The following is a 72,089-nucleotide window of genomic DNA, read 5'->3' on the forward strand; positions in this document are numbered from 1 at the left end:
GTCTTGAACATAATTTTCAGCCGAGTTGAATTTCAAAGCCAGATAACATCTAGCTCAAAGTTTATGGAATAAGCTATTTTCAATTTAAATAGGCTTAAATGGTGCAGATCTCGGTTCCTTATCGTTTGTTCACTGCTCCTACGTCTTTGACTCATCCTACTACAGTTTATACTTTTATATAATATTTGTTGTTTTGTCTTTGTCTATAGTTTCTCTTAATTCTAGGGGATTACGAAACAATGTGGAGTGCAAGGCCTACTTTTTATTTGCTAAATTTCGGCTGTAGACAACTTCTGGAGGTCACAGTGGAGCAACGATATTTGGCTTTCCCATGGATCTGAACGCTCTGCTGGTGTCACTACAATGAAAAATACCTTTGGTGGTAATATTCTACACTCGGAATGTGACCCCTTTGGTCACTTTATTTGTCTTGTGATCAGTTACAATGACATTACGCTCATTACTGTAAACTTCTACGGGTACAACACCAAACATGAGAATGATCCGTTACAATGACATTACACTCATTACTGTACACTTCTACGGGTACAACACCAAACATGAGAATGATCCGTTATAATGACATTACACTCATTACTGTAAACTTCTACGGGTACAACACCAAACATGAGAATGATGAGTTGCATTTACATTGATATCAAAATATTTACCCCTGATACTAACCTTGGTAGAGCATCCCACTAGAAGCTACATAACTTATTATTAAATAAGGATATAGTTACATTTGAGGTTAAATATCTGCTCTCACACTTTTGGGAAAGGGCCTGTAAAGAAAAATCTTATTGCAAGAACAGGGTGCTCTATAAATTTGAGGTGTCCAAATACCTTAGAAAATATGGTAGTAATCTTGCTAAGACCAGAAGAGCTGAGGAGGAAAAGATGATCATTAAGATAACTTCCCTTTCTGAGGTCCCCAGCCAGCCTCTCGGGGGAGGAGAAGATGGAACTAATTGAGTTACAAAATAAACTGGATAATATATATAGATTAAAAGCAGAAGGAGCCTTTATTAGATCTCAGAAAAAATGGGTTGAGGAGGGAGAACAGAATTCATCCTATTTCTTTAGACTTGAGAAATTTCACTCTAAGAATAACACTATCTGTAAGTTAAATATTGATGGTGTTATTGCAGATGACCAAAAATTAATCGCTAAATACTGTAGCAATTTTTACAGAAAATTGTACAGCTCTACGTACTGTCAGGAATCCACAGATATGTTTTTTTAACTCACTGAATAATGTTCACTCTATCAGTGATATAGAATCTAAACAGTGTGATGAACCCATCAAAGTTGAGGAGATTATAGAGTCTATCAAACATCTAAAGAACAATAAATCCCCAGGTGTTGATGGAATTACATCAGAATTTTACAAATTATTTTCTGAACAAGTAGCTCCCTTCCTATTTAGAGAGTATTAAAAACAATGTTCTCCCTCATACAATGTGTCAGGGGTTAATAACACTGATACCTAAGCCTAAAAAATAAGTGCTGCTCATCAATAACTGGCGTCCAATTTGTCTTCTTAATAATGACCATAAGATATTAGCCTTACTATTTGCAAAAATAATTAAAGAAGTCCTGGATGCAGTCATTGATGAAACACAGTCTGGCTTCATGAGGTACAGACATATTTCTAACAATGTCAGTGTATAAGACAATGTATAAGACATACTAGACTACTCAGACCTAATAACCGAGGATAGCTTCATATTATTTTTAGATTTTTATAAAGCATTTGACACAGTAGAGCATCAGTTCCTCTTCCACTCCCTTGAGAGACTTGGCTTTGGGAATTTTCTTCTGTAAGGCTATTAAGACTCTCTATACAAATGGTAACAGCTCTATCAAATTTAAATATGGCACCTCACCTACATTTGAGTTGAAGAGCGGTATTAGGCAAGGTGTTCCTATCTCTCCGTACCTGTTTTTATTAATCACCCAACTTCTTGCAAATTCTTTAAATAATAGTCCTGTACAAGGTATTTCCATAGCTGGTAAAGAAATTATTATAAGCCAGCTGGCTGAAGATACTACACTTTTTGTGAAAGATGCTAACCAAATTCCCATATCGATCAATGTGATACAATCCTTATCCAAAGTGTCTGGTCTATATCTTAACATTAATAAATGTGAACTCATGGCTGTCAAAGATTGTGTGACACCTTCATATTATGGTATTCCAGTAAAAGAAGAACTTACATATTTAAGCATAACCATTACCAAGGATCAGAAGTCTAGAGGCTTACTAAATTTTAACCCTCTTATTAAAAAAACCCAGAAGAAGCTAAATCAATGGCTACAGAGGGACTTATCTTTAAAAGGTAGAGAGTCCTAATAACCAAGGCTGAAGGTCTAGACTAACACATGGCGCTCTATCTTTATATCTTGACAGTAAAATAAGCAAGGAGATAGACCAGATGCTTTCAACTTTCTGTGGAGAAACCATACTCATTACATTAGGAAAACTGTTATGAGAATGGTGGGATGAATTTTCTGGACTTTACTACTTTAAATAATACTTTTAAGATCAATTGGATAAAAGAATTCATAAGAAGACCCACTTCTATCTGGAATTTTATTCCTCATCATGTCTTCTCTACTTTTGGTGGCCTTAACTTCATGTTGTTTTGCAATTATAATATTGACAAAGTTCCAGTGCAACTTTCTGCTTTTCATCGGCAGGTTTTCTTGTCATGGTCCTTAATTTATAAACACAATTTTTCTCCACACAGATATTATATATGGAATAATCGGGATATATTGTATAAAAATACTTCTTTGTTTTTAGAATATTGGTTCCGAAATAATATCCTATTGGTGAGCCAGTCAGTTAAGAACAAATTCTTATTTACAATGACAGCCAAACCCGGACAACTGTGTGCCGCCCTATGGGGACTCCCAATCACAGCCAGATGTGATACAGCCTGGAGTTGAACCAGGGTCTCTTGCACTGAGATGCAGTGCCACTCGGGATGCCGAGGAGGTCCAAAGAAGACAGTGTTTGAAGCGTACATGACCCTGGAAGACGTTTCCGGCGGCCTAAAGAGAGGAGAGCACATTCAGGTGAAGACATTCCCAAAAATAAAGATTAGTATGATGAATACTTATATCAATCCAAGTAACCACGGTGATCATTTGGCTACTTGTTTACCAAAGAACACTGGCTTTCAGACAATGCTGACCAAAAGCTGAATCTTTCAAATATGATCTAACGCACTAGGCATCTAACCATCCTCCCAGTCTAAGAAATTGGTAAAGGTGACTACTAACAAGTTAAGCAAAGCTGTAGCATACTAATATAAACATTTCCATCTTCTTTGCAGGGATCAAGAGAATCAACCCCAAAAAGTATCATGAGGCTTTCATTGCAGCACCTGTGTGTGTGTGTACACAAACCGAGAGATACATGTTTGTTTGGACTGTGTGTGTCTACACAAACATGTATATCTCTGTTTGTGTGTGTGTGTGTGTGTACACATTTATTAATTTTTTTATAAGCTGGGCGGTTCCAGCCCTGAATGCTGATTGGCTGACAGCCGTGGTATATCAGACCGTATGCCACGGGTATGACAAAACATTTATTTTTACTGATCTAATTACGTTGGTAACTAGTTTATAATAGTAATAAGGCACCTAGAGGGTTTGTGGTATATGGCCAATGCAGTGTGTGTGTGTATACCTCAAGAAAGCAAGCAAACTGGATTCAAAGTGAGCTTAACGGCAACTAGAGAGCTGGTTGTATAGAATGTATTGGCAGTAATTTTTGTCAACTTTTTACATTTTCCTCTTTCTTTCATTCCTCTTCCAGGTTGGTGGAGGAGTTCATGTTGCTAGCCAACGTGCTCTTCTACAGACACTTCACCTTGTTGCAACGCTGATGTCATCGTCCACAGGCTGGCAGACTCTCTGGGTGGATGGCGAGAGGAGAGGACACTGGGCTGTGTGTGTGTTTACCCCATAGAGAACAATGGCTTTGTTGTAGAACGAGGGCAAGGAGGCAATGTCTCTGCTGTTTTGTAGCACACAGAGAAGATTGGGTCTGTGGTGGAATAGTAATGTGTTGAAAGACCAGAGAAGATTGGGTCTGTGGTGGAATAGTAGTGTGTTAAAAGACCAGAGAAGATTGGGTCTGTGGTGGAATAGTAGTGTGTTAAAAGACCAGAGAAGATTGGGTCTGTGGTGGAATAGTAATGTGTTGAAAGACCAGAGAAGATTGGGTCTGTGGTGGAATAGTAGTGTGTTAAAAGACCAGAGAAGATTGGGTCTGTGGTGGAATAGTAGTGTGTTAAAAGACCAGAGAAGATTGGGTCTGTGGTGGAATAGTAATGTGTTGAAAGACCAGAGAAGATTGGGTCTGTGGTGGAATAGTAGTGTGTTGAAAGACAAAGCTTCCCTTAGATTCCAAAACACCCTGAATCTCAGATGAGGCTTTGTTTCTCCTGGTGTTCTCTCTGAGAGATTGATTGGCTTTGATGGTGTTGTGCTGCCCTCTCTGTAAGAAAAAAAGTAGTTCAAGTTGACACGTGTGTGTGTGTGCCCGCGCGTCTTGTCTTTACAATACATTATCTGCCTCTTTGTGACATTGGTATGTAGGCTGTGGTCCTCTTCTGTAGTGGAGGTGCAGAAGCAGGCGTCCCGCTGTAACGATGACGTGACTGCCTCCGAGAGAGTCCAGGAGCTCACCTCTGAGCTGTTCTTCATCAGGGTACCAACAAGACGCTGCTTAATGTTCCCACTAGAGCATGGGTACTCAACTCTTACCCTACAAGGTCCGGAGCCTGCTTATTCTGTTTTACCTGCTAAGGAATTTCATCCACCTGGTGTCCCAGTTCTAAATCACATTTTATTTTTCACATACATGTCTTTAGCAGCTGTTATTGTGGGTGTAGTGAAATGCTTGTGTTTCTAGCTCCAACAGTGCAGTAATATCTAACAATTTCACAACAATATACACCAATCTAAAGTAAAGGAATGGAATTAAGAATATATAAATATTTGGGCAAGCAATGTCAGAGCGGCATAGACTAAGATACAGTAGAATAGGATAGAATACAGTACATACATATGAGATGAGTAATGCCAAATATGTAAACATTAAAGTGACTAGTGTTCCATTATAAAAGTGGGCAGTGATTCCAAGTCTATGTAGAGTGGGGCAAAAAAGTATTTAGTCAGCCACCAATTGTGCAAGTTCTCCCACTTAAAAAGATGAGAGAGGCCTGTAATTTTCATCATAGGTACACTTAAACTATGACAGACAAAATGAGGGAAAAAAATCCAGAAAATCACATTGTAGGATTTTTAATGAATTTATTTGCAAATTATGGTGGAAAATAAGTATTTGGTCACCTACAAACAAGCAAGATTTCTGGCTCTCACAGACCTGTAACTTATTCTTTAAGAGGCTCCTCTGTCCTCCACTTGTTACCTGTATTAATGGCACCTGTTTGAACTTGTTATCAGTATAAAAGACACCTGTCCACAACCTCAAACAGTCACACTCCAAAGAGCTGTCAAAGGACACCAGAAAAAAATGTGTAGACCTGCACCAGGCTGGGAAGACTGAATCTGCAATAGGTAAGCAGCTTGGTTTGAAGAAATCAACTGTGGGAGCAATTATTAGGAAATGAAAGACATACAAAACCACTGATAATCTCCCTCGATCTGGGGCTCCACGCAAGATCTCACCCTCAGGCTCGTCTGAAGTTTGCTAAAGAGCATTTGGATGATCCAGAAGAAGATTGAGAGAATGTCATATGGTCAGATGAAACCAAAATAGAGCTTTTTGGTAAAAACCCAACTCGTCATTTTTGGAAGACAAAGAATTCTGAGTTGCATCCAAAGAACACCATACCTACTGTGAAGCATGGGGGTGGAAACATCATGCTTTGGGGCTGTTTTTCTGCAAAGGGACCAGGACAACTGATCCGTGTAAAGGAAATAATGAATGTATCGTGAGATTTTGAGTGAAAACCTCCTTCCATCAGCAAGGGCATTGAAGATGAAACGTGGCTGGGTCTTTCAGCATGACAATGATCCCAAACACACCTCCCGGGCAACGAAGGAGTGGCTTCATAAGAAGCATTTCAAGGTCCTGGAGTGGCCTAGCCAGTCTCCAGATCTCAACCCCATAGAAAATCTTTGGAGGGAGTTGAAAGTCCATGTTGCCAGCAACAGCCCTAAAACATCACTGCTCTAGAGGAGATCTGCATGGAGGAATGGGCCAAAATACCAGCAACAGTGTGTGAAAACCTTGTGAAGACTTACAAAAAACTGTCATTGTCATTGCCAACAACGGGTATATAACAAAGTATTGAGATAAACTTTTGTTATTGACCAAATACTTATTTTCCACCATAATTATTATATAAAATAATACCTATTTTCCACATAAATGCTGCAGACATTTTTGTGAGAAGATTTTCGGAATGTCTCATGGTCTGCAAAAACACAGCTGTAGCTCGGCCACATTCCACAGCAGATGTGATAGGCCGACATAGGTGGATGCGGTGGAGAGAGCTGCAGACCATGCAAAAAAAACCTGATATCTCTATCTTAAACTGACAGAGTTTTATTATGTTACTTAAGGAAAGACTCTCAAGAACATGATGGTGTCCTCTGTTTTGCTCTACGACCCCCACAAGTGTTACCTTCACCTCTGAAGGTAAAGCAGTACTGTTTTTTTTAAAGGTATGGAAGTCAAATCAAATCCAAATCAAATGTTATTAGTCACATGCGCCGAATACAACAGGTGTAGTAGACATTACACTGAAATTCTGAATACAACAGGTGTAGTAGACCTCACAGTGAAATGCTGAATACAACAGGTGTAGTAGACATTACAGTGAAATGCTGAATACAACAGGTGTAGTAGACCTTACACTGAAATGCTGAATACAACAGGTGTAGTAGACCTTACACTGAAATGCTGAATACAACAGGTGTAGTAGACCTTACACTGAAATGCTGAATACAACAGGTGTAGTAGACCTTACACTGAAATGCTGAATACAACAGGTGTAGTAGACCTTACACTGAAATGCTGAATACAACAGGTGTAGTAGACCTTACACTGAAATGCTGAATACAACAGGTGTAAAAGACCTTACAGTGAAATGCTGAATACAACAGGTGTAGTAGACCTTACACTGAAATGCTGAATACAACAGGTGTAGTAGACCTTACACTGAAATGCTGAATACAACAGGTGTAGTAGACCTTACACTGAAATGCTGAATACAACAGGTGTAGTAGACATTACACTGAAATGCTGAATACAACAGGTGTAGTAGACCTTACACTGAAATGCTGAATACAACAGGTGTAGTAGACCTTACACTGAAATGCTTACTTACAAGCCTCTAACCAACAATGGAGTTTAAAAAATAAATCAAATAAGAATAAGAAATAAAAATAACAAGTAGTTAAAGAGCAGCAGTAAAATAACAATAGCGAGACTATATACAGGGGGGGTACCGGTACAGAGTCAATGTGCGGGGGCACCGGTTAGTTGAGGTAATTGGGGTGATATGTACATGTAGGTAGAGTTATTAAAGTGACTATGCATAGATGACAACAACAGAGTGTAGCAGCGGTGTAAAATAGTGTGTGTGTGTGTGTGTGTGTGGGGGGGGGGGGGGGGGGGGGGGCAATGCAAATAGTCTGGGTAGCCATTTGAGTAGATGTTCAGGAGTCTTATGGCTTGGGGGTAGAAGCTGTTTAGAAGCCTCTTGGATCTAGACTTGGCGCTCCGGTACTGCTTGCCGTGCGGTAGCAGAGAGAACAGTCTATGATTAGGGTGGCCTGAGTCTTTGACAATTTTTAGGGCCTTCCTCTGACACCGCCTGGTATAGAGGTCCTGGATGGCAGGAAACTTTTCCCCAGTGATGTACTGGGCCGTACGTACTACCCTAGTAGTTTTGTGGCTACCCAAAAACAGGGTTAAATATGTTTAATGATAATGCTGTTAAATCAGCACCTTGATATGCCACACCTGTCAGGTGGATGGATTATTTTAGCAAAAATTCTAAATCAAATAGCTACAGTGCCTTGCGAAAGTATTCTGCCCCCTTGAACTTTGCGACCTTTTGCCACATTTCAGGCTTCAAACATAAAGATATAAAACTGTATTTTTTGTGAAGAATCAACAACAAGTGGGACACAATCATGAAGTGGAACGACATTTATTGGATATTTCAAACTTTTTTAACAAATCAAAAACTGAAAAATTGGACGTGCAAAATTATTCAGCCCCCTTAAGTTAATACTTTGTAGCGCCACCTTTTGCTGCGATTACAGCTGTAAGTCGCTTGGGGTATGTCTATCAGTTTTGCACATCGAGAGACTGACATTTTTTCCCATTCCTCCTTGCAAAACAGCTCGAGCTCAGTGAGGTTGGACGGAGAGCATTTGTGAACAGCAGTTTTCAGTTCTTTCCACAGATTCTCGATTGGATTCAGGTCTGGACTTTGACTTGGCCATTCTAACACCTGGATATGTTTATTATTGAACCATTCCATTGTAGATTTTGCTTTATGTTTTGGATCATTGTCTTGTTGGAAGACAAATCTCCGTCCCAGTCTCAGGTCTTTTGCAGACTCCATCAGGTTTTCTTCCAGAATGGTCCTGTATTTGGCTCCATCCATCTTCCCATCAATTTTAACCATCTTCCCTGTCCCTGCTGAAGAAAAGCAGGCCCAAACCGTGATGCTGCCACCACCATGTTTGACAGTGGGGATGGTGTGTTCAGTGTGATGAGCTGTGTTGCTTTTACGCCAAACATAACGTTTTGCATTGTTGCCAAAAAGTTCAATTTTGGTTTCATCTGACCAGAGCACCTTCTTCCACATGTTTGGTGTGTCTCCCAGGTGGCTTGTGGCAAACTTTAAACAACACTTTTTATGGATATCTTTAAGAAATGGCTTTCTTCTTGCCACTCTTCCATAAAGGCCAGATTTGTGCAATATACGACTGATTGTTGTCCTATGGACAGAGTCTCCCACCTCAGCTGTAGATCTCTGCAGTTCATCCAGGGTGATCATGGGCCTCTTGGCTGCATCTCTGATCAGTCTTCTCCTTGTATGAGCTGAAAGTTTAGAGGGACGGCCAGGTCTTGGTAGATTTGCAGTGGTCTGATACTCCTTCCATTTCAATATTATCGCTTGTACAGTGCTCCTTGGGATGTTTAAAGCTTGGGAAATCTTTTTGTATCCAAATCCGGCTTTAAACTTCTTCACAACTGTATCTCGGACCTGCCTGGTGTGTTCCTTGTTCTTCATGATGCTCTCTGCGCTTTTAACGGACCTCTGAGACTATCACAGTGCAGGTGCATTTATACGGAGACTTAATTACACACAGGTGGATTGTATTTATCATCATTAGTCATTTAGGTCAACATTGGATCATTCAGAGATCCTCACTGAACTTCTGGAGAGAGTTTGCTGCACTGAAAGTAAAGGGGCTGAATAATTTTGCACGCCCAATTTGTCAGTTTTTGATTTGTTAAAAAAGTTTGAAATATCCAATAAATGTCGTTCCACTTCATGATTGTGTCCCACTTGTTGTTGATTCTTCACAAAAAATACAGTTTTATATATTTATGTTTGAAGCCTGAAATGTGGCAAAAGGTTGCAAAGTTCAAGGGGGCCGAATACTTTCGCAAGGCACTGTAAATGATCCATGGTATGACCATCTTAAAACAATTCAATATATTAGCTGAGTACCCCTTCCTCAACGGCGTAGACTTTTAGAGGCGATTAAGGTGTTTACTTGTCCTAATAATGTGAAAGGTTGCTCAGAAAACCAGGTGTTTTAATCAGTGTATGCTTACTTCGATTTTGACCTTACACCGATTAAGTTAAGCAGAGTAAGGTGTTTACATGACTATGGCATAATCTGCCTACTGCCATAATCAGTTTAATATCGAATTATTAGTGTGCATGTAAACATACTAAATATAATTGAAAGCAAATCTAGGAAGTGGCAGATCTGTTCTCTGTGCACTCTTTCTCTGCTTCCCATTCTTAAGTTTCATTTTTGCATCTTTTACTTTCAGTTTTGTACACCAGCTTCAAACAGCTGAAAATACAATATTTTCGGTTTTGGAAAATATATTTTATAGTGGTTTAGATGGTACAATGATTCTCTGCACTGCACTTGCTTATTTTGTCACATAATCAGAAATTAGGCAAACTATTCAAACTAGTTTAGCATCCAGGAAATGCTGGGGTGATTTCTGCATAGTGCATCATTAGAAAAATAATATAAAAAAATTATTCAAATCAATTGCCCATCTAAGCATTACCCCATGAAAGAGCTCCAAGTTCCTCTGTCCTTCACACCGACTGATGATCAGTCTGATTTGTCCCATTGCTCATGTGCAGACATTTATCGACCATATCCACTGTGCTCCCCTAAAATTGCCATACAAAGATGATGACTCAGATAAATTGGTGAAACTTCTCTGGAGATGAGCCTGATAAGATTATTCAGACTGTAATGACTAACTGGCTGACTTACTGACTGACTGACTGACTGATTGACTGACTAGCTGACTGACTGGCTGGCTGACTAGCTGGCTGGCTGGCTGGCTGGCTGGCTGGCTGGCTGGCTGACTGGCTGACTGGCTGGCTCACTGTAGTGACTGGCTGACTGACTGACTGGCTGACTGTAGCGACTGGCTGACTGGCTGACTGACTGGCTGGCTGACTGACTGTGACTGGCTGGCTGACTGACTGTAGCGACTGGCTGACTGACTGGCTGGCTGACTGACTGTAGCGACTGGCTGACTGACTATCTAGCTGACTGGCTGGCTGTAGCGACTTGCTGACTGCTGGCTGACTGACTGTAGCGACTGGCTGACTGACTATCTAGCTGACTGGCTGGCTGTAGCGACTGGCTGACTGCTGGCTGACTGACTGTAATGACTGGCTGACTGACTGGCTGGCTGACTGCCTGTAGCAACTGGCTGACTGGCTGGCTGACTGTGACTGGCTGACTGACTGGTTGGTTGGCTGGCTGTACCGACTGGCTGGCTGACTGACTGTAGCGACTGGCTGACTGCTGGCTGATTGACTGTAATGACTGGCTGACTGACTGGCCGGCTGACTGCCTGTAGCAACTGGCTGACTGACTGGTTGACTGACTGACTTGCTAGCTGACTGACTGTGACTGGCTGACTGATTGGTTGGTTGGCTGGCTGTACCGACTGGCTGGCTGACTGACTGTAGCAACTGACTGGCTGGCTGACTGACTGTAATAACTGGCTGACTGGCTGGCTGGCTGACTGTAGTGACTGGCTGACTATCTGACTGACTGGCTGGCTGACTGTAGCGACTGGCTGACTGACTGGTTGGTTGGCTGGCTGTACCGACTGACTGGCTGACTGACTGTAATAACTGGCTGACTGACTGGCTGGCTGACTGACTGTAATAACTGGCTGACTGTAGCAACAGACTGGCTGGCTGACTGACAGTAATAACTGGCTGACTGACTGGCTGGCTGACTGTAGTGACTGGCTGACTATCTGACAGACTGGCTGGCTGACTTGCCGGCTGACTGTTGAGACTGGCTGACTGACTGGCTGGTTTTAGCAGCTGGCTGACTGGCTGGCTGACTGACTATAGCGACTCGCTGACTGACTGCCTTGCTGACTGTGACTGGCTGACTGGCTGACTGACTGACTGGTTGGCTGGCTGTACCGACTGGCTGGCTGACTGACTGACTGGTTGGCTGGCTGTACCGACTGGCTGGCTGACTGACTGTAGCCACTGGCTGACTGACTGGCTGGCTGACTGTAGCAACTGACTGGCTGGCTGACTGACTGTAGCGACTGGCTGACTTACTGACTGACTGGCTGACGCTGGCTAATTGACTCTATATCTTGTTAAGGACAAGGTTCTTTACCCAGCTGATATCATTGTTATTGTCCTGTAAACATTACAGCTTACCCTTAACTCACATAAACCCACGTTACAGCAAACCAAATAAGGTAATGGCAGTGAGAAGAGGCACGGGGAGTTGTGTGCTTCATTTCCCCTTTGGATTGGCACGGTTTCCAATAAGACATCTGAGAAACTGATATGCCTTTATGATTTCCTTATCTGAATTGGTTACACAACCTTACACAGACTGTTTAGAACTGAATTTTTCTTCTTCTAAGTCCACAAGGAAATTGTCCCTTAAATCAGGACCCCATTTTTTTTCAATATCATTTCTGTTTTGTAAATAAACAATTACTATTTTACAATCATGAGGAAACAATACTTGTTCCAGAACAACACAGGGTTCAATTGTCAGTTTGGTATAGTTTGCTGTAGCTCGGTGAGAGAATACAAACTGCTTTTTTGAACAGAACTTATTGGAGGAAACAAATGTCTTGTTATTTTTCAGCTAATGCCTATTTGTGTGTGTGAGGTGATGCACACGTCCTATTAACTAGAGGGAATTCTTCGACTAACCATTATCAGTGTGATGCAGGTGTGGGGTCCATCTCCAAGTACTGTATAAGATGACTATCTCAGTGATTTACTACTTTATTAAATCAAATCAAACTTTATTTGCCACATGCGCCGAATACAACAAGTGTAGACTTTACCGTGAAATGCTTACTTACAAGCCCTTAACCAACAGTACAGTTCAAGAAGAAGAAACTATTTACCAAGTAGACTAAAATAAATAGTAATAATAAAGAATAACACAATAAGAATAACAAGGCGAAATACAGGGGGCACCGGTACCGAGTCAGTGTGGAGGTTATATACAGGGGGCACCGGTACCGAGTCAGTGTGGAGGTTATATACAGGGGGCACCGTTACCGAGTCAGTGTGGAGGTTATATACAGGGGGCACCGGTACCGAGTCAGGGTGGAGGTTATATACAGGGGGCACCGGTACCGAGTCAGTGTGGAGATTATATACAGGGGGCACCGGTACCGAGTCAGTGTGGAGGTTATATACAGGGGGCACCGGTACCGAGTCAGTGTGGAGGCTATATACAGGGGGCACCGGTACCGAGTCAGTGTGGAGGCTATATACAGGGGGCACCGATACCGAGTCAGTGTGGAGGTTATATACAGGGGGCACCGGTACCGAGTCAGTGTGGAGGTTATATACAGGGGGCACCGGTACCGAGTCAGTGTGGAGGTTATATACAGGGGGCACCGGTACCGAGTCAGTGTGGAGGCTATATACAGGGGGCACCGGTACCGAGTCAGTGTGGAGGTTATATACAGGGGGTACCGGTACCGAGTCAGTGTGGAGGCTATATACAGGGGGCACCGGTACCGAGTCAGTGTGGAGGCTATATACAGGGGGCACCGATACCGAGTCAGTGTGGAGGTTATATACAGGGGGCACCGGTACCGAGTCAGTGTGGAGGTTATATACAGGGGGCACCGGTACCGAGTCAGTGTGGAGGTTATATACAGGGGGCACCGGTACCGAGTCATTGTGGAGGCAATATACAGGGGGCACCTTTACCGAGTCAGTGTTGAGGTTATATACAGGGGGCACCGGTACCGAGTCAGTGTGCAGGGGTACAGACTAGTTGAGGTAATCTGTCCATGTAGCCGGGGGCGAAGTGACTATGCATAGGTAACAAACAAACAGCAAGTAGCAGCAGTGTACAAGAGAGGGGGGGGGGGGGGGGGGTCAATGTAAATTGTCCGGTCGCGATTATGAATTGTTCAGCAGTCTTGGGGGTAAAAACTTTTGAGGAGCCTTTTGGTCCTAGACTTGGCCCTCCGTGTGCGGTAGCAGAGAAAACAGTCTATGAATTGCATGACTGGAGTCTCTGACAATTATTTTTTGTTTTGCCCCAGTGATGTACTGGGCCGTTCACACTACCCTCTGTAGCGCCTTACGGTCATCTTACTACTATTACTGTAGTAAGATGGCGTCGGTGGCTCCATGAACAGGGCGACCATGTCTACCGGCGCCATAACATCTGCTAAATATTTGTATGCAACCAATAAAATGTTATTTGATTTTGTATCAATACAGAAACCAGACCAGTGTCTGCTGCCATTAACACAGGTCCAAAGAGCACTACTATAGTTTCATAAGAGCTCCCAGCTCATAAACTCTTTCTAACATGTTCTGTGATTCAATTTGTAGATTTTGATATGGATTATTTAGGTTACAGGTTAACGTCTGGAAGCAGGCCCAGAATTGAAGGGCGTATTGGTCCAAACGCACTAGGAGAGTGAGTGGGTAGGAGCCGACTTTGCTCCTGTCTTCTTGAGCAGTGAGTCTGCAACATGACAGATCAAAGTCAAAGTGCCATAAAGGAGATGTGTCAGGGCCAGGAGTTTCAGTCGTTTCCTCGTTCTTTGTGCTATCCTGGTAGGGTTGTGTTAACGTCATCTAACCAACATATGAGCCCCACATCTACTGTACAGGACTAACTGAAGAACTGGGATTTCAATGAGGACCGTCACCTGAGTTGCTACGAGTAAGTTGGCAGATGTGTGTTTTTGTGGTATTTTTTTGTGGAGTTATGAAATGTGGCAATAGCCATTACCATTACAAACATCAATTCTATATCTATTCCACGTTGGTTCAATGTAATTTAATTGAACTGACGCGAAAACAACATTGCTTCAACCAGTGTGTGCCCAGTGGGTAGGCTGAATGGTGTAGAGTAACGACTTGCTGTCATTTCAGTCGTCCTTCGAGGAAGGCCATAAAAGGTTCTGTATTGTTCGTCTTGTATAATATGTTGTTAGAATGGATGATTGTAGTTATTGAGCACCATTATCTCCATATAATCACCATTGGAATATTTTCTTACAAAATGGAGATCACAGACATTGAGATCACAGTATCTCCCGGTTTACATTATACAATCCACATATATTTCTTGAAAAAAATGCATGACTTTTGTCTTTCTTGTTTCTTGAATTTGGGAAATAGGAGGGTTCTATCATGGTGATGTTGAGAAAGGTAAGCTCCTCGATATGATCTATGTTGACTATTTGATCAATGTAACCCGGATGCCATCCTTTGGTTATAAAGGTTTTTGAAATAGAATAGTGTTATGTGATCAGCACTTCCATTGCCTAGTCATTCCAACTCCCTTGGGCCTGAAAATGACCATAGGAGATGACTATACAGTGCAAACAAATTTGATACCGGACAAGGAATTCTCTCTGGCATTATGTCTGAATGTGATCTATCTAGGGGTTTGGGGACAATGCCATTGCCATTCAATTCAGAAAATGGCTGGAAAATCCCTATTCTGGTATCAAATCTGTTTGCAGTGGTCATTGTCATGGAGTTGGGAAGACAGTGTAAACAGATCTGTGCTAGAAAATACCTATGTTGAATTGTAAGCTTTAGCACACTGGCAATCTTAGATGCTCCACAAACAATTTATTAGATCTTACACAATGATCCTACCAGTGTGATGGAGTTTCTTGCAATAGGTCTTTGCACACTATCCTTTTTTTTCCAATAGAGTAACAAGCCTTTGAATGTAAGGGCAAAATCTGCGTTCTTTCAAATGTATGATCCTGAACCACTAAGCTTCTTGCTCCCAGGGTGAGTGGGTGTGGGTGGACTCTGGTACCGGGGTGCCCATCGGAGCCCGGGTCAAAGTGACCGACACTGGACACCAGCTCCTGGTGGACGATGAAGGAAAGGTGACCGTGGTACTTCATTATACTTGTATTGTATTGAATTGTACGACTCTATTATTTTAATTTACTGCTGGTCTCAAATTAGCTCAAGATATAAATCAATCACTTTAGGGAATAATCTATCAAACTACTATCTCATTTACAAATGACATAATTTAGAACGTTAAAAACATTTGTTTATTTTTGTCTTTTTACTGTATTTTTGCATTCTGCACTGCTCTGTTATAAAATGATGTAAAGCCTAAACCAAAAACTTAAAGAGACAGTTTAAAAACAAAGCTAAAGTCTTCAGACCTTCAGACCTCAAAATGTGACATTTTGTAACTTAAGATATCTAAAAAATCCAGTATTGAATCCAGGCCGTCATTGAAAATAATAATTTGTTCTTAATTAATTGACTTGCCTAGTTAAATAAAGGTTAAAAAAAAAAATGATGTCAATCTGTGCCTAAAGTTCTGTGTATTGTCCCTGTATTGTTCCCAGGAACACAAGCTCTCCCAGAAGGAGGACTCCATAAGGGTGATGCACCCCACCTCGGTGGAGGGGGTGGACGACATGATCCGCCTGGGGGACCTCAACGAGGCCGGGCTCCTCAGGAACCTGCTGGTCCGACACAGACAAGGCATTATCTATGTGAGTCCCCTATTGTACTACACTACCCATAACGCTTGGTGTAACAATAAAAGGTTTGGTCTTGATGTTTTGAATCTTTTGAAGCGTAACCCATCTCCGTACCAATACACCCATCACCGCTCCTACACATGCTTGCTGTACATTCAGACCCTTTCTACGCTATGGATGTTGGACTATTTAGTTTATGTTGGAAACAAGCAGAAAAAGATGAAAGATTCATGAAAGACGTTCACAGAATTATTAATGTGGTGCCCCCCAAAAAAGTGGGCTGCGCAAGCCTAAACCTCTGTTAATGTCTTGCGCACAGACCTACACAGGCTCTGTGCTGGTGGCAGTCAACCCTTACCAGGAGCTTCCTCTCTACACCGCCGACCAGGTGAGGCGGTACCACGGGCGTAGGCTGGGAGAACTACCCCCACACGTCTTTGCCATCGCAGATACCTGCTACTTCAACATGCGCCGCCACAACCGAGACCAGTGCTGTATCATCAGGTTAGACTGGCAGCATTCCACTTATCAGACACTCGAGTCATTCGGTTGAGCAATAGGAAACCAAAGCAGAAGTGTCACTTTTTTATTATTATTATTGTGGAATATGTTTTTTAAAAATGTATTTTATTTGAAGATGCTCTTTGGAGGGGTTCAGTCCTACTTTTTACATTGACATTTACACTGGATACACACCTGAAATCCAAGAACTGATGGACTGTCTCTCTCTTTTCTCTGTCAGTGGGGAGTCGGGTGCAGGGAAGACTGAGAGTACCAAGCTGGTACTTCAGTTCCTGGCTGCAGTAAGTGGACAGCACTCCTGGATAGAGCAGCAGATACTGGAGGCTAACCCTATACTAGAAGGTAGGCTCTGTACTGATTCAAATATTTTCTCTACAGTACATCTCTCTCCCTCTCTTTCTATCTCTCTATGTCTCTCTCTCTTGCTCTCTCTCACACACATACATACACACACATGAGACTAAGAGGGGTCTGTGTGTTTTTACACAGACACACACTATCGGAATTGTTGTTACTCATGACAACCTTCCTATTCCTGCGTTCCCCCAGCATTTGGGAATGCCAAAACAATTCGCAACGACAACTCCAGTCGCTTTGGGAAATACGTGGAAATCTTCTTCAACAAAGATGGCGTCATCGAAGGGGCTCGACTGGAACAGTACTTACTGGAGAAGTCTCGTGTCTGCCATCAGGTAGGGCAGCAAAGGCAGTATCGTTTAATGTAGAACATGAGGTAATATCATAGCTAATTGCTTCATAAAGGGAATTGATTCCAAAATCATCTAAACTATCTCTGGTAAACCACAGGTTTGTCTAATTTAAGATAATTTTTTTTGTGTCCGTACTTGAAGAGGACAAAATTCATTGTTGGATTTTCCAGTATCAAGGCAAAAGGTTTTAATGTCATGAGATTTTGATATATTGATATATGCAACACTACTGTTATAATTTTTACTAACTAACCCTAGGCCATGGAGGAGCGGAACTACCACATATTCTACTGCATGTTAACGGGGATGACAACAGAACAGAAAAAAAATCTGTGTTTGGGAGATGCCTCTGAATTCAACTACCTCAAGAGGGTAATATCACTAGACTGCTACAACACGACCACTTACAGGTTTTCCTACTCACATTTATACACCTAGCTCATTAATACATTACATTTTTTACTGGGTACAACTAAGTAACTGTCCACTGGGCACAGACGTCAGTTCAACGTCTAGTTTTGATTTACAGTGCCTTCAGAAAGTATTTATAACTCATTCACTTATTCCACATTTTCTTGTGTTACAGCTTGAATTCAAAATTGATTAAATTGTGGGTGTTTTCCTTGCCCAAAATACACATAATACCCCATATTGACAAAGTGAAAACATATTTTTAGAACTTTTGGCAAATTTATTGAAAATGAAATACAGAAATATCTCATTAACATACATTTTCACACCCCTGGGTCAATACATGTTAGAATCACCGTTGGCAGCGATTACAGCTTTGTGTCTTTCTGGGTAAGTCTCTAAGAGTTTTGCACACCTGGATTGTACAATATTTGCACATTATTCTTTAAAAAAAATCTTCAATCTTCGTTAAGTTGGTTCTTGATCATTGCAGACAGCCATTTTCAAGTCTTGCCATAGATTTTCAAGCCGATTTAATTCAAAACTGTAACTAGACCACTCAGGAATATTTAATGATGTCTTGGTAAGCAACTCCAGTGTATATTTGGCCTTGTGTTTTAGGTTGTTGTCCTGCTGAAAGGTGAATTTGTCTTCCGGTGTCTGTTGGAAAGCAGACTGAACCAGGATTTCCTCTAGGATTAGCTCTATTCCGTTTATTTTTATCCAACAAAAACTCCCTAGTTCTTGCCGATGACAAGCATACCCATAACATGATACAGCCACAACCATGCTTGAAAGTATGAAGAGTGGTAGTGATGTGGTTTGTTGGATTTGTACCTAACACAACACTTTGTGTTCAGGACATGTTCATTTTGTAGTTTTACTTCAGTGCTTTATTGCAAACAGGATGCATGTTTTGGAATATTTGTATTCTGTACAGGCTTCCTTCTTTTCCCTCTGTCATTTAGTTAGTATTGTGGAATAACTACTATGTTGTTCACAGCCATTAAACTCTGTAACTGTTTTAAAGTCACCATTGGCCTCATGGTGAAATTCCTGAGCGGTTTCCTTCATCTCCGGCAACTGAGTTAGGATAGAAACCTGTATCTTTGTAGTGACTGTGTGTATTGATACACCATCCGAAGTGCAAATAATAATAGATTCATTGTACCCATCTACCAATAGGTTCCCAATAACCTCCCTGGTATTTGTGGTTGAATCTGTGTTTGACATTCACTGCTCGACTGAGGGACCTTACAGATAATTATATGTGCAGGGTACAGAGATGAGGTAGTCATTCAAACATCATGTTAAACACTATTATTGCCCACAGAGAGAGTCTGTGCAACTTATCGTGTAACTTGTTAAGCACATTTTTACTCCTGAAATTATTTAGGCTTGCCACAACAAAGGGATTGAATACTTATTGACAGCATTTCCTTTTTTAATTAATTTGTAAACATTTCTAAAAACATAATTCCACTTTGACATTATATGGTATTGTGTGTAGGCCAGTGAAACAAAATCTCAATTTAATCCATTTTAAATGTAGGTTACAACACAACAAAATGTGAAGTAAGTCAAGGGGATTGAATACTTTTTGAAGGAAACTGTATAACCTTAGACCCTGTGTTCTAAAGGGGGACTGTATTGTCTGCGATGGACGTGACGATGCTAAGGACTACACCCGTATCCGCACGGCTCTGAAGATCCTCACCTTTACCGAGACCCACTGCTGGGAGATCCTCAAGCTGCTTGCTGCACTACTCCACCTGGGCAATGTCAGCTTCGAAGGTGGAGTCCTCTCTGGGTCTATGACCTGATGTCTGAGTGTGTTCTTGGGGAATATGACCTGGGCCTTGTCCTCACCCAATCCCCCCCAACCCAAATGGCCATATTTCTTGAGATCCTAAAATACTTTAATGTTGATGTGTTTTTGTTATTGTTATTCTTTTTTTGTTATGTTGAAAGCTCTGATTGACCAAGTTTTCTTTTGTTATTTGCCTTACAGCCTCCATCTTGGATAACATGGAGAGCTCTGATGTCAGTTCATCGGATCACTATACAATTGCAGCCAAATTGCTGGAGGTAGGCATATTTGTTGCCATGACATTTTTTTCTGGGATGTTTTTTAATAACATATTATGAATATACAGTACAGTTTACATGATATACATATATCTTCATATCTTCCTTACAGGTGCAGCCTGCGTCTCTGGGTGTGAGCTTGACTTACCGCTCCTTCATGACCAACAGAGAGCGAGTATCCAAACCCCTCAGCTCTGAACAGGCAGCCGACTGCAGGGACGCCTTCGTTAAGGTAATGATGCCACACCTGTTTGAAGGTGCCAAGGAAAGATATACAGTAGGCTACCTCCTGAAAGAAGAGGGAAGACAACATACATATTCACAAAGGCACATAAGCCTTAATCACGATTTACTTGATTGTTGAGTTAAACGCTCTAGGTTTTGGTCCATATTCTATTCAAGAGTATGTGTGTTGTTTGTGTTATGATTTCCTCAGGCAATATATGGTAAACTATTTATCTGGATTGTTGGGAGAATCAACAGTGTCATTCATAAGACTCCCACCAACGGTCCCAAATACGTCCGTAACTCCATTGGCTTGCTGGACATCTTTGGGTTTGAGAACTTTGCCTCAAACAGGTATTTCAGTCAATATCAAATACTAATTTGCCTTGTTGTTTGCGACAGTCGACACACAGGTAGTTAAATACAGGCTGGTATGTCCTTAATGCTCTCTCCCCGATCCTATGTAACCAACTGGTCAATAACACAAGCTTTTTCCACATGCTTTTTTCACAGCTTTGAACAGCTGTGCATCAACTTTGCCAATGAGCAGCTGCAGCAGTTCTTTGTGCGTCATGTGTTCAAGCTGGAGCAGGAGGAGTACACTAAGGAGGACATCGTCTGGAAAAACATCACCTTCAATGACAACACGCAAACCCTTGATCTCCTGGTTGGGAAGCCCCTCAATGTGTTGGCTCTGATCGATGAGGAGAGCCACTTTCCCAAGGTAAACGATCTCAAATGTCTCTAATAAACCCTGCTGTGGAGGCAATCTGAATTGGTGAGGTTTGTGACAACCTTGAATGTTTCTTCCAGGGCACAGATGTCACCATGTTGAACAAGATGAACCAGGTTCATGCCAAGTGCAACATCTACATACCGTCTAAGAACACCCACGACATGGAGTTTGGGATCCGCCATTTTGCTGGGGTTGTTTACTACGACTCAAGAGGTAACCAGAAGAAAAAGAGATCACATAAAATATTAGTTGATTTGCTGGGACACAGGAATATGTGTTTTTTTACTCACCATTTGATCCTGTATGTTTTTCATTCAGGATTCCTGGAGAAGAACAGAGATACTCTCAGCTCTGACATTATCAAGTTGATCGACACGACAACCAACAAGCTGCTGAGGCAGATCTTTGAGACGCAGCTCAGTGCTAATGTCGTGAAGAACCCTGCCAGCAACAACAGGGTCGTTATGACACCCAAGAGCTCTCTACGGGTTTGTAGCTGCTGTTATTATTTGGATTCTGAATATCCAACTCCCGTTAGCTACGCTGAACAAAAATATAAAACGCAACATGCAACAATTTCAAAGATTTTACTGAGTTACAATTCATATAAGAAAATCAGTCAATTGAAATAAATAACTTAGGCTTAATCTATGGATTTCACATGAATAGGAGTACCGATATGCATCTGTTGGTAACAGATACTTAAGAAAAGGTAGGGGCTTGGATCAGAAAACCAGTTAGTATCTGGTGTGACCACCATTTGCCTCATGCAGAGAGGTACGTCTCCTTCACACAGAGTTTATTGGGCTGTTGATTGTGGCCTGTAGAATGTTGTCCCACTCCCTTTCAATGGTTGTGCGAAGTTGCTGGATATTGGCAGGAACTCAAATCAAATCAAATCAAATCAAATTTATTTATATAGCCCTTCGTACATCAGCTGATATCTCAAAGTGCTGTACAGAAACCCAGCCTAAAACCCCAAACAGCAAGCAATGCAGGTGTAGAAGCACGGTGGCTAGGAAAAACTCCCTAGAAAGGCCAAAACCTAGGAAGAAACCTAGAGAGGAACCAGGCTATGTGGGGTGGCCAGTCCTCTTCTGGCTGTGCAGGGTGGAGATTATAACAAAACATGGTCAAGATGTTCAAATGTTCATAAATGACAAGCATGGTCGAATAATAATAAGGCAGAATAGTTGAAACTGGAGCAGCAGCACAGTCAGGTGGACTGGGGACAGCAAGGAGTCATCATGTCAGGTATTCCTGGGGCATGGTCCTAGGGCTCAGGTCCTCCGAGAGAGAGAAAGAAAGAGAAAATTAGAGAGAGCATATGTGGGATGGCCAGTCCTCTTCTGGCTGTGCCGGGTGGAGATTATAACAGAACATGGCCAAGATGTTCAAATGTTCATAAATGACCAGCATGGTCGAATAATAATAAGGCAGAATAGTTGAAACTGGAGCAGCAGCACAGTCAGGTGGACTGGGGACAGCAAGGAGTCATCATGTCAGGTATTCCTGGGGCATGGTCCTGGAACTGGAACATGCTGTCGTACAGGTCGATACAGAGCATCCCAAACATGGTCAGTGGGTGACATGTCTGGTGAGTACGCAGGCTGGGACATTTTCAGCTTCCAGGAATTGTGTACAGATCCTTGTGACATGGGGCCATGCATTACCATGCTGAAACATGAGGAGATGGTGGCGGCTGAATGGCGTGACAATGGGCCTCAGTGTCTCGTCACGGTATCTCTGTGCATTCAAATGTCCATCTTTAAAATGCAATTGTGTTCATTGTCCGTAGCTGATGCCTGCCCATACCATAACCCCACCGCCACCATGTGGCACTCTGTTCGCAACATTGACATCAGCAAACCGCTCGCCCACACAACGCCATAGAGGCTGTCTGCCATATGCCCAGGACGCAGATGAGCTTCCCTGAGACAATTTCTGACAGTTTGTACAGAAATTAATTGGTTGTGCAAAATCACAGTTTCATCAGCTGTCAGGGGGGCTGGTCTTAGATGATCCGGCAGGTGAAGAAGCTGGACGTGGAGGTCCTGGGCTGGGGTGGTTACACGTTGTCTGTAGTTGTGAGGCCGGTTGGACGTACTGCCAAGTTCTCTAAAACGATGTTGGAGGGGGAATATGGTAGACAAATGAACATTCAATTCTCTGGCATTAGCTCTGGTGGACATTCCTGGAGTAAGAATACCAATTGCACGCTCCCTCAAAACTTGAGACATCTGTGGCATTATGTTGTGTGACAAAACTGCAAATGTTAGAGTGGCCTTTAATTGTCCCCAGCACAAGGTGTACATGTTTAACCTCTTTTGGCGCATGAACCGCTAGCAGGACAGCAACGAAACAACGGTGAAATTGCAGAGCATGAAATTCAAAAACAAAAATCGTAATATTAAACATTCATGAAAATAGAAGCGTCATACATCATTTAAAAGCTTAACTTCTTGTTAATCCAACCGCTTTGTCAGATTTCAAAAAGGCTTTATGGTGAAAGCATACCATGCAATTATCTGAGGACAGCGCCCCACATCAAAATACCGTTTCAACCAGCACAGGCGTCACAAAATCACAAATAGCGATTTAATAAATCCCTTACCTTTGAAGATCTTCCTCTGTTTTCAATCCCAAGGGTCCCAGCTACACAATGAATGGTCATTTTGTTCGATTAAGTCATTCTTTATATCCAAAAAAGTCAGTTTAGTTGGCGCCAATGATCTCAGTAATCCACTCTTTCAACAAGTTCGTCCAAACAAGTCAAACAATGTTTCTAATTAATCCTCATGTACTCTAATATCTAAATAAACTATAATATTTAAGACGGAGAATAGTATGTTCAATAGGGAAGATAAATAACGAAGAGTGCACACCTCGTTCATGCTCCAACAAGACCACTTTTCTAATGAGAGACACCTTGTAGTTCTTCCAACTAGTTGTTCATTTTTCAAAAAACAAGCCTGAAACCCTTTCTAAAGACAGTTGATATCTAGTGGAAGCCATAGGAACTGCAATATGGGTCCTATCTATTTGTATTTCCCAAAGGTAAGCACTGTCCTGGCAAGCAAACGGCCTGTGACCTCAAAGAAATATTCCAAATTGATTTTCCTCTGGTTTTTGCCATCCATATTAGGTCTGTTATACTCACAGACATTATTTTAACAGTTTTAGAAACATCAGAGTGTTTTCTATCCAATGTTACCAAGTATATGCATATCCTAGCAGGATTTCCCTACCGGCCAAACCCTCCCTAACGACGTCGCCCCACGGACCTCCCGGTCACGACAGAACCTGGGCGCAAACCCAGAGTCTCTGGTGGCACAGCTGGCGCTGCAGTACAGCACCCTTAACCACTGCGCCACCCGGGAGGCCCTTGGGACCAACACTTTACACGTTATGTTTATATTTTTGTTCAGTATATATTCACCAAAAACAAAAGCAATGGGTTTCCGTATGTCATGTAGATTAGCAGTATTATTAATTATTCATACATTTTCTATCCATTATTCATCAAGTAATCTGTGCTTTGGTAACATCCAATGGTTAGATTTGGGGTCATCTAAAAAGTATTGCACTGGGGGAATTCCAGTTTCTCCATATGGTTTCCCTATATACAGTGCCTTGCGAAAGTATTCGGCCCCCTTGAACTTTGCGACCTTTTGCCACATTTCAGGCTTCAAACATAAAGATATAAAACTGTATTTTTTTGTGAAGAATCAACAACAAGTGGGACACAATCATGAAGTGGAACGACATTTATTGGATATTTCAAACTTTTTTAACAAATCAAAAACTGAAAGATTGGGCGTGCAAAATTATTCAGCCCCTTTACTTTCAGTGCAGCAAACTCTCTCCAGAAGTTCAGTGAGGATCTCTGAATGATCCAATGTTGACCTAAATGACTAATGATGATAAATACAATCCACCTGTGTGTAATCAAGTCTCCGTATAAATGCACCTGCACTGTGATAGTCTCAGAGGTCCGTTAAAAGCGCAGAGAGCATCATGAAGAACAAGGAACACACCAGGCAGGTCCGAGATACTGTTGTGAAGAAGTTTAAAGCCGGATTTGGATACAAAAAGATTTCCCAAGCTTTAAACATCCCAAGGAGCACTGTGCAAGCGATAATATTGAAATGGAAGGAGTATCAGACCACTGCAAATCTACCAAGACCTGGCCATCCCTCTAAACTTTCAGCTCATACAAGGAGAAGACTGATCAGAGATGCAGCCAAGAGGCCCATGATCACTCTGGATGAACTGCAGAGATCTACAGCTGAGGTGGGAGACTCTGTCCATAAGACAACAATCAGTCGTATATTGCACAAATCTGGCCTTTATGGAAGAGTGGCAAGAAGAAAGCCATTTCTTAAAGATATCCATAAAAAGTGTCGTTTAAAGTTTGCCACAAGCCACCTGGGAGACACACCAAACATGTGGAAGAAGGTGCTCTGGTCAGATGAAACCAAAATGGAACTTTTTGGCAACAATGCAAAACGTTATGTTTGGCGTAAAAGCAACACAGCTCATCACCCTGAACACACCATCCCCACTGTCAAACATGGTGGTGGCAGCATCATGGTTTGGGCCTGCTTTTCTTCAGCAGGGACAGGGAAGATGGTTAAAATTGATGGGAAGATGGATGGAGCCAAATACAGGACCATTCTGGAAGAAAACCTGATGGAGTCTGCAAAAGACCTGAGACTGGGACGGAGATTTGTCTTCCAACAAGACAATGATCCAAAACATAAAGCAAAATCTACAATGGAATGGTTCAAAAATAAACATATCCAGGTGTTAAAATGGCCAAGTCAAAGTCCAGACCTGAATCCAATCGAGAATCTGTTGAAAGAACTGAAAACTGCTGTTCACAAATGCTCTCCATCCAACCTCACTGAGCTCGAGCTGTTTTGCAAGGAGGAATGGGAAAGAATTTCAGTCTCTCGATGTGCAAAACTGATAGAGACATACCCCAAGCGACTTACAGCTGTAATCGCAGCAAAAGGTGGCGCTACAAAGTATTAACTTAAGGGGGCTGAATAATTTTGCACGCCCAATTTTTCAGTTTTTGATTTGTTAAAAAAGTTTGAAATATCCAATAAATGTCGTTCCACTTCATGATTGTGTCCCACTTGTTGTTGATTCTTCACAAAAAAATACAGTTTTATATCTTTATGCTTGAAGCCTGAAATGTGGCAAAAGGTCGCAAAGTTCAAGGGGGCCGAATACTTTCGCAAGGCACTGTATATGGTCACTGACAACGGTCCAAAATTCCACACAGATGACATTGTGATCTTTCTCCCCAAAGGCGGCCCAGACGGACGGCAGGAAACAGGTGTCCACGCTGAGCGGTCAGTTCCGCCAGTCCCTCGACTCCCTCATGAAGGCCTTGTCCATCTGCCAGCCACACTTTATCCGCTGCTTCAAGCCCAATGACAACAAGAAATCCATGGTGAACAAGACAGCCATTTGTAGCACTGGGCCAGATACAGCGAGACATGATTTATTGATGGTGCAATATCACAATCATAGGAGGTCAAATTCACACAAAACAGAACAATTTTGATTAGGTAGAATGGCAGTTTCACACCATAAACATTTTACAATTCCACTGGTCCCCTTTTTCCATCCTACAGTGCACTCCACTCTACTAAAACAAGCGTATGAATGTCTCTGTCTTCCTCAGTGTTTTGACAGAGACCTGTGCATACGTCAGCTGCGGTATTCTGGAATGATTGATACCATCAGAATCCGGAAACTGGGATATCCAATCCGTCACACGTTCAAGCAATTTCTGCAGCGGTACAGAGTACTCCTAAAGACAACCGTCTGTGACCCCAAAACTGTAAGACATTATTATTTAGAATATGATGATGATGATGATGATAAAGATGACAGAGATAATGACATTTGTTAGCATTCAAATCTCCAAAGTTGTCGTTGCTTTTAGTTTTATGGTTATGGTTCCCAATATCCTCCTCTCTTTCCTAACCCAGGAGTCAGCATCAGCCTGCTGTATTGCCATTTGCAAGGCCGTGATCACAGGACATAACGACTGGAAGATCGGCACGACTAAGATCTTCCTAAAGGTGCAGTTAAACCTAGATTTTCCCGTCCAAGTCAAAATGATTATAAAGCGTAATGTGGACACCACCCAGCCAGGGAGGGATATGGCTTGAAAACGTACCTCAATCCAGGGGTGGAATATGACACTGTACTCCTAGTTATGCCAGTATCCGAACTGACAAATGGAGAAGATTGCAAGTTTTGAATTAAATGGCCCTTTTTCATCCTCATGGTAGGCTAGCGAGACTAAACCAAAGGCTAGCAGAGACTAAACCAAAGGCTAGCGAGACTAAACCAAAGGCTAGCGAGACTAAACCAAAGGCTAGCAGAGACTAAACCAAAGGCTAGCAAAGACTAAACCAAAGGCTAGCAGAGACTAAACCAAAGGCTAGCAGAGACTAAACCAAAGGCTAGCGAGACTAAACCAAAGGCTAGCAGAGACTAAACCAAAGGCTTGCAAAGACTAAACCAAAGGCTAGCAAAGACTAAACCAAAGGCTAGCAGAGACTAAACGAAAGGCTAGCAGAGACTAGCAGTATTTCAATCTTCTCCATTTGTCTGTTCGGATAATGGCATAACTGGGAGTACAGCTTCATCTTCCATCCCTGGATTGAGGTACGTTTTCAAGCCATATCCCTCCCCGGCTGGGTGGTGTACACATTACGGCTTAGAATTGTTTTGACTAAGTTTTAGCTAAGTTAAAGCTTACCACACTAGACAACCACAAACATTGGTCATGTTGTAACAGCAGTGATGGAATCTCAAATGTCACTTAAAGCAATTTGAATATGTTACAATGATGTTGTTCTACGTTTTTGAAAAGGTCCAGATGAATCCTCTGTAACCTGTCTCCACCCTCTTCCCCATTCAGGATGCCCATGACTCCCTACTGGAGTGGGAAAGAGAGCGAGAGCTCAACAGGAAAGCCCTAATCATTCAGAGGGTCATTCTTGGCCACAGAGACAGGTAAATGAGGAACACAGAGACACACAGCTTGGAGGGAACACAGGATATAAAATGGCATGCGACATGTCATACCTTACACAGGGACTTCAATGTTTGGGATGTTGTAATGTTTGGGATGTTGACAGAGTTCTGTCCTACTATCCAGGTCTGTATCCAAACAATTTGAACTTCTTTTAAAAATCTTCCTCTCCAAAAACAAGTCTCTCACCGTTGCCGCCTGCTATGGACCACCCTCTGCCCCCAGCTGTGCTCTGGACACCATATCTGAACTGATTGCCCCTCATCTATCTTCAGAGCTCGTGCTGCTAGGCAACCTAAACTGGAACATGCTTAACACCCTAGCCATCCTACAATCTAAGCTTGATGCCCTCAATCTCACACAAATTATCAAGGAACCTACCAGGTACCACCCCAAAGCAGTAAACACGGGCACCCTCATAGATATCATCCTAACCAACTTGCCCTCTAAATACACCTCTGCTGTTTTCAACCAAGATCTCAGTGATCACTGCCTCATTGCCTGCATCCGTAATGGGTCAGCGGTCAAACGACCTCCACTCATCACTGTCAAACGCTCCCTGAAACACTTCAGCGAGCAGGCCTTTCTAATCGACCTGGCCGGGGTATCCTGGAAGGATATTGACCTATTCCCGTCAGTAGAGGATGCCTGTTTTTTTTTAAATGCCTTCCTCACCATCTTAAATATGCATGCCCCATTCAAGAAATGTAGAACCAGGAACAGATATAGCCCTTGGTTCTCTCCAGACCTGACTGACCTTAACCAACACAAAAACATCCTATGGCGTTCTGCATTAGCATCGAACAGCCACCGTGATATACAACTTTTCAGGGAAGCTAGAAACCAATATACACAGGCAGTTAGAAAAGCCAAGGCTAGCTTTTTCAAGCAGTAATTTGCTTACTGCAACACAAACTCAAAAAAGTTCTGAGACACTGTAAAGTCCATGGAGAATAAGAACACCTTCTTCCAGCTGCCCACTGCACTGAGGATAGGAAACACTGTCACCACCGATAAATCCACTATAATTGAGAATTTCAATAAGCATTTTTCTACGGCTGGCCATGCTATCCACCTGGCTACCCCTGCCCCGGTCAATAGCACTGCACCCCCCACAGCAACTTGCCCAAGCCTTCCCCATTTCTCCTTCTCCCAAATCCAGTCAGCTGATGTTCTGAAAGAGCTGCAAAATCTGGATCCCTACAAATCAGCCGGGCTAGACAATCTGGACCCTTTCTTTCTAAAATGATCTGCCAAAATTGTTGCAACCCCTATTACTAGCCTGTTCAACCTCTCTTTCGTGTCGTCGGAGATTCCCAAAGATTGGAAAGCAGCTGCGGTCATCCCCCTTTTCAAAGGGGGGGACACTCTTGACCCAAACTGCTACAGACCTATATCTATCCTACCCTGCCTTTCTAAGGTCTTCGAAAGTCAAGTCAACAAACAGATTACCGACCATTTCGAATCCCACAATACCTTCTCCGCTATGCAATCTGGTTTCAGGGCTGGTCATGGGTGCACCTCAGCCATGCTCAAGGTCCTAAATTATATCTTAACCGTCATCGATAAGAAACAATACTGTGCAGCTGTACTCATTGACCTGGCCAAGGCTTTCACCTCTGTCAATCACCACATCCTCATCGGCAGACTCGATAGCCTTGGTTTCTCAAATAATTGCCTCGCCTGGTTCACCAACTACTTCTCTGATAGTTCAGTGTGTCAAATCGGAGGGCCTGTTGTCCGGGCCTCTGGCAGTCTTTATGGGGGTGCCACAGGGTTCAATTCTTGGATCGACTCTCTTCTCTGTATTCATCAATGACGTCGCTCTTGCTGCTGGTGAGTCTCTGATCCACCTCTACACAGACGACACTATTCTGTATACTTCTGGCCCTTCTTTGGACACTGTGTTAACAACCCTCCAGACGAGCTTCAACACCATTCAACTCTCCTTCCGTGGCCTCCAACTGCTCTTAAATACAAGTAAAACTAAATGCGTGCTCTTCAACCGATCGCTGCCTGCACCTGCACCTGCACCTGCACCTGCCAGCCTGTCCAACATCACTACTCTGGACGGTTCTGACTTAGAATATGTGGACAACTACAAATACCTATGTGTCTGGTTAGACTGTAAACTCTCCTTCCAGACTCACATCAAACATCTCCAATCCAAAGTTAAATCTAGAATTGGCTTCCTATTTCGCAACAAAGCATCCTTCACTCATGCTGCCAAACATACCCTTGAAAACCTGACCATCCTACCGATCCTCAACTTCGCCGATGTCATTTAAAAAATAGCCTCAAATACCCTACTCAATAAATTGGATGCAATCTCTCACAGTGCCATTCGTTTTGTCACCAAAGCCCCATACACTACCCACCACTGCGACCTTTACACCCTTGTTGGCTGGCCCTCGTTTCATACTTCATCTCCAAGACCCTGCTAGGTAAAGTCCCTCCTTATCTCAGCTGTAGCACCAGTAGCACCAGCTCCAGCAGGTATATCTCTCTGGTCACCCCCAAAACTAATTATTCCTTTGGCCGCCTCTCCTTCCAGTTCTCTGCTGCCAATGACTGGAACGAACTACAAAAATCTCTGAAACTGGAAACACTTATCTCCCTCACTAGCTTTAAGCACCACCTGTCAGAGCAGCTCACAGATTACTGCACCTGTACATAGCCCATCTATAATTTAGCCCAAACAACTACCTCTCCTCCTACTGTATTTATTTATTTTGCTCCTTTGCATCCCATTATTTCTATTTCTACTCTGCACATTCTTCCACTGCAAATCAACCATTCCAGTGTTTTACTTGCTATATTGTATTTACTTCGCATCATGGCCTTTGTTTTGCCTTCACCTCCCTTATCTCACCTCATTTGCTCACATCGTTTATATACTTGTTTATACTGTATTATTGACTGTATGTTTGTTTTACTTCATGTGTAACTCTGTGTTGTTGTATGTGTCGAACTGCTTTGCTTTATCTTGGCAATGTCGCAATTGTAAATGAGAACTTGTTCTCAACTTGCCTACCTGGTTAAATAAAGGTGAAATATATATATATATATATATATATATATATATATATATATATATATATTTTTTTTAAATTTTAAATAGCACACTGGCAGTGGTCACTGACATGGGTTTATCTGTTATTCTCTCTAATACCCAATCTAAATGTTTACCACAGAGTTACATACAGTTGTTACTATTGTTTTAATACAGTAGTTCTTACAGTCTGCGCTATTGATGTTTTGTTGAAATGTATTCCTCTTGTAGGAAGAGCTTTGTAAAGAAAAGGAGAGCCGCTGTGGTGGTACAGAAGCATTGGAGAGGTTACAAAGACAAGAATCAATATAGAAAGGTAAGTTACTGGCTCAGTTTCAAGTGGAAATTAGGGAGGTCTACTGCCGAAAAAGAAAGACAATTCTTGTCTACTTTACCAATATTTTCTCCTCTTTTTGCCAAAAAATGAGTGTGAAGTTCCAATATTTAGCTACACCACTACATGGTAAAAAAGTAATGAAATACTGAAAACACTACCAATATTTGAATTGAGTTCAAGCTACAGCTATTGCTAATGCTAATGCTATTAAATTACTAGTTGAACTACATATAGTTCACTACACCACAACACTGGTAAGGAGTCAACTCAGATACACTTTTGTAGACAAACTGAGGTGATATTGATTAAATGCCCTAGCTAAGGAGTGCACATTATTGTGCTGATAGAGATTTTCTCATTTTCTTTTTTTTATAGGCTGGATCAGCTTTTAACATATCTTTCGGTTTTCTCTCTGCTGCTCACATTTACCTTCTACAAACTTAATTTATCCTCCTCTCCGTCTCGTTCGACTAGCTCCAGCGCGGCTTTCAGCGTCTGCAGTCTACGATCCGTGGTCGTCTATCCCGGCTGCATTACCTGAAGGAGCTGGCGGCAGCCGTCACTCTGCAGTCACAGGTGCGCGGGTACCTGGCCAGGAAGAGTTATAAGAGCAAGAGAGAAGCTGTGACTGTCCTCCAGGCACACACCAGAGGCATGCTGGCTAGGAAGACCACCAACAAGATGAGGACAGATGTGAGTTTTGACATTTGAGAAAAGTGCGTGTGTGTGATTGCAAGCCTGTTTTGCCACCTGTGTGCAAATTCAATATATCTGTGTGTGTGTGTTTGTGTGTGTGTGTCTGTGTTAGGCATTCCTATCAGCCCGGGAGCGGGAGGCGAGAGAGCAGACAGCCGCAGAGCTCCAGCGGAGGCTAGAGGAGGTCCTCAGCCAATCACAACAGGCTGCTGCCGAGCCAGAGCCAGTCAGTGAGCAGGAAATGGTGGAAACAATGTTTGAATTCCTGCCCCACAAAGTGTCCGTAGGAGGGCGGGAGGGCCCGGCTCCAGAGGGCTTTGAGGTGATGCTCACAACCAATGGTGGATCTTAATGTCATGTTAACATAGGTTTCCATTTGCTATAGTCTTATATGTCTTAATACCCCAGTGATGAACACTGCTAACAGAATGACCACATCCATCTAATCTTCTCTTCTCATTGAAGAAGCATTATAATATTCTACTATTCTCTCCAACTCCAAGAAGAAAGTATCTAACTGAGTATCCAACTGCACTCTCCCTATCCATTCTCAGGACTTGGAGAGAACGCGAACAATCCCAGAGGTGACTGAGGAGAGCCGAGAGGAGAGTCGAGAGGAGAGCCCAGTAGAAACCCCAGCTCCGGTAGTAGTACAAGTACCAGTACCAGTACTAGCTCGGACTGAACCAACTCCTGCACCAGCACCAGTACCAGTGGAACTACCAGTGGTGGAGTACGATGATGAGGATGAGGAGTTCTCCTTCATCAAGTTCAGTGCTTTGCACTTCCAGGGCTCTGCTACCCACAGTCACATCACCCAAAGGCTGCGACAGCCCCTGCTCCACCACGAGGACGAGGGGGACACACTGGTGAGTCAACATCAGGCTTCTGTGTCTCTCAGAGGGATCCAAAGCAAGGATGGAATTTTTCTTCCTCTGTCACATATGCAACATTATAAACTGGGTGGTTCGAACCCTGAGTGCTGATTGGCTGAAAGCCGTGGCATATCAGACCATATACCACGGGTATAACACAACATGTCTTTTTACTGCTCTATTTACATTGGTAACCAGTTTATAATAGCAATAAGGCACCTCTGGGGTTTGTGGTACATGACCAATATACCACGGGTAAGAGCTGTATCCAGGTACTCTGCGTTGCGTCGTGCCTGAGAACAGCCCAGCCATAATATATTGGCCATATACCACACCACCATGGGCCTTATTTCTTAATTCTTCTCTCTTCTTTTCTCTTTTTCTACTGTACTTTCTCCTCTCCTCCTTCTTCATTTTCCTCCTGCTGTTTTTGTTTTGTTCCTCACTTCACCCCATTATTTTATTTTCCCTTCCATTCCCCACTTTCTTTCTCCTCTCCATTCCTCTCCTCTCCGCTGCTCTCTGCTCCTCTCCAGGCCTGTCTGACAGTGTGGTGGATCATCTTGAGGTTCATGGGGGACATCGCTGAGCCTAAACAGATCAACCAGGAGCCCTCCACCACCATCCAGAAGAACCTTGGCCAGAGGCAGAACAGGAGGCTCAGCAATCTAGTGGGCCTGGATCAGGTACTGAACATAAGGCCTTACTGGGCCTTAACCTTACATTCAACTAAGTTCAATAGGACTTTATTCATCCCTTACGGGCAGCAGGAAAAATATCACTACTCACTGATTCCCTTAATGTGATGACAATAGACACTTGTGTCATTTTGTGTGTTTCTAATAGTTTACTCTTGTACTGAGTTTTTGCTGACTGAATTCACCCACTAAACAGTTTGTCAGATGTCTAATTCGTCCTATACATTTTTCCATCAGAAAATACTAAGGAAAAATAGAAAGAAAGAAGGAATGGGGAACAGAAAAGCTTCGACCATTGTAGATGAGGTATGTTACATACACATTATTTTGTCCTCAGAACTAAAATGAGTCTGAATATCCATGATGTATCAACACAGGCTAATTGTCCAGATGGGATACAGTTTATGTAAAATTGATGTCAAAAGTAGATTTTTTTGTTGTTGTGCATTTTAGCTAACCCTACTCTTTTCCTAACCTTAATCTAATTCTCCTAAACTGCATTTCTCCTAACATGCTGCCTAAGTTTTCCTAACCTGCGATGAAAAGGCAAATATGATATAAGCTGTATCCGCTCCAGACAAAACCGGATAATTGTCTCGTTGTGCTCCTCATCTCCTCCAGCCGGAGACTATGACGGAGGAGGAGAAAGACATTCTAATTGGAGAGGGGCGTACTTTGGATCGGCCAATATCCGACCTGGAAAAGCTGCACATTATTGTTGGATACGCCCTATCCAGACGAGATATAAGGTAACAAACCGAATTACAACACGTAAACAATGTTACCCAGATATTTCCCAGTTATTGATGTCTACAAAAATAATTTGTTTGTCATCCCAAAACTGTTTCATTCAGAACTAATAAAGGATTACAGCTACAGTTGCAATGCAAATGAATTGGATCCAATCAAAACTGATGGATAGCTACTTGAGCCCTGTCTGTCCTTGTTTGTCCGTGTAGGGATGAGATCTATTGTCAGATCATTAAACAGCTGGTGAACAATAAGAACCAGAAGAGTTCCCTCAGAGGCTGGGTCCTCCTGTCCATCTGTCTTGGTATCTTCCCCCCAACAGAACTCCTTATACAGGTCAGGCTAAAGTTGACATTTTTTCACCTGTGGCTGTATGTCTGAAGGCGCTGTGTTTTTACGTATAGGCATACTGAATTTATAACCCAGGCCCCACTCAATCAATTACATACACTGTAATTCTATTCTATTCCACAGTATCTTGAGAGCTTCCTGCGCAGAGGGCCAAGTAGCTATTGTCCGTACTGTGCTGAGCGCCTGCGTCGCATCGTGGCCAATGGAGAGCGAGGCGAACTGCCTTGTTGGATAGAGCTCCAGGTAAGATCCATGACAGAGACATACTCATCTGGGTGCCATCTCCCTTCTGACACAATGCAACAGAATTGGGGGGTAGGCCTGTCAGGACTCAAACCCGGGTCCAACACCCTAGCCAAAGAATCTCTTGACGATGTCGCTAGGTGTCGACTACTGCTGCTGTTAAGCAGTATCAACACTACAGGTCATGGACAGTATTCATGACAAATGTCGCATTCATAACAACTGGGAACTCAGAACTGGGAACTCGGAAATCTTTGACTTCCGACTTCAGTGCGTTCAAGACAACTGAGAACTCTGAAAAAAAGCTCTGATTAGGAAAAATCGGTTCGAACGGGCATCCAACTCGGAATTCCAACTCAGGAACTTAGGTCTCTTTCTAGAGCTCCGACTTTACAACTGACGTCATGATTTGACCTCGTATTTTTCTGAGTTCCCAGTTGTCTTGAAATCACCATCAGAGCAGGTTTGGTCAGACAACAATACATTGACTGATCAGAAACAGACTGGCACTCATGATAATTGATGAGAGGTCGCATCAGAGTTATGTGAGAGACCGTTGCTAAACTACAGCTACATGCGCCAACCACTGCTAATATCCTACCTACTCCAACATATGAAATCGATTCTCTGTTTTTGCTCTGCGGACATATCTTTATGGCGGCAGGTAGCCTAGCTGTTAGAGAGGTGAGCCAGCAACCGGAGGATTTCCTGTTCGAATCCTGGATCTGCCTGGAAAAATCTGTTGGGAAGTGAGCTGGCAACCAGAGTGTTGCTGGTATCAAATATTAGATGCTATTGCCTGCCGTTGTGCCCTTGAGCATGGCACTTAAACCCCACACAAGAACTGCTCCACGGGGGCCCAGTGTGGTAGCCCCCTGTTCCAACCTGTCCAACCCCTAACGTGTCTTTTGGAAGGGTTGGAATAAATGGAAGTCAATGTTCGGTTCGACCTTGTGTACAATTGACGAATAAGGTGATCTTACAATGAATCTTATGACAGTGACTGTATTAGTAAGGGGACAGGACACCAAAACCGCATATGTGCAGTACAGAGCAATATGGGTCCTGTAGTAAGTAGTTATTATACTGCAAGGACTAATTATTCCCATGTCTCCACCTTCCCACATGTAGGCCGTCAAGACCAAGAAGCCCACACAAGTATCTGTGGCCCTGATGGACGGCCTTAGTGTCAGCCTGCCTGTTGACTCAGCCTGTACCTCTGCTGAGGTGTGCCAGGCTCTGGCCAAGAAAGTCAACATCAAGGATACCTACGGATTCTCTCTTTACATCGGCTTCTATGAGAAGGTGAAGGAAACCCCCAAGGGTTTTGGGGATACCTAGCCATGCAACTAAAACGAGTACATACAGATATAGGATCTTAATTTGAGCTATTTTGCTACAGCAGGAAAATAATCCTGCAGCAACAGGAAAATGTGAATTATTGGGTGGATTGTAATGAATGGATTTTTTTTGTAGGGGTCGATATATTTTTCATAAGGGAAAAACAAGTCTGTAATTTCTAAGTGGATATTACTAACTCCAGAAGCTTTTTTACAACTCAAATACACTACAAGTTTGAAATCTCCTGCATTACAGGACAGTTCTCCTGCAACAGGGTGATCAAATTAAGGTCCTACATCTGTATTGACAAAGAAGATACATAATAAATACAACAGTGTCAATAGTACTCTTCTTAGTTGCATGGCAAGGGGATACCTAACTGTGGTGTCCTGGGTACTAGCATCATGCCTGGTGGATTGAGAAATTGAAGTTGCTCATTCAGTGTCAGTTCAATATTGAGATTGAAAAGGGACAACATTGACTTGATAGCATTTGACTACCATTTATTAGCATCTTCACTAGCTTTCAGAAGTTGACTAACATTGACTTGCATTGACTAGCCCTGTGACATGTTTTGACTAGCCCTGTGCCATGTTTTGACTAGGCCTGTGCCATGTTTTGACTAGGCCTGTGCCATTTTTTGACTAGGCCTGTGCCATGTTTTGACTAGGCCTGTGACATGTTTTGACTAGCCCTGTGACATGTTTTGACTAACCCTGTGACATGTTTTGACTAGCTCTGACATATTTTGACTAGCCCTGGCATATTTTGACTAGCCCTGTGACATGTTTTGACTAGCCCTGTGCCATGTTTTGACTAGGCCTGTGCCATGTTTTGACTAGGCCTGTGCCATGTTTTGACTAGGCCTGTGCCATGTTTTGACTAGGCCTGTGACATGTTTTGACTAGCCCTGTGACATGTTTTGACTAACCCTGTGACATGTTTTGACTAGCTCTGACATATTTTGACTAGCCCTGGCATATTTTGACTAGGCCTGTGACATGTTTTGACTAGCCCTGTGACATATTTTGACTAGCTCTGACATGTTTTGACTAGCTCTGACATGTTTTGACTAGCCCTGTTACATGTTTTGACTAGCTCTGACATGTTTTGACTAGGCTTGTGACATGTTTTGACTAGCCCTGACATATTTTTACACTGCTGTTTCCAGGTGTGGTCCCTAGGCAGTGGCGGGAAGCACGTGATGGACGCTATCTCGCAGTGCGAGCAGGAAGTGAGGCGGAAGGGCGAGGAGGAGCAGCACGCCTCCTGGAGACTCTACTTCCGCAAGGAGTTGTTTACACCCTGGCACGATTCCTCGATAGATGCCGTCAGCACAGATCTCATCTACAGACAGGTCATCAGAGGCCTCAAGTCTGGGGAGTACCATTCTGAGAAGGTGTGTACCATTCTGAGAAGGTGCGTACCATTCTGAGAAGGTGCGTACCATTCTGAGAAGGTGAGTACCATTCTGAGAAAGTGCGTACCATTCTGAGAAGGTGAGTACCATTCTGAGAAGGTGCATCGTTGTTTTATTTATTTGATTGAACCTTTATTTTGACAGGGAGTTAATGCTGAGACCAAGGTCTCTTTTTCCAGATGAGCCCTGTTTAGCACAACAATACACATCAAAATATAATACACACATATACACATTAAAATAAACGTTATTATACAATACATGGAAAGCAAAACACAATCGTAAAAAACAGTACAACGCCTAAGACTCCACCCACCCAGACACTGTGGATATCATATCACTGAAGGTGACATTGTGAAAGTAGCCTCCACTACTCTCGAGGGTAGGTTGACCATGAACCAAGCATGAATCTTAGGAGTCACAATGTCTCACTGAACTCTATGTAAGAAATCATAAAATAATAAAAAATCTATTACCACTATTGTTGAAAAAAAGAAAAGATATAAAGACTGCATATGTTTGAAGTGGAAATGATATTAACTAAACAACTAAACTGTTTTCTTTATTAATTGGACCTAAACAGACTTTGTATTTATTTGTTTTTGTCTTCCAGGAGGATGACTTTGTCCAGCTGGCAGCGATGTACTACTATGTGACGTTTGGGTCTACCAACAGTGTAGAAAGTGCCAAGAAGGTGGTGGGGGAATGCATCACTACTGAACTTATTGAGACCAAGTCACAAGGAAAATGGATTCAGCTGGTCACCGCAGCACATACACAGGTACTGCTACTCACTGGTGCAATAAGTAATGGCCAGACCACCTGTAGTATATTCTGTTCTAAAATTCCTGCTATTCAGTGCGCTATCCCTATCAAGTAAAGTAAAGCAAAGTTAAATAAATAATTAAATTGAAAAGTTAAGTTAAGTAGAATAAAGGAAAGCTAATGCCAGACAAAATTGTTCAACTAATAATGATCCTAATCATTCTCACAGGGTCCTTACATAAACAGCAGAAGGAGCACAGACAGCGTGAAGGGGGACGTGGTTGACTACGCTCGTCAGAAATGGCCCATCTTCTTCTCCAAGTTTTACGAGGTTACGCAAATGTCAGGTAAGTCTAACAGGAATATGTCCGCATAATGTACCAAGTGAAGTTTCTATCATTTTTCATGATGAAGCTTTTAGTTGGTTTTAAATCAGGCAAAATATTTATTTTATTTGTCAAAGACGATTTTTATAACTAAGGTATTTGTATACTCACAGGACCTCCTCTATCCAAAAGCAATTTTATTGTGGCCATCAACTGGAATGGGATCTCCTTTCAGGACGAGAAGGAGAAGAAGCTCCTCGAGCTGCCCTACCCAGAGGTGACTGGGGTGAACAAGTCCAGGTATGAACAGGCTATTCCAAGGCCCTGTTTACATATTTCAGAAATGCATCCCTCCTTCCTTCTCCCCTTCGAAGTGATCACTGATCTGAATTGGTTGGTTTTGAGGTAATGGAGTGATAACCTTACTCACAGCTATCCAATCACTTATAGGTCTGTTTACCTCAAGGAAACAAGGAAAGATGCATTTCTTAAGTATTCCAACAGGGCCCAGAATACATAACCAGAAACTAGTTTTATACACTGGCTGTTTATTGATCAGTTGTCAGGTAGCGGTGGTCGTCATGGTTCACATACTCCCTGATGCTGACATTCAATCCACCATGAAGTTATTACATACATTTCACATACGTTTCATATGTTCATCAGTGATGACGGCAGGATCGACAACAGTCAGTCTGTGAGCCTGGCCACACTGAGAGGGCAGTTCCTACTGCAGTCTGTGGAGGCAGGGGAGATGGCTGACCTGATCCAGTGGTACCTGGAGGGCCTGAGGGAGCGCTCCGTCTATGCAGTGGCCCTGCAGGACATCAACAGACAGGGTAAGAATATGACAATAAATCACTTGATCACTCACCTCACAGCTGAGGTTCACTGATTTTTTAGGGTTAAGCTTTGTATCTCTGAGCTACAGAGGGTAAGTTACAGTAGATGGATGTATTTGTCAGAATCATAATACTTACTAGTATATCAACAACTTCATAACTGAGGTTCATCCATTTGGATGAGATGGGTGAAGGCCATGCTGCGTAGCACTGCTTAAGAGGGGTGGGTATCTGGATGTTTTCCATTGAATTCTAATGCTGTAAATTGGAGTGAAAAAACAATATAATTGTCCCCATCAGATAACAACAGGTCAGTCAGTGTTTAACAGAAAACAATATCCTAAAAGAACCCGTCATATACAGTAAGTGTTTTTGGCTGGGGATCATGCATGACCTAATATGGTTTCTGTTATATACAGAGCATTCGGGAAGTATTCAGACCCCTTGACGTTTTCCACATTTTGTTTCAGCCTTAATCTGAAATGGATTAAATTAAAATGTTTTCCTCATCAAGCTACACACAATACCACACAACGACAAAGCGAAAACAGGTTAAGACATTTTGGCAAATGTATATATAAAAAAAAACAGAAATACCTTGTTTAAATAAGTATTCACAACCTTTGCTATGAGACTCGAAATTGAGTCCACCTGTGGTAAATTTAATTGATTGGACATGATTTGGAAAAGCACACACCTGTCTGTATAAGGTCCCACAGTTGACAGTGCGTGGCAGAGCAAAAACCAAGCCATGGGGTCGAAGGAATTGTCCATAGAGCTCCGAGACAGGATTGTGTCAAGGCACAGATGCGAGGAAGGTTACCAGAAAATTTCTGTAGCATTGAAGGTCCCCAAGAACACAATGGCCTCCATCATTCATAAATCGAAAGAGTTTGGAACCACCAAGACTCTTCCTAGAGCTGGCCGCCCGGTCTAACTGAGCAATCGGGGGAGAAGGGCCTTGTTCAGGGAGGTAACCAAGAATCCAATGATCACTCTGACAGAGCTCCAGAGTTCCTCTGTGGAGATGGGAGAACCTTCAAGAAGGACGACCATCTCTGCAGCACTCCATGAATCAGGCCTTTATGGTAGAGTGGCCAGACGGAAGCCATTCCTCAGTAAAAGGCACATGACATCCCGCATGGAGTTTGCCAAAAGGCACCTAAAGACTCTCAGACCATGATAAACAAGATTCTCTGGTCTGATGAAATGAAGATTTGGCTCTCTTTGGCTTGTATGCTAAGCATCACGTCTAGAGGAAACCTGGCACCATCCCTACGGGGAAGCATGGTGGTGGCAGCATCACCATGGATGTTTTTCAGCGGTATTGACTGGTAGACTAGTAAGGATCAAGGGAAAGGTGAACGGAGCAAAGTACAGAGGGATACTTGATGAAAACCTGCTCAGAACCTCAGATTGTGGCGAAGGTTCACCTTCCAACAGGACAACGGCCCCAAGCACAAAGCCAAGACAATGCAGGAGTGGCTTCGGGACAAGTCTCTTGTCGTGTCTTTGGCATCATTAAAACTGACTTATTTATCAAATAACTCTCTGTAATTATTATTACGCAATTAAACTGATTAATCATGTAACTGTAATTAACTAGGAAGTCCGACAACACATCAAGGAAAATATTCAGATTACGAAGTTATAATTTTCCTAATATAACTTTTAGATATTTTAACATCTGATCAATTAGTCTTCGATTTAATGAATTATTATTTACCTCACGTTAGTCTCATTCCAAACGTCGTAAATGGTTGGTTATCCGCACGAACCCAGTCTTCACTATTAGTCATCCATACATCAATTGTCTTAAATCCTTTATTTACTAACTAAGTAATTCACAGAAATGCATAACAAACAGTAGATATGGTTACAAGGAAATTATAAGGGAATGTGCCCTAGTGGGCTAAACCTGCATCGCGGCTTGGTGGACAAAGGGGAAGAGCGGGTCTACTGAGATGAGACACTACAAAGTTGATAATTATAACAATTGAAATGCTAATCCTTTGCACATGAACGCTCACTAATTTGGGAATAATTGCAATCAATATATGTATATTTACGCTCAGTGTGTTGTCGGGATCTCTGTTGAAAAGTTCATTTCTGTTGGAGAGTTTGCCCGCCCTCTCTCTCTCTCTCTCTCTGCCGTGGTTAAAATGGATAGTTCAGAGTAACATTCATTCATATCGTTATATGTTTCGGTGTTGTCGGTCTTTGCGTTCAATGATACCGAATTCCTAGCTGCAGACTAGTAATTAATATCAAAGACTTGTTCTTATTCTGTCGGTATCGATAGTCTTAGAGTTTCAACAACCATTACAACCTTAGCTTATACTCAGGTTTTATCTCAAACCTTAGCCCTCTCGTGGAAATCGAGGTAGGCTGGTCTCTACTCAAACCTTAGCCCTCTCGTAGTTATCGAGGTAAGCTGGTCTGAGGTGGGAAAACCCAGGTGGGGGTTTTATTTGGAACATAGAAAAGGGCTGCCTCATGACACCGCGTCCTAACTGTGCTCATGGGCGGTCCTCTGATTTAGTTAAACTCCAATGGGAATTGGAGTTTCCTTCATTTAAACAGTCTAAAATCACATTACATAATTTCACAAATAGTTTCATCTTTACTCATTCATTTTATACAACCATTTGAGTTTCAGTAAGCCTCATAACGGAGACTCATGTATAAACATGATTATGGTAATGTGGCTGTATTGTCTCTCATGAGTTTGTGTCTGTGTGTCTATCTGTCTGTGTGTCTGTCTCTCTCTGTCTCTCTCTCTCTCTCTCTCTCTCTCTCTCTGTCGCTCTCTCTGTCTCTCTCTCTGTCTCTCTCTCTGTCTGTGTCTCTCTGTCTGTGTCTCTCTCTCTCTGTTTGTCTCTCTGTCTGTGTCTCTCTGTCTGTGTCTCTCTGTCTCTCTGTGTGTCTCTCTCTCTCTCAAACTGCAGACGACCCCACGTTCCTGAGCTACAAGCGAGGGGACATGCTGGTCATCCTGAAGGACGGAGAGTACTCCCCTGACCGGGGCTGGATCAAAGGCACTAACGAGCGCACCGGGAACACCGGCGCCGTCTCCACGGATACCGTCCTGGTTCTGCCAACCCTTGACAAGCCCAGCGATACCACACTGGTAAGACGGTTGTAGACTCTAACAGAATGTTCTAGACTTAAAATACCTATTGAAAACTTCACTCAAGTGATGTTTCAATTCATATGGTTAGAAGAATAGGTCATAGAATAATAGTCTGGTCCCAGATCTGTTTGTGTTGTCTGGGACTAGGCTAATTAAACAGTGCACACATAGTACAAATAAGAGGGTGATACAAATGGGATTGTGCATGATAAGATTCTTTATTTGATTAGATTTTTTATTTCTTCCCCCTTTTTCTTTCCGATTTCATGGTATCCAATTGGTAGTTACAGTCTTGTCCCATCGCTGCAACTCCTGTACGGACTCGGGAGAGGTGAAGGTCGAGAGCCATGTGTCCTCCAAAACACAACCCAGCCAAGTAGCACTGCTTCTTGACAGAATACCCGCTTAAACCCGGAAGCCAGCCGCACCAATGTGTCGGAGGAAACATCTAGTGCGCGATAGGACAAGGACATCAATGCCGGCCAAACCCTCCCCTAACCTGGACGACGCTGTGATAATTGTGTGCCGCCCCATGGGTCTCCCGGTTGCGGCCGGCTGCGACAGAGCTGCGATGTAGTGCCTTAGTTATGATAAGATTCTTATAAGCCAGTAAGTGAACATGGATGCATCCCGTTACAGATAGTTGTCCCTACGGGAAACAACGTAATGGTCCCTTGGTGGATTTATTCCTTACACCTAGCCAGTTGGAATGCTGCCCATATGTTGGGCGGACTTGTGGGCATTGTTAGACCGTGGGGCAAGTCGACATCAAGTCCCTGTTCTTCGAGGGATTGTGGAAGGGGAAGACTACCATCTTGTGGTCGTTTTAACATTGTGTTTTTCTTTGGTTGAACCACAAGAGTCTGCTGAATCTGAGCCCAGATCAGAGGACAGTGGCTCAGAACGCACCCGCCAGGGAAGAGGCAGTGTCCCCCGTCTCACTGAAAGAGTTTGCCTATGACTACTTCAGGTAGAATCCCCTCTCACTACTATTTCAACGACACCAATAACCATTTTAACTTTAATAATTACCACAAACATTTGCAAATGAATCATCGATTTAACAAAGGAGTATTCCAATGTGACAGTAATCTGACCAGTTATCTCACTACTACAGTTTGCAGGGTTAACAGTATGTTTTCTGGTTATACTATTCTCAAGACAGCAAGTTAACCTTAGCTATTTCCTTGGTTTCCCTTAGGCAGCCTGGTAAAGAAGGGGGCCGCGGGGCGCAGGCCAGAGGCATGGAGAAACTTTGGGCTGCCTCCAAAGAACCCATTAAACAGCCCCTACTGAAGAGTCTGGTGGGCGACACCGACCTCAGCCATCTGGCCTGCATCTCCTTCACTGATATCCTTTACTCAAATGCTTTATTTGTTCAAGGGAAAGTTCAGGATTTTACAACTTGATGTTAGATGGTTCCTCGCCCTGAAGTAGTCTACGGGCCACGACAAACTGGTTAGGGTTTTTTCTTTAAACAGCCACTACAAACTTCAGTTAACTTTAGCCAACTTCAGCTACTTTCAGGTTGAGAAACCATCTAACATCAAGTTGTAAAATCCTGAACTTCCACTTTAATGTACGATTGATGTTCATATTGATATTGAGGCGAACACTGGATAACAACAAGGAAGATTTTTAATAGGTGTTGAAGACACTAGGGAGGGATTACACCTGGACTTTTTGTAACTGGAGACCTTTAAACGCTAAATAAAAATACTTTTTTTTACAATGGCGTAGCAGTTACCGACTTATCCTAATAAATATGTCTCTCCAAGTGGAGTTTTCTAAACGTTTGCTATTGTCTTTAGCCTTTCCCTCACCTATCCTAAAGTACATGGGAGATTACCCCATCAAACAGGTGCGCCAGCCCATTGAGCTGACTGACCAGATCTTTGGCGCGGCCACTCAGCATGTACCTTTACAGGACGAGGTCTACTGCCAGATCATGAGGCAGATGACCAGTAACAACAGCAGGTATGTGTGGTAATATACTGCCATGTCAGCTATTTCTCATGTATTATTAGGAAATAACCACAGAGATGTACAGTATATGTCTGATGTTCTATTTTTAATTATAATTATATTTTTATTATAATTATAATTATAATACTCTCCCCTCTCTCTCTCACTCTCCCCCCTCTCTCTCTACTCTCCCCCCTCTCTCCCCTCTCTCTCTCTTCCCCCCTCTCTCTCTACTCTCTTCCCCCTCTCTCTACTCTCTTCCCCCTCTCTCTCTACTCTCTCCCCGGCCCTCTCTCTCTCCCTCGCTCTACTCTCTCTCTCCCCTCTATCGCTCTACTCTCCCCCCCCCCCCTCTCCCCTCTCTCTCTACTCTCTTCCCCCCTCTCTCTACTCTCTTCCCCCCCTCTCTCTACTCTCCCCCCGGCCCTCTCTCCCTCTCTCGCTCTACTCTCTTCCACCACCCCTCGCTCTAATCTCTCTCTACTCTCTATTATATCCATCTCACCTTCCCTCTCTCCTCCTCCCTCTCACAGAATGAGTGTAGACTATGGTTGGCAGCTCCTTTGGCTGTGTACCGGCCTCTTCCCCCCCAGTCAGATCTTGCTGAAGTACACCCAGCGTTTCCTAGAGTCACGGCCCAGAGAGCCCCTGGCTGCAGACTGCCTGCAACGGCTACAAATGCTAGTCAGGTGGGGCTCCAAAGCACACTGTAGTGAATTTGGGAGGCAGTGGGAAAAGGTCTCGAACTAAATGTCCCTACAAATCCAACACCAAAGCCATGACACCAAGAGGTCTCAATCTGAATATCTTGGATGAGGTTGCTGGAGTTGTGCTGAGGACGCTACAAAATATGGTATTGAGATGTTAAATACTAAAATGATTGGCAGGAAATTAACGCTATACTGTCCTCTTGTTGTAGTATGGAGCCCAGGAAGCTGCCTCCCCATCAGGTGGAGGTGGATGCCATTCAACAGGACAGCAACCAGATCTTCCATAAAGTCCACTTCCCTAACGACAGAGCTGAGGTAGATAGCTTCTTCTTTGCCTCATATGATCACTATGATCACTGATAACTATGATTATTATGATCACTGACCCTTATGATCCCTATGATCACTGATCCATGATCACTATGAATTTCTCAAATCCACTTTCATATGGTATCTGACCTTTTGTCACAGTGGAAACTATCTGGCTGGCTACATCTACAGAAATATAATAACACAGAAATGTTGATTAGTTATGCTCATTGTCCGTGTGAAATAAATGTAATGAAATAAATGAAATGTGTCAATTCTTTATTTAGCTCTTCGAGGTGACATCAACGTCTAGGATTCGTGACCTTGTTCGTAACATTGCCTACAAGCTCATTCTGGCCTCAGCTGACGGTTACAGCATCTTCATGAAAACGCCAAACAAGGTTCAATTCAAGCTCATTTAACTGGTTTAGTTCGGGTAGTGCAAGTGAATGTATGTTTATTTTTTCTCTCTCCTTGTTGCTTTCAGGTGGTGAGCTTACACGACCAAAACTACTTCTTTGACAGTTTGAGGGAGACGACAGACCAACCTAAGAAAACGAAGAGAGCCAGAGAGGCGAAGAAAGGAGGTAAAACAGAGGGTAAGGCGCAGTCCTGAATTTAACAGATAAAGTTTTGAGCTCATGCCGCAACCGTTTGTGGTAGATAGTGGCAGATTGTGGTAAATTGCGTCATTCAGGCAACAATGGCTGATACTTAAATAACGTGCCATAGAACTCTGCGGCACCTCGCAAGATACCACGACTTTTAAAGGAAGAACCACTGTACAATAACATCTAGCATCCACCATATTGTCCTTATATGTACATAGTAGTCCTAAAATAGTCAAAAACATCATATCATGTTTAGCAAAAGGTCAAAGTACTCCCACCAAGTTGTCAGTGGATGAAACTTATGTTATGCTACACTATGCCATACTAAGCTATGCTATACTAAACTATACTATGCTATGCTATAAGGACTGATGAACATTTGTGTTTCAGGAGGTCCAGCCACCATGCCCTACCTGGTTATATTCATGAGGAAGCTGTGGTTCAACGTGACCCCAGGAAGAGACCTGACCGCTGACCTCACTTTCCATTTCCCACAGGTCGGGCATGAAAGACACAGACAGACAGGCACACACACAGACTACTGTACATTTCTAGTAGTAGATTTCGTTTTTATTCATCATTCAGATCTCCCATCGGCGTCAATGGGTAATGATTACGCTAAAGAGTTACGCATCTCAACCTGTTATTCAAACCGCTGTAAATAGTGAGTAAGCGGGGTGAACCCAGAACCCAGTTACTCATAACTCATACACAAACCTCTCCTCTCAGGAGTTGCCCAAGTACCTGCGTGGCTACCACAAGTGTACCAAGGAGGAAATGACCAGCCTGGCTGGCCTGCTGTTCCGGGTCAAGGTGGACACGGACAGGTCCCAGTTTGTCATGATTCCCAGGATGCTGAAGGAGCTGGTGCCAGCTGACGAGATGAAAACCATGTCCCCAGAGGACTGGAAGAAGGTAAGGAGGAGGAGGAGGAGGAGGAGGAGGAGGAGGAGGAGGAGGAGGAGGAGGAGGAGGAGGAGGAGGAGATAACAGACACATATGGTACACTGTCAGTCCTTCTCATATTATTGAGCTTTATGTGATATTTGGCAGACATCTCTTGCTCTCTCCATTACGGAGCAGATGGCTCATTCCAATAAAGCATAATTTCTGCAATTAGAACTGCCATCATGATCTCAAGACAAGTTATTCAGCCACTACCCAAACAGTGTTCTTAGTAAATTAATAGCGCACCATTATGACAAAAGATTTGGGCGGAAGTTTACATACACTTAGGTTGGAGTCATTAAAACTCGTTTTTCAACCACTCCACAAATTTCTTGTTAACAAACTATAGTTTTGGCAAGTTGGTTAGGACATCTAGGATTAAAGGGGAATTTTTATTAGGATTAAATGTCAGGAATTGTGAAAAACTGAGTTTAAATGAATTTGGCTAAGGTGTATGTAAACTTCAGACTTCAACTGTATATAGTATAATAATAAAGAAATACCAATCTTTCTGAATCTTTCTGTTTTCTTCTTCGCGTATAGCACATCATCGCCTCCTACAACAAGCAGGCCGGGATCACCTTGGACGAGGCTAAAGTGGCCTTTCTAAAAGGCATCTGCCACTGGCCGACGTTCGGCTGTGCTTTCTTCGAAGTTAAGGTGCGTTAGCAGACAGCTCAGGTCGATACAAAAATGATACCTACAGACACCAACCATCCCATTGGTGAATTTCTGTATGCTCTTCCTTCACAGCAAACATCTGAGCCGAGTTACCCGAGTATCATCCAGATTGCAATCAGCAAGCAAGGAGTCAACTTCATCAACCCCAAAACAAAGGTAAACGTACCATTGTTTTTTTATAGGATTATTTTGATTTGATCAACATTCAGAGTATTTTACTTTAATCTATAGTACATTTACTGACAGATTGTCATATAATTATGCTGACATCAGGTGCAGTTTCCTAAAAATATGAACGCTTACATGTGTGCCGTGGAAATTACCACCAGGGACTCAAAGTCAAACTTAAAGTAATCATTCTGTATTATCAGCAAGCTGGGGAGAGTCCAACAACTTAATGCACCATAGTACACGTCGGTTGGGAGCTCTCCCGGGGCAGTCCCGTTAGTTCTCTTATATACTGCTTACACAGACAAGTTATATTTGCATGATTTACATTATTCATCATTAACATTTGGTTCCTGCATGTGACCGACCAATACCTCACGAAGCTTCTTCTCTCCAAGCTGAGACCTTGAAACTGAGATCCCTTTTGGTTCCTAGAACAATGTTCTGGGTGTACTGCCAATTGGTCTGAGGAGGTCACAATCACCTGCACGAACCAAGAAGGAGAGAGAGGAGATGCTGTGTACAATACAATGCTATCTCTTCAGACAACAACATTGTCCCTCACGTTTGTTCTCCAAATGCTGCACCACAACATTAAGACAACATCATGCTAGGATCCCACTTCTGCCACCATCAGCACTATAAAGTATTTACCTTTTCTGTTTAACCAAACATTTCCTTTTGACCTTTACCTAAACCTCAGGAGTTTCTGGTCATGCACCCGTTCAACCGCATCACCAACTGGTCCAGCGGGAGCACTTACTTCCACATCACCATTGGCAACCTGGTCAAAGGGAACACTTTACTTTGTGAGACCTCATTGGTGAGTGGCCATTATGTCTTTGAGGCAAAATTAAAGATGTTTCCTTCTTTAAACCAATACATTACAATTTTGTGTAAATCGAAAGTAGTGTTTGTTGAGGGTGTACTAAATGACCTTGACAAACACTTGCATTGATGTGACTTATTCACAAGAGCCAGAATGTGATGTGACTTTGCCTCTATGTTCATACCCCAACGACTCTATTTGACTCTGCTCTTCAGGGTTACAAAATGGATGACCTCTTATCATCTTATGTGAACATGTACGAGATGCAGAGGCAGGCTGTGCGACCCAGAAATAACTCCATGTTCCCTACCTAATGCCTGCTGGGAAATACGGAAACATGGAGGACAAGGAAGATTCATTTAATTGATTGAACTAGTAATTTGATGGAGGAATTTAATTATTATATTGCTTTTCAGTTGGTCTAAAACCTTTTGCCTAGCTTTGTAATTAAAATGCTGTATTGAATTGACACTGTGCCTTGTTTCAAATCAAATCAAATGTATTTATATAGCCCTTCTTACATCAGCTGATATCTCAAAGTGCTGTACAGAAACCCAGCCTAAAACCCCAAACAGCAAGCAATGCAGGTGTAGAAGCACGGTGGCTAGGAAGAACTCCCTAGAAAGGCCAAAACCTAGGAAGAAACCTAGAGAGGAACCAGGCTATGAAGGGTGGCCAGTCCTCTTCTGGCTGTGCCGGGTGGAGATTATAACAGAACATGGCCAAGATGTTCAAATGTTCATAAATGACCAGCAGGGTCAAATAATAATAATCACAGTGGTTGTCGAGGGTGCAGCAGGTCAGCACTTCAGGAGTAAATGTCAGTTGGCTTTTCAAAGCCGATCATTCAGAGTATCTCTACCGCTCTTGATGTCAGGTAGCACATCCGGTGAACAGGTCAGGGTTTCATAGCCGCAGGCAGAACAGTTGAAACTGGAGCAGCAGCACGACCAGTTTGTGTGTGTATGTGTGTAAAAGATTTCTCATAGCAATATTGATGACCGGTATCCACAGTGTGAAACCCCCCAAAAATGTGTAGGCCTATATACAAACAACAAGGATGACTGAATTAAAAATAAAGCAGTTCTGAAATATAAGATGGCAGCTCATGCTGTATGTGTGAATTGAAAGGATTATTTCAAGGACTAGAGGGGAATTAAATGATGGATATTTATTGGCCAACAACAAAGCTCCCCACTGGGCACAGATGTCAATTCAATGTCTATTCCACGTTGTTTCAGCATAATTTCATTAAAATGATGTGGAAACAACATTGATTCAACCATTGTGTGTCCAGTGGGTCTTAGACATATTAATGTTGACATGGAGGTCCCAGTAAAGCAGAGGCCAAGTGGCTAACTTTAGGAAAGTGATTGTTATTAAGAAGTGGCAGGAGATGTGGAATCAGGGGCGGACTTGCCATTGTGCAGTTCAGGCAAAAGCTATATGGGCTGATTCATTTTTGGCCCAGTTGGCCGGTCTAAATTGGGGGTTTTGCGCAAAATCATTATTTGGCTTATAATGGGGTATGCATCAAATAATGGGTCGTGTGGGGGCCTCAAGGGACGGAATGGGCCAGTTCGTTAGAAATGCTTGGGCCGATTTCTGATCCCAGTCCGCCCCTGTGTGAAATGGAGGGAAAGGGCCTACATCTTTTTAAGATCCAGGGAAAGGCGAGGACAGGGAGGTCCTCGGGTAGACAGAAGGGAGACCATAGTTTCTAGGCTGAGACTGGGGAATACAAGGTTGAAGGAATACTACATTGAATATTATAGGTAAGAGTCAACTGGGAGTTGTGATTATTGGCAGGAGGTTGAGATGGTGGAACATGTCAGCAATATGGGAGGGAAAGGGAATGTTTCCAGGTAAGTTTAACAGCATTCAGGAGGCAGATATGAAAGAGATGCTTAGTAAACCACCAGAGATTATTCATATATTTGTAATTTGTTTTCTTGGAGATAGGTGGGCAAAGAGTTCTAGAAGCATATCAACAAGGTTTAGATCTTCCCTGCCACTGGTCAATGCTCCAGCCCAATTAATAATGGTAAATAATGCAACGTTGAATTTGTTTTCCCAACTGTCAATAAAATCTGAAGAAGAAAGTAGAATTGAACATTCCTTGTGGTCGAAGCAAATCCCAGGGTGCTTTCCTGCAGGAGGGACTGGTGCACTTCACAAAATAGATGGCATCATGAGGGAAGACAATTATGTGGGTGTATTGAAGCAACATCTGAAGACTTCAGTCAGGAAGTTAATGCTTGGTCGCAAATGGGTCTTCCAAATGGACAATGACCCCAAGCATACTTCCAAAGTTGTGGCAAAATGGCTTAAGGACAACAAAGTCAAGGCATTGGAGTGGCCATCACAAAGCCCTGACCTAAATCCCATAGAAAATGTGAGGGCAGAACTGAAAAAGTGTGTGTGAGCAAGGAGGCCTACAAACCTGACTCAGTTACATGAGCTCTGTCAGGAGGAATGGGCCAGAATTCACCCAACTGATTGTGGGAAGCTTGTGGAAGGCTACCTGAAACGTTTGACCCAAGTTAAACAACTTAAAGGCAATGCTACCAAATACTAATTGAGTGTATGTGCACTTCTGACCCACTGGGAATATGATGAAATAAATAAAAGCTGAAATAAATAATTCTCTCTACTATTATTCTGACATTTCACATTCTTAAAATAAAGTGGTGACCCTAACTGACCTAAGACAGGGAATTTATACTTGGATTAAATGTCAAGAGGTGTGAAAAACTGAGTTGAAATGTATTTGGCTAAGGTGTATGTAAACTTCAGTCTTCAACTGTTTGTCAATGTGAGATAGTGTCTATGGGAGAGTGGAGGTCTATGGGAGAGTGGAGGTCTATGGGAGAGTGGAGGTCTTTCAGGAGACATTAGTGGTGTGTGAGTAAAATCACTGGGGGAACCCCCCCCCCCCCATGCACGAATACAACGTGTAGACCTTACCGTGAAATGCTTACAAGCCCTTAACCAACATTGCAGTTCCAAGAAAAATAAGAGTTAAGACAATATTTACTAAATTAACTAAAGTTAAAAAAATGAATTACAATAATGAGGCTATATACAAGGGGTACTTGAAAAAGCAAAAGCGGAATACCAGGTGGAAAATGATCAAATCAAATCAAATTGTATTTGTCACATGCGCAGAATAGTTACAGTGAAAAGTTTACTTACTAGCCTTTAACCAACAATGCTTTAAGAAGTTAAGTGCTAAGTAAAAAAATTGAAAATAAAAGTAACAAATTAAAACAGCAGCAGTAAAATAACAATAGCGATGCTATTTACAGGGGGTTCTGGTACAGAGTCAATGTGCAGGGACACCGATTAGTCGAGGCAATTGAGATAATATGTACATGTAGGTAGAGTTAAAGTGACCATGCATAGATAATAAACAGAGAGTAGCAGCAGTGTAAAAGAGGGGTCTGGGTAGCCATTTCAATAGCTGTTCAGGAGTCTTATGGCTTGGGGTAGAAGCTGTTAAGAAGCACTCAATAAACTGTTTAGGAAATCGTTTTTGATCTGTGTGCAAAATTGTCTGCGTCAGCAGTTTGAAATGGCAAGTCATGACACTAAGCATTAGGCCAGGGAATGTCAATGGCATTTGGCCAGGGAATGTCTAAAGATGTAACATACTAGATAGACCTCTGTTCCTCTATACTTCCCTTCAGAAACTCTGCAGCTCTCTCTCCTTGTCTCTGAAAAGGTTGTTTCCCCTGGGCAGCAGTAGCACTTTGAGCAGGAGTGTGAACCAGGAGGACTCAGAGCCCACACAGATTAAAGAGGCAACTCCAGACCATTCAGGGGGAAGAGCAGGTTCAAGGGCTGGAGGCTAAAATCATTGAGTTAATATTAATTGGCTCTCCCCAAGTGAAACGTAAATATGAGCAGGAGGACCCACTTCAGTCCTTAACCAAGAGAGCGACTCTAAACCAGTTGATCTCAAACCTTTTGAATTCCACCTACAGAGTCTCAACATTCACTGTGATCCTTCAGATAACCTAAACAATGTCTTCAGCCAGAGCAAAGCTGTAAGCAAGGACCTAGTAGGACTTGACAGCAGCCCATCATTGGATCCCAACCCACTATTGGATCAAAACCATAATTGAAAAAACACCATTCCAGAACCAGCACCACATCTAAAAAGACTCACAGCTGCCTTGACTGTGGCAATCTCAGATTGGCCAGCTGAAGATGCACACAAGGATTCACACAGGGGAGGGAATCTATCGCTGCTGTGGCTTTGGCAAAACGTTTGCTCCGAAAGTTGACCTGCTGAGGCACGTTACTCTTGGGAAATCGTACCCTTGTCCCATTTGTCGCAAGACCTTCAAACCCAAAGGAAATCTGTTCAAGCAAATTATGAATCACACAGGGGAGAACTCGTTTAGCTGTGGTGATTGTGGAAAAAGCTTCAATCGCAACAAAAACCTGAAAGCACATAAACGGATCCACACAGGCAAGAAACCATTTAGCTGTGGAGACAGTGGAAAACGTTTCCACCAGAAGAGAACCTTAACCGCGCATATACGGACACACAGGGGAGAATCCCCTTTAGCTTTGGTGACTGTGGGAAAAGTTTTAAGGACAAGGAGAACCTGACCAAAACAGTTTCGGACCCAAACAGGCGTTTTGGTAAAAGTTTCCATCAGACTGGGACTTTAACCATGCTTACTGACTCACACAGAGGAGAAACGACATGGGTGCTCTGTCTGTGGTAGAAGATTCACCCAGAAAGGTGACCTACTGAAGTGTGTGAATAACGCCCACAATAAAGAAAACTATGGGAGGAACACTTAAAAAATAAAGAGGACAAAAATATATTCTATCTAAGATGGGAATAAGAAAGCAGGATGTGGACAACACTCTCGCTCATTAGGAGAGAGAGCAGGACCACAACTCCTTCAACGTTTACTTACGTGCATTGCAGCTGTCTTTTATGCTGCAATTGTTTACCAAAAATGTATTCAGTGCCATCAAGAAAGAAATGTGTCAAAAGACTAGTTGGTTTGTTTTCAATGTGAAAACTAAAGGGTTTCAGGACAAAATGGCTGTTTCTTGACTGTCGGAAATATACATAACCTGAACTAAGTCCCAAATGACACCCTATTCCCTATTTGCCATTTGGGACGCAACCCTGCCTAACTCCTCAGAGTTTGGGTTGTCATTCTGGTCCACAGACAGACCTGCACATAAAATGTGTATTGAAATACAAGAAAGAGTTTATGATGTTTATGACATATGGAGTTCTTTCTGGCCACTGTGCTTCTGCATCTGGATTGCTTTCTCTTTGGAGTTTTAGGCTGGGTATCTATAAAGCATTGTGTGACAACTGCTGATGCAAAAAAAGGGCTTTATAAAATACACACTATGAACCAAGCTGGTCAGAGCCACTAGGTGGCAGTACTTACCTTCAGTAGAACTGCATGTCAAGGGCACGAACAGTGATGTACTATGGAGGACCATTCACACAATGTAGAGGTATAGATTTCACCCTTTTTTTAAAATGTTTATGCTCCCTGAAAAGGTTAAATCGTAGAGACTGGTGGTCATTGATTTTGGACCGCATACCCCATACTGCTGAGAGACATTACACATACTTTGCCATAAGCTAAGCTTCATTCGCTCTTGACTGAGGGACGTTTGGACAACGTTTCACTGTGTGGAGAGGGGAAATTATGTCAGTGAGAGGTGGGTCCCAGAACAGTATTTGTGTGTGAAGGAAGGGTGGTACACACCAGAATTTTGGCCCAAAGTAAAATAACAATTTGCTTGTGTTTACACTGTGGGTGTGTAGTGGAAAAAAGAAGTCCAAGGAAAATACACGATGGCTCATTCTTTAGGGCCATGACTGAAGGCAAACAAGAGTTAACTTGGGGATGTGGTTTCATGTGGGTGTTTCTTGGGTGTGTCTTTGCCATTCAATCACAACAAACAAGGGCCGTAGCGACTGTAAAGAGTTAAGCTAAGCTAGCTTTGCCATGGAGACAACAAAGTTTTGAAGTTGAGGACTTCTCCCCTCCTGACTGACTTGCCATGTCAAGATGGTCAGCTAATTCAGTTCTACGTGTAGGCCAAAGCCTGCGTTGACATTGTGTTTAGCCAAGAGGACAGCAGCTAGCTAGCTGGTGATAGGATAGCCAGCTGCAGCTATCTAGCTAGCTGATATTTCTGTCAAATCAGTTATGGCAAGATGGCAAGAGACAATGTCTGGAATGTGTTTCATAAGACACTCGTTCTACAACATCTTGCCTTGAAAGTAGCTTAATTTCAACAAGTCATGTAAATACATGTTACTGTGGAAGATCTACACAAAACCTACTGCTTTTACTACTCGTTGTGATTTCTGTAGTTTACTACTGGTGAACACTGCATATTTCCTATTCAAATCACTTCAGAATTCTCCATTAATGACTACTGTGTAACTACTGAGCTTTTGAGTATCAACTACTTAAAACCTACACATACCTAGACAACTCCTACATGTTCACTATTGAATTACTACGTAATGCTTACACATTACTGCCTAATCAATCCTTATTGAATTACTACTGCCATTTGTGTGTGTGTGTGTGTGTAGTGTTGTCACTACTGACAACTACTGAATTGCTCCTGATCCTCTTCAAATCAAATCAAATTTATTTATATAGCCCTTCTTACATCCTCTTTCATTTCCTACATAAACCCTTTTAAATTACTATTGAAAACTGACATATTTACCACTGTTTGCCTATTCACGTGTTATTTCCTCAAGTTTCTAACTGTAGTTATATCATCAAACAAGAAATAATAGTCTCATACAAATGTAATTGCACATTCAGTTTTTATTAAATTAATCACATATTAAATGACATATTTACACTTTTTTTGTTAATCCCTTTGAGGCCTTGCCTTCATTCAGCTTTGACTTAACTATCTTCAGATCCTCGTTTTAGTTGCAGCCACATATCTCCACCACATAACTTTTAAGAAAATAAAGGCAAGCACAAGATACAACCAATTATAAGCCATATCAATCATCGGCTAACACAGAAAAACATTTGATAAACAATGTTAATCTTACCAACAATGGCTTCCAGTCTTATGTCGAGGACCTCCTTGTCAAAAGCTCAAAACACACAGGAGGTTGGTGGTGCCTTAATTGGGGAGGATGGGCTTGTGGTAATGACTGGAGCGGAATAGGTGGAATGGTACCAAATACATCAAACACATGATTTCCAAGTGTTTGATGCCTTTCCATTAGCTCTGTTCCGGCCATTATTATGAGCCATTCTCCCTTTAGCAGCCTCCTGTACAAAAGAGGTAAGTAGAATGGGGAAGTATACCAATATGAACATACTGTACATTTGCATAAAAACACACATACTTATTAGCTAGCACAACAAAAACAGAAGCTACATAGCTACATTTCAATAGGGCTAGCAAACAGCTAGGCTCAACACAAGACTGATTTGACTAGCAATCTTTTTGACATGGTAAAAAGTTATATTAACGGCCAATAAACAACATGAAGGTATTCATAAAACATAATTTGCCTGTACAAGGACTAGGAAAGATGGAAGATAATTACATTTGGGATTGTCAACAGTTGCTAGCTAACAACAACCAACTACTTCCTGTTTTGTCTTCTTCTACTGTTGCGAAAAAGCTGTGTAATCTGGCTATATTGTTGTGACTACTTATTTACTATCAACATCAATTAGTAAAAACTCTACCTGATTATTACTGGAAACACTACTGTTTTCCTACCGAACATTACAAAACTATACTGGTGTATCTTGAGTAGTTTCATGAGGGTTATGGAAAGCCCATTTTCACTACAGTAGTTATTTCCTGAGCAAGGGCAAGTACTAAACACACCTGTCTTGTCTCTAGAAGAGTTTGTTTTGTGTGACCCAGTGCCTTTGGTGGGCCGGGTTTGCTCATTTTCAATCATTCAATTGTTCCTCCTAAGGAGAGGTTTCCGCCCGCCTGGGGCACTGGGCCATGCAAAGAAAACTCGCCCAGTCCTTTCCCAGAAAACACAGTGCCACTATGTGTTAATAGGCAAACGTGGGCATGAATTGTTGACATAATTGTAATCCAAACCCAACCTTCATTTACCCATTGTGACGCACTCACAGGTTCTAAACTCTGTTTTGAATGAGACTGGATTAGACTAACTTTATACCAAAACGATCCTATTTAGACTATGTAGTAAATTTTGACACTAGAATAAATGTTTCGGACTCATATCAATGCCACACAGGCCGTTTTCAAATGGATTAGTTGGGTTTTAGGGGCAGTCGCTCTTTAACAGCTTTTGGCTTTAGTAGGCTAATAGGTGGGGTGTGTTACCTCCCTGCGGCTCTAAAGCCACCATAACACATTACACCTTAATTACCCAATGTCCAAAATATGTTTTGGTTCGACAACAAGAAAGACAAATGGCGTGCGGCTACGTAAATCCATTTCTCCTTCGGGTGTTTTAGAAATCCCTATTTGCTGGAGCAGACCTGGGCTCTGAAAGTTGTTCCAGATGTCCATTAATCAACACTGGATATGTCTGCCCTTGGGAAAGTGAGTCAATCTTACCACTGAAAGTACCACAACAACCTTCTATTAACTCAGCCCCACCAGAGTGCTGCATGGGGACTTTATTGGACACAATCTGTTTGGAAGACCTAAATATTACACATTCCAACTGGTTTGTGCATACATAAAACAGATGACTGGAAATGATATTGCTTCTGTAACGGATGTGAAACGGCTAGCTTAGTTAGCGGTGCGCGCTAAATAGCGTTTCAATCGGTGACGTCACTTGCTCTGCCCTTGAAGTAGTAGTTCCCCTTGCTCTGCAAGGGCCGCGGCTTTTGTGGAGCGATGGGTAACAATGCTTCGTGGGTGACTGTTGTTGATGTGTGCAGAGGGTCCCTGGTTCGCGCCCGGGTATGGGCGAGGGGACGGTCTAAAGTTATACTGTTACACTTCACAGCATTCCAACCAGCACAGAGCAGTGAGCCCATCCTTTGACAAAGGCAGTTAGCTGAAAAATTCCGTATTTATTTGTGTTGGCTAATGTTTGGAATATAAATAAATGAACAATTAAGCATGCTTTTTTCTATCTTGGATCGCTTTCCCCTTTCAAGGATTATACTGTACTTTAACAGCACTTCTTGTCATACAGGGATCCTTGAAAGTCAGGACAATCCTTGTCTGGCAGGGAAATTTCATTTTTATAGTTGTTTCATTATTTAACGGGGGAAAAAAATGACATTTAGTGGATTTTTCTAAGGGAAAATATTCCCCTCAGGGAAGACCACTCACGGTCTGAAAAGTTCTCTACTTTTGATAGATTTACAAACATTATTGAATTCACCATGGTTACAATTATAACCTGTCAACTCCATCTCCCTTATATACAGTAGAGTAACAATGGCGCCAGAGAAGGCTGACGTTTCACGTGTCCCCAACCGATTGTGTTTTTTGTTTGTTTATTTGCGTTTATTTTGTTTAGTTGTTTGTAACTTATTTTCTTACTTATTTTGTACATAATGTGGCCACTACCGTCTCTTATAACCAAAAATAACTTCTGGACATCAGGACTGCGATTACTCACCACGGACTGGCAGAATCCTTTTTTTCCTTTAACGAGTCTGATGAGCCCGACGCGAATGATATACTGCTTTCTTGGGAACAGGCCCAGATCCCCGTGATTTGCGTGAAGAGGAGGTGGGAAAAAGGGCGCAGAGGGCGGACTGCCTTCTGAAAATTCGTAGGCGATCGAATAAACCTCCACTTCCATCCATTCTGCTAGCAAACGTGCAATCTTTGGAGAATAAAATAGATGACCTACGCGGAAGATTAAACTACCAACGGGACATTCAGAACTGTAATATCTTATGCTTCACGGAGTCGTGGCTGAACGATGACACCATCAACATACAGCTGGCTGGTTATACGCTGTATCGGCAGGACATCTGGTGAGACAAGGGGCGGAGGGCTATGTATTTTTGTAAATAACAGCTGGTGCACGATATCTGACGAAATCTCGAGCTATTGCTCACCTGAGGTAGAGTATCTCATGATAAACTGTAGACCACACTATCTACCTAGAGAGTTTCATCTGTATTTTTCATAGCTGTTTACATACCACCACAGACTGAGGGTGGCACTAAGACAGCCTTGAATGAGCTGTATTTCGCCATAAGCAAACAACAAAACGCTCACCCAGAGGCGGCGCTCCTAGTAGCCGGGGACTTTAATGCAGGGAAACTTAAATCCGTTTTACCAAATTTCTATCAGCATGTTAAATGTGCAACCAGAGGGAAAACAACTCTGGACCACCTTTACTCCACAGACAGAGATGCATACAAAGCTCCCCCTCGCCCTCCATTTACCATAATTCTATCCTCCTGAATCCTGCTTACAAGCAAAAATTAAAGCAGGAAGCACCAGTGACTAGATCAATAAAAAAGTGGTCAGATGAAGCAGATGCTAAACTACAGGACTGTTTTGCTAGCACAGACTGGAATATGTTTCGGGGTTCCTCCGATGGCATTGAGGAGTACACCACATCAGCCATTACCTTCATCAATAAGTGCAATGATGACATCATCCCCACAGTGACCGTACGTACATTCCCCAACCAAAAGCCATGGATTACAGGCAACATCTGCACTGAGCTAAAGGCAAGAGCTGCCGCTTTCAATGAGCGGGACTCTAACCCGGAAGCTTATAAGAAATCCAGCTATGCCCTCCGACAAACCATCAAACAGCCAAAGCATCAATACAGGACTAAGATCAAATCGTACAACACCATCTCTGATGCTCGCCGGATGTGGCAGGGCTTGCAAACCATTACAGACTAGAAATGAAAGCACAGCCAATAACTGCCCAGTGACACGAGCCTACCAGACGAGCTAAACTACTTCTATGCTAGCTTCAAGGCAAATTACACTGAAACATTCTGTTTAACAGTATTAAAGATGTATCAAATTGGACCATTGTAGCAAGTTTCTATGTACAGAAGGTTTTATTTTTGTTAAAAAAATGTTGCTCAAAAAACTTGGGGGTCCAAATAAAACCACCCGCGGGCCGCCAGTTGGGGAAACACACATGTTGATTAGCTCAATGTAAAGATTGTACTCTAATTTTGTATTTTGTTTTTATTTCACCTTTATTTAACCAGGTAGGCTAGTTGAGAACAAGTTCTCATTTACAACTGCGACCTGGCCAAGATAAAGCAAAGCAGTACAACACAAACAACAACACAGAGTTACACATGGAATAAACAAGCGTACAGTCAATAACACAATAAAAAAAAGATAGTCTATATACAGTGTGTGCAAATGGCGTAAGGCAATAAATAGGCCATAGTAGCGAAGTAATTACAGTTTAGCAAATTAACACTGGAGTGATAGATAAGCAGATGATGATGTGCAAGTACAAATACTGATGTAAAAAAGTTAATAAAAACAATATGGAGATGAGGTAGGTAGATTGGGTGGGCTATGTACAGCTGCAGCGATCGGTTAGCTGCTCAGATAGCTGATGTTTAAAGTTAGTGAGGGAAATATAAGTCTCCAGTTTCAGCGATTTTTGCAATTCATTCCAGTCATTGGCAGCAGAAAACTGGAAGGAAAGGTGGCCAAATGAGGTGTTGGCTTTGGGACGACCAGTGAGATATACCTGCTGGAATGCGTGCTACGAGTGTGTGTTGTTATCGTGACCAGTGAGCTGAGATAAGGTGGAGCTTTACCTACCATAGACTTATAGATAACCTGGAGCCAGTGGGTCTGGCAACGAATATGTAGCGAGGGCCAGCCGATTAGAGCATACAGGTCGCAGTGGTGGGTGGTATAAGGGGCTTTGGTGACAAAACGGATGGCACTGTGATAGACTGCATCCAGTTTGCTGAGTAGAGTATTGGAAGCTATTTGGTAAATGACAAATCGCCGAAGTCGAGGGTATGTTTGGCGGCGTGAGTGAAGGAGGCTTTGTTGCGAAATAGGAAGCCGATTCTAGATTTCATTTTGGATTGGAGATGTTTAATATATAGAGTCTGGAAGGAGAGTTTACAGTCTAGCCAGACACCTAGGTATTTATAGTTGTTCACAAACATCTAATATCAAGTGCCTGATTCACACCATAGCGCCGACCCAAACCATACTGTGCAGGGTCAGTTATCTTCTTTACACATTGTCCTTTTAGCATGGTTACAGGAACTATAGTATGGTGGAGGCGTAACCAGGCCAAGCCTGGTACAGCTTGGCTTGGCTCAGCTCGGTTTGACTTCCAAAGCTCTTCCCTTTCAATTCACTGCTCTTATATTAGTGTTTCCCATCAGTATTCTAAGCCCTCAAACCACAAAGAATCTTCTGAACTATTAGGAATGTGTTGTAAAACAGTAAAGGGCTCAGAGAATAAACAAATGTTACAAAAACAAAAAGTGTACAAAAATGATCTCCGATATGATCCTCTAAGGACAATTGGTTGAGGCCGAAGAAGAGCTTTCAAGTGGTTGAGCAACAGAAGAAGAATGTCAAAATACATTTGCTCTGACATCTCCTGACATGCTAGCCCCGTAGCGGAATTTCACCCCTGACCCCGTCAACATTACGATCTTTCTTCATCATGTAAAAATCCAGGAAAGAGAACCTTTGTTGAAACATGCCAACCGCCTCTCAGTGAAACAGAAGGAATGTTGGCGGCTCCTCAAACTACTGTCAGTGCAAGGGGGAAGAAAAACTCACTCAGTCCGTAAATAAGATTGATAGCCGCTCGCATACCACCAGTTCCCATAGAAGCTTTCCTGCTCTTATCTAATCAGACTGATCTTGCCATCTAATTTCCTGCATGGGCTTATATAAGGAAGGGCCCTGCCAAGTCCATGCTTGTTGAGGTGCTATAAACATCCAACCTCTATCTAACTATCAACCAAGATTTTTTATAACTAACCCAAGATAGACCAGAGCCTGTCGTTTCCAATGGGAGTACATTAATCATAGTTGGCAGAACAAGCAAGGAAGTGGGCAGAGCCAAGCACAAGCTAGTGAGAGCCAATTAGCACATTCTAGCATGTATTTGCATATTTCTGTTAGGGAACGTCTACTCTATGAAGTGTGCGAGTGCAGTAACTCAATTCACTCCTTCTAAACAAAGCCATTTTTTAAAACTTTGGCAAAGGGTAAAGTCTTGGAAACAGAAAACTGTACTGAGATCAAATGTTTCATCGATGAGAAAATGTGCAGAATGTCAGCCAAAATTAATCTAGCTCCATCTTCTCCCACTGCTGATCCATTTGGCTTCCTCTCATCACCATATTTGGTAGTGAGTGGAAACACCAACCGGATGCTTCACATTTATACATCTGGTGAAATATCTGGCTCATTGTTCTGTCTGTGACAGTAACATTGCCTGTGTGAAAATCAACATCATGGACAAATGGACAAATTACCTCGACTAACCTGTACCCCCGCACATTGACTCGGTACCGGTAGCCCCTGTATATAGCCTCGTTATTGTTATTTTATTGTGTTACATTTTAATATTTTTTATTTTGTTTATTTGCTTAACTTTTTCTTGAACTGCACTGTTGGTTAAGGGCTTGTAAGGAAGCATTTCACGTTAAGGTCTACACTTGTTGTATTCGGCACATGCGACAAATAAAGTTAGATTAAAGTTAGAAGTGCTTCTGACTTGACTTAGAGGAAAGACAGCTCTCTATCTGTGGGTCGGTTGCACAACTGATGAGAGTGTGTTCCTCAGTCATCCCTATGAATCAGATGAAACTGGAACTCATAGAAGTATGAACAGCTCAGGGTACATGGAGGTTAACATAAACTCATAGCCACAGCTATCAAGCAAAACAACATTCACACACTCATTACACTGTTGACCAGTGGAGGAAGGGGAGGACCATCCTACTCAGTGAATTTCATAAAAATAGTGAAACATTAAAAAACGTATGCTTTTTAGATAAAACTAGACTAAATAGGTTCACGTCACCAAATACCTGATTAAAGCACACTGTTTTGCAATGAAGGTCTACAGTAACCTCAACAACACTCTGTAGGGTAGCACCATGGTGTAGCCGGAGAACAGCTATTTTCCGTCCTCCTCTGAGGGCATTGACTTCAATACAAAACCTTGGAGGCTCATGTTTCTCACCTCCTTCCATAGACTTGCACAGTAATTATGACGTCTTTCGGAGGACGTCCTCCAAGAGCTCTTGCATCATGAACTGACATGTTGTCCACCTAATCAAAGGATCAGAGAATGAATCTAGTACTGAAAGCATAAGCTACATCTAGCTAGCACTGCAGTACATACAATGTGGATAGTAGTTGACAAAGAGAGAGAAAAGACAAGAGTTGATCAGTTTATTAATTCCTTAAAAAATGAAGGAGAATCAGAGAGAGCATTTTGTTGTATTTTTTTCCACTTTCCCCTCCACTTACTTAGCTAGCTAATGAAGCTAGCTAATTTAACCTACTCTACTCAAACACTCAGCTCAAACAGAGAGGAATGTTATTTATGTTAGCTAGCTGGCTAGGGCTATCCAACACTGGAACTCTCCAAGTCAAGGTAAATGTTCAGTTTTATTAATTTATTGCTACTGGTGGCCCGCCGGTGTAACTGCTAAACTGCTTGCTGTACACTGTACTGCGTGATTGTAGTGGGTTTACTAACACGTTAGTTCTAGTAGCTATGTTGACTATGACATTACTTTAGATAATATGCTAGGTAATATGCTGACAACGACGTAGAATGTGGGTAGTGGTTAGCGGTTATGGTATGAAGGTTTGGCTTGTAAAGTTTTTCTTCCGTTATTATTTGGAATACTCAAGTATTTTGTTTTTGAGTTGACTCATATAAACATCATATCCCGTTTACAATAACACAAAAAATATTGTATTCCATATATGAGAAACCCAGATAAGATGCCTGGGATATGCTGATCTAAGACAGGAGACTGTGTCATGTAAACATCTTATCCTGTTTACTGTTGTTTTTGTGGTCAGGCTCAGTTTAACATATCATGGATATTGTGTGATGTTTCCATCTGATTGTCAAACAAATCACCTCAAAAAGTAGGTTACCTGTACAGCTCCGTCCACCATAATAAGTCCAAAATACTTTAGCCTACTATAATTCATTTACTATAATTTACTATTGGCCACTTTCAACCTTAATTTCGACATGTTTCTGCTTATTATTTCCAACATTTGGTAGGCCATATTATAATTTCTGGCATTAGTTAGGCCATTTGTTTGTCAACTACATTTAGATACATTCAGCTTCTCTTCTGTCATAACTTGTTGCCCCGGAAGACAAACAAAAGTAGTGCTCATCAGTCTTACATCGATAGAAGAATGAATGTATTAGTAATCTAGTTAACACCGGTAAATGACACACACACACAAAGACACACAGGGCACATTGAGTCACATGAGTGAACCTGTCATTCTGCCGTACCCCAGCACATTATCTGTCATTGTCCTGTACTCAGAAACCTCATTGTGGTGTACAGACTAGCTATGACAGCTGGGTCATGTACAGTAGGGCACAGCCGTAGCAATATATTTGGTAAAAATCTGAGTTGTTATTCGACACATCCAGGTAGTATCTTCCCGTTTCACTCAATTTCAAAATGTTTTCTCCATTTTGAACACAACCCAAGTAAAACCAATACAGGCCAATGCGGAGCACTCTTCCCTTTCAAACCAGGGGTTGGAAGTTGGAACCGGTTCAGGGAACAGAACCTAAAACAACTACATTTTTCGAGGAACAGAATCAGAACTGGGAACAAAAGGGATCTATCTTGTTCTGGAACAGAACCATTATTTTTTAAATATAATATATACAGATAATGTATGTCGAGTCAAGCCTCCTCCACCCTCTCTCCTCCCCACCTGCAAAATTTCAGTCGCATCTCGCGCCCTACACTTATGTCTAATGCATGTAAACAACTAGGCCTATAGGTTGCCCGCTCTATAGCAAGCTGCTCTATTTGCACTGAATGGTAAAGTAATTTAATGTTGAGCTTTCAGAGGTTTAAAAAGGAACAGAAAGGAACGATATAAACAATATTCCATTTTTTTTTTGTTCAAACCGGTTCAGAACTTTATTTTGCTTGTTGGAACAGAACAAACAAAAAATATTGGTTCTGTTCTGAACAAAACAATTGGAAAATGATTTGTTACAAACCCCATTTCAAACAGTGAATAATGCACTGTAACCCCCTATCAAATGACAGAAGGCTCATATCCTTATTTTATTTAACCTTTATTTAACTAGGCAAGTCGGTTAAGAACAAATTCTTATTTACAATGACGACCTAACCCCCGGGTAAACTCTCCCCTAATCTGGACGATGCTGGGCCAATTGTGCGCCAACCTATGGGACTATGTAAACAGACCCGACTCAAAACTGTACTGCACATACTGTATAGGCACACACAGGGGTGGTAAAGCACTCAAAGTTACTACACGTGTAGTCTATTTTGTTGTGCATGGAATGTTGAACATAATAAACAACTCTCTATCCACCGGATGTGTACCAAACTCACTAAAAGTGGCAGTAATAAAGCATCTCTTAAAAAAGCCAAACCTTGACCCAGAAAATATCAAAAACTATCGGACTATATTGAATCTTCCATTCCTCTCAAAAAAATTAGAAAAGCTGTTGCGCAGCAACTCACTGCCTTCCTGAAGACAAACAATGTATACAAAATGCTTCAGTCTGGTTTTAGACACCATCATAACACTGAGACTGCACTTGTGAAAGTGGTAAATGACCTTTTAATGGCGTCAGACCGAGGCTCCGCATCTGTCCTCGTGCTCCTAGACCTTAGTGCTGCTTTTGATACCATCGATAACCACATTCTTTTGGAGAGATTGGAAACCCAAATTGGTCTACACGGACAAGTTCTGGCCTGGTTTAGATCTTATCTGTCGGAAAGATATCAGTTTGTCTCTGTGAATGGTTTGTCCTCTGACAAATCAACTGTAAATTTCGGTGTTCCTCAAGGTTCCGTTTTAGGACCACTATTGTTTTCACTATATATTTTACCTCTTGGGGATGTCATTCAAAAACATAATGTTAACTTTCACTGCTATGCGGATGACACACAGCTGTACATTTCAATGAAACATGGTTTCAGACATAAGTGGATGGCTGCAAACGTTCTACTTTTAAACTCGGACAAAACAGAGATGCTTGTTCTAGGTCCCAAGAAACAAAGAGATCTTCTGTTGAATCTGACAATTAATCTTGATGGTTGTACAGTCGTCTCAAATAAAACTGTGAAGGACCTCTGCGTTACTCTGGACCATGATCTCTCTTTTGACGAACATATCAAGACTGTTTCAAGGACAGCTTTTTTCCATCTACGTAACATTGCAAAAATCAGAAACTTTCTGTCCAAAAATGAAAAATGTATCCATGCTTTGTTACTTCTAGGTTAGACTACTGCAATGCTCTACTTTCCGGCTATCCGGATAAAGCATAAACTTCAATTAATGCTAAATATGGCTGCTAGAATCCTGACTAGAACCAAAAAATTTGATCATATTACTCTAGTGCTAGCCTCCCTACACTGGCTTCCTGTTAAGGCAAGGGCTGATTTCAAGGTTTTGCTGCTAACCTACAAAGCATTACATGGCTTGCTCCTACCTATCTTTCTGATTTGGTCCTGCCGTACATACCTACACGTACGCTACGGTCACAAGACGCAGGCCTCCTAATTGTCCCTAGAATTTCTAAACAAACAGCTGGAGGCAGGGCTTTCTCCTATAGAGCTCCATTTTTATGGAATGGTCTGCCTATCCATGTGAGAGACGCAGACTCAGTCTCAACCTTTAAGTCTTTACTGAAGACTCATCTCTTCAGTAAAGGCTCTGGAGCAACGAACCGCCCTTGCTGTATCTGCCTGGCCGGTTCCTCTCTCCACTGGGATTCTCTGCCTCTAACCCTATTACAGGGGCTGAGTCACTGGCTTACTATTGCCCTTTCATGCCTTTCCTAGGAGGGGTGCGTCACTTGAGTGGGTTGAGTCACAGACGTGATCTTCCTGTCTGGGTTGGTGCCCCCCTTTGGGTTGTGCCGTGGCAGAGATCTTTGTGGGCTATACTCGGCCTCGTCTCAGGATGGTAAGTTGGTGGTTGAAGTTATCCCTCTAGTGGTGTGGGGGCTGTGCTTTGGCAAAGTGGGTGGGGTTATATCCTTCCTGTTTGGCCCTGTCTGGGGGTATCATCGGATGGGGCCAGTGTCTCCTGACCCCTCCTGTCTCAGCCTCCAGTATTTATGCTGCAGTAGTTTGTGTCGAGGGACTAGGGTCAGTTTGTTATATCTGGAGTACTTCTCCAGTGTCCTGTGTGAATTTAAGTATGCTCTCTAATTCTCTCTCTTGGATGACCTGAGCCCTAGGACCATGCCTCAGGACTACCTGGAATGACTTCTTGCTGTCCCCAGTCCACCTGGCTGTGCTACTGCACCAGTTTCAACTGTTCTGCCTGCGGCTATGGAACCCTGACCTGTTCACCGGACGTGCTACCGGTCTTCAACTCTCTAGAGACAGCAGGAGCGGTAGATATACTCCTAATGATCGACTATGAAAAGCCAACTGACATTTACTCCTGAGGTGCTGACTTGCTGCACCCTCGACAACTACTGTGATTATTATTATTTGACCATGCAGGTCATTTATGAACATTTGAACATCTTGGCCATGTTCTGTTATAATCTGCACCTGGCACAGCCAGAAGAGGACTGGCCAACCCTCATAGCCTGGTTCCTCTCTAGGTTTCTTCCTAGGTTTTGGCCTTTCTAGAGAGAAGGAATGAATGTGTCAAGAGAAGATGAGGTAAAGTGAGGGAAATAAAAAGTGTAAAGAAAATAAAACCGCCAACAGAACAAATTTTCAAATTCACACACCAAAATCGTTGTTTTTTCCAGGAATAAAACATGTCAAAGTAAAACAGGAGCTATATATTATAATATTTTATTGCTTCATGAAATGTTTGAATTCAAATTCACAACCTTCATATTGTTAGGAGTTAACAGAAATGTCTGCTTGAGGTCAACGCTTTATCTGTTGGACAGCTGGACATACCCATGATTGTCTGCACATAAATTACAAAACACAAAAAAAATAATCTTTGGCATTCTGTTCATAACACAACATATCTAAAATAATTAGAGAAACGTCTGTATAAAATATATTAACCTGTTAGTTCAGAAAAAGGCTCACAGTAAACGAAAACCAAATGGTGTAGTTTGCAGCTTAATCAATGTGGTGAATCTGACCAGCGGATTCACCACATCAGAAAATACACATGAAGAATAATACACAAAAACTATCGGTGAAAAGCAACAAAACAAACTCTTCACCCTCCCCAGGCTGAGAATGGTCTCGCCGGCCTCATGTTTAGAAGTCGGAATAGAAAAACCAGACTATACATTGCATACTGTATCACAACTATTTATAAATCTGTAGAGACTAGTGGAGGCTGCTGAGGGGAGGACGGCTCATAATAATGTCTGGAATGGAGCAAACGGAATGGCATCAAACACATGGAAACCATGCATTTATGTATTTTTTTCCCCATTCCACTCGTCATTACCATGACAGTCCCCAATTAAGGTGCCACCAACCTCCTGTGGTAGAGACAGCTACTGGGGCTTAGGGAATATGGCCAAGGAAAATATGAACATTAAGATTTTGGCATTTTTATTCAATTATAGAGATGGGAGAGTTGTTCTCCTAACTCTGAAGAATTCCATGGCACAGGAATGTGGCCAGATTGTGGGCACATTTTTGCGCGGGGAGGGAATGCCAGTCAAAAGTCCAAAGATAAATTCTACAGACAAGGTTATTTGGAAAAGCGTGAAGCTTTCAGTTCATATTTGGGAATAAGTTCCTGAACTCGTTGTACACAGAAAATATAAATACTTTGGCATACACTGACAGTACAGTGGGATGTTTCCCGTTACAAAACTGAAATACTGTCCCAAGTACCTCGAAAGTTTCACAGTCTCATATACCAAGACAGCTAGCCTGCAGCCACCTGGCTAAGAGAGAAAGAGATCGAGGAAGAGCACCGCTCCCCTCTAAATGTGAAAGCCCACACCCTTATTCCACACATACGCCTCTCATTCTTCAACATTCTTGTCTTCCGTCCATTTTTCAGAGAAACTCTGACCATTGGCGTAGTCAGTTGCTCTGCACAGCTTCCCGAGAGTTCACTACCCTCGAGTGAATCTCTTGTCAAGGATCAAAAGTCGTCCTCAAATGAAGATTTCCACTGCCTCCAAGTCATCCAGGCCTCTTAATGTGTCCAAGGAGGAGGCACAATGTTGTTGCACAGCAGCGTTGTCTTTAAAATAGAAGAGGGCAAACGTGTTAGAGGAGTGGAAACAGTGGAAAATAAGCCACAGTTACAGTACATTATCTGAAACCAAAGAAACATGCTGACGTTTCCAAATTGGGATGATCCAGTCGGGTAAACACGTGTAGTCAATCCTCGGGTCTAAGTGTGACAACATAGCACATTCCGGCAGCCCACAAATGACCTCTAACCTACAGAGCCATCGCCGATTGGATTTTTCTATGGGAGTATGGTTGGTAAATCAATGACTGCCAGGGCACAGCATGTGATACAGTTACAGAGAACGGTTTGGGTGTTTGGGCGACTGTGTGTGAGTGAGAGAGAGAGAGACTACTCACCAATGCTGAGGTTAGAACCAGTGGCTGGCTCCTTGGCCTTAGCGCCATCCTCTGATCCACAGCTCTGGCTGGGGTGAGCTGGGGAGGAGCACCGGAGGAGAGAGAGAGTCTGGTCGTCTGACAAACTCTTACCTACAACACAGTACATGAAAGGGATCAGCCACTGGCACGCAACAGGTGCTGTCATTCTAACCTCAATCCACTTCAATGCTCATTACTATTATAATTATATTTTACAATAACTCCTTACTTAATATTTGATTATGTTGCATGTATGTTGAGAACAACAGTGGCCCCTGAACAGAGCCCTGAGGGACCCCTTGAGTAATATCAATCAATCAAATGTATTTATAAAAAGCCTTTTTTACATCAACAGATGTCACAAAGTGCTGTACAGAAACCCAGCCTAAAACCCCAAATAGCAAGCAATGCAGATGTAGAAGCACAAGTAATAGATTAAAAAAAAGGTGTTATGAGGTTTTTTCGTCTCTGACCCTCATCCTTACTTTTGTTTATGCTGGTGCACTTGGCCGTGCTGACAGGAGTGTACGTGGCGGCAGGCAAACAAGACCCATCCTTCTTGATCTGTTCCTGGTGCAAATGCTGGTGTAGGATATTGAGGACAGCATCCTTCTCCAGAATTTGGGTGTAGAGAGCACAGATCCTATTGACAGGAGAAATATTGAGTCAGATCTCCAATCGTCGCCATCTGATGCAACAAAGTACATTAAACTTATTATACAAAGTATCATAACAGCAATAATACTATACATTCTGAATAATATAGATTTAAAGAAAAAAAAAGTAATATTTATACCGGTTTTCCATCTCCTGGTTTCTGTAGTCAGATACAGGCAGGACCTCATTGAAGCTGTTGTTGGAAGAGTGGCAGGGGGAATGGTTGATGATGGTTGTGTCTCTGGAACAGAGGAAATACATTATTTTAGGAAATGGATGCAGGTAAAAATGTAAAGTATAAAAACGCATTTAGCCTACATGTTTTGAAAATGTTTTCTCCTGTATGTGCATACAGAATACAACCTTTGAGGGATCAATCCCTTAACGTTTAACCTCTGACCCTCACCTCTGAGCAGCGGCGCTGGCGGCCACGTCCATGGCGAACTGCCTCATGGTACTCTCCTCCAAGTATTTCTGCTCCCAGCGCACCATGTCTGCCTCCAGGGCTAAGATACACTCCTCTCTCTCCCTCAGACGCTCGTGCAGGGGGCCCACAGTCACACCCGGCGGGTGAGACTGCCTCTGCTGCGCCCTCAGGCTCTTCAGCTCTTGCTCCAGGCGTGTCCTCAACCTCATCTCCAGGCCCTCACGCTTCTCGCAGGTGGTCTGCAGCTGAGCCAGGGCGCTCTGCAGCCGCTCCACCTTCTCCACGTAGGCCCGCTTGAGGCGCAGCTCCTCCTCCAGCTGCCGTCCCCTGCACCGCTGGGCCTCCAGGGCCTCCTCCAGCTGCTCAGCCCTCAGGCACTGCTCCTCGGCGGAGTTGCGGAGCCGCTGGAGTTCTCGCTCTGCACGCTCTCGCTCAAACTGCTGCTCCTCGTCTGATAGGAGGAAAGAATGAGAAGAGGGGCGAAGAAGCAAAGAGGAGAGAAGAGAAGGAGAAGAAAGAGTAGAAGAGAAGGTTATATATGGTATAGCCAAAAAGCTACAAACTGTACAACATTCACACATAGGATACATTTGGAAGATACGTCAATGAAAAGCTAGTGTTGTGTACTGGGCTGAACACGAGACCTGAAAACCAGTCTTAGTCTAAGGCCACATGGAGCTATTTCGAAGTTGAAAATGAGAGCTTGGACTGTCTTAAGCCATCACACCACCATCGCTTTAACCCTGCTAATACGTCCCAGCGTGGCAGATGGTCCTCATTTGCCCAAGCACTCGTGGAATGTCAAGGGGAAAGGAAGAGGAAGTGATGCGGGCAGCCCCTATCCCTTTGACCCACTTAACAAGAAACATTCCTCCAACCAAGGCCGTACACCTCCAACCCCATCTAGCCTTGGGGAAGGCCCACTGCTTAAAATGACAACGTAAATCAACAACCCTAGGAACCTGATGTTAGGTCAACTGTATTTTGTCATTAATAATTCCTTTTCTGATAATACATTATAATAATTTGGTGGGTGCTTCTATTTGTCCTGTTTTTTGCATATCTAAACTCCCGAGACACCCTCGGAGAGGGGAGTGAAGGTTAGGGTCAGCCATTATCACCAGCGATGATAGAGCAATTAGGGTTAAGTGCCTTGTTCAAAGGTACATGGA

General features: G+C 42.6%; 2 protein-coding genes across 2 annotated transcripts in view; one reads left to right on the forward strand and one right to left on the reverse strand.

Annotated features, from left to right (window-relative positions):
- The first annotated feature begins 14,939 nt into the window (after positions 1–14,939).
- On the forward strand, positions 14,940–49,802 carry LOC139377266 (unconventional myosin-VIIa-like). Its single transcript, XM_071120271.1, has 47 exons — positions 14,940–14,963; positions 15,560–15,661; positions 16,142–16,291; positions 16,599–16,783; positions 17,022–17,143; positions 17,351–17,493; positions 17,770–17,883; positions 19,563–19,716; positions 19,934–20,010; positions 20,123–20,242; positions 20,447–20,589; positions 20,749–20,959; positions 21,049–21,184; positions 21,290–21,459; positions 26,292–26,435; positions 26,670–26,828; positions 26,980–27,072; positions 27,921–28,015; positions 31,318–31,402; positions 31,898–32,116; positions 32,232–32,441; positions 32,674–32,988; positions 33,531–33,680; positions 33,930–33,998; positions 34,314–34,441; positions 34,652–34,778; positions 34,917–35,036; positions 36,168–36,341; positions 37,549–37,776; positions 38,411–38,578; positions 38,792–38,909; positions 39,062–39,188; positions 39,555–39,727; positions 42,679–42,860; positions 43,724–43,833; positions 44,065–44,213; positions 44,687–44,840; positions 45,362–45,517; positions 45,748–45,853; positions 46,135–46,248; positions 46,335–46,446; positions 46,849–46,955; positions 47,188–47,373; positions 47,950–48,066; positions 48,160–48,243; positions 48,959–49,078; positions 49,300–49,802. The coding sequence occupies exons 1-47, from the start codon at positions 14,946–14,948 to the stop codon at positions 49,396–49,398; spliced, it is 6,543 nt and encodes a 2,180-aa protein (XP_070976372.1). The 5' UTR covers positions 14,940–14,945; the 3' UTR covers positions 49,399–49,802.
- An 18,264-nt stretch (positions 49,803–68,066) lies between these two features.
- LOC139375894 (angiomotin-like 2a) overlaps positions 68,067–72,089 on the reverse strand; it is a 10,041-nt gene continuing 6,018 nt past the window's right edge. The window contains exons 6-10 of the mRNA XM_071117842.1: positions 70,897–71,368; positions 70,630–70,731; positions 70,319–70,476; positions 69,813–69,944; positions 68,067–69,462 (exon numbers count right to left, since the gene is read on the reverse strand). Coding sequence (XP_070973943.1) covers positions 69,374–69,462; positions 69,813–69,944; positions 70,319–70,476; positions 70,630–70,731; positions 70,897–71,368 — 953 coding nt within the window. The 3' untranslated portion in view covers positions 68,067–69,373. The remainder of the gene's footprint in view (positions 69,463–69,812; positions 69,945–70,318; positions 70,477–70,629; positions 70,732–70,896; positions 71,369–72,089) is intronic.

The sequence above is a fragment of the Oncorhynchus clarkii genome, chromosome 20, assembly GCF_045791955.1.
Source record: "Oncorhynchus clarkii lewisi isolate Uvic-CL-2024 chromosome 20, UVic_Ocla_1.0, whole genome shotgun sequence".
In the NCBI taxonomy this organism is placed as follows: domain Eukaryota; kingdom Metazoa; phylum Chordata; class Actinopteri; order Salmoniformes; family Salmonidae; genus Oncorhynchus; species Oncorhynchus clarkii.

What these genes read in the sequence shown, in the direction of transcription:
- LOC139377266 (XM_071120271.1), top strand. An exon ending in GGCTAACCCTATACTAGAAG is followed by an intron (nt 17,144 to 17,350) that starts GTAGGCTCTGTA and finishes GCGTTCCCCCAG; the next exon opens with CATTTGGGAATGCCAAAACA. An exon ending in ACATCGGCTTCTATGAGAAG is followed by an intron (nt 36,342 to 37,548) that starts GTGAAGGAAACC and finishes TGCTGTTTCCAG; the next exon opens with GTGTGGTCCCTAGGCAGTGG.